The following is a 72089-nucleotide window of genomic DNA, read 5'->3' as shown; positions in this document are numbered from 1 at the left end:
TTCCATTCCATTCCATTCCATTCCATTCCATTCCATTCCGTTCTACTCGGGTTGATTCCATTCTATTCCATTCCATTCCATTCCATTCCATTCCATTCCATGGAATTCCATTCCATTCCATTCCATTCCATGGAATTCCATTCCATTCCATTCCATGGAATTCCATTCCATTCCATTCCATGGAATTCCATTCCATTCCATTCCATTCCATGGAATTCTATTCCATTCCATTCCATTCTATTCCATTCCATTCCATTCCATTCCATTGAATTCCATTCCATTCCATTCCATTCCATTGAATTCCATTCCGTTCCATTCCATTCCATTGAATTCCATTCCATTCCATTCCATTCCATTGAATTCCATTCCATTCCATTCCATTCCATTCCATTCCATTCCATTCCATTGAATTCCATTCCATTCCATTCCATTCCATTCCATTCCATTCCATAGAATTCCATTCCATTCCATTCCATTCCACTGAATTCCGTTCCATTCCATTCCATTCCGTTCCGTTCCGTTCCGTTCCGTTCCGTTGCATTCCGTTCCGTTCCGTTGTGTTCCGTTCCGTTCTACTCGGGTTGATTCCATTCTATTCCATTCCATTCCAATCCATTCCGTTCCATTCCATTGAATTCCATTCCATTCCATTCCATTCCATTCCATTCCATTCCATTCCATTCCATTGAATTCCATTCCATTCCATTCCATTCCATTCCATTCCATTCCATTCCATTGAATTCCATTCCATTCCATTCCATTCCATTCCATTCCATTCCATTGAATTCCATTCCATTCCATTCCATTCCATTCCATCCCATTCCATTCCATTCCATTCCATTCCGTTCTACTCGGGTTGATTCCATTCTATTCCATTCCATTCCATTCGATCCCATTTGATTCCATTCGATTCCATTCAATTCCATTCGATTCCTTTCCATTCCACTCCATTCCATTCCATTGAATTCCATTCCATTCCATTCCATTCCATTGAATTCCATTCCATTCCATTCCATTCCATTGAATTCCATTCCATTCCATTCCATTCCATTCCATTCCATTCCATTCCATTCCATTCCATTCTACTGGTGTCCATTCCATTCCATTCCATTCCATTCCATTCCATTCCATTCCATTCCATTCCATTGCATTCCATTCCATTCCATTCCATTCCGTTCCGTTCTACTCGGTTACATTCCATTCAATTCCATTCCATTCCGTTCTACTCGGGTAGATTCCATTCCATTCCATTCCATTCCTTTCCATTCCATTGCATTCCATTGCATTGCATTGCACTCAATTCCATTCCATTCCATTCCATTCCATTCCATTCCATTCCATTCCGTTCCGTTCAACTCGGTTACATTCCATTCAATTACATTCCATTCCGTTCTACTCGGTTACATTCCATTCCATTCCATTCCATTCCATTCCAATCCATTCCATTCCATTCCATTCCGTTCTACTCGGGTACATTCCGTTCCATTCCATTCCATTCCATTCCATTCCATTCCATTCCTTTCCGTTCTACTTTGGTACATTCCATTCCATTCCATTCCATTCCATTCCATTCCATTCCATTACATTCCATTCCATTCCATTCCGTTCTACTCAGGTTGATTCCATTCTATTCCATTCCATTCCATTCCATTCCATTCCATTCCATTCGATTCCATTCCATTCCATTCCATTGAATTCCATTCCATTCCATTCCATTCCATGGAATTCCATTCCATTCCATGGAATTCCATTCCATTCCATTCCATTCCATTCCATTCCATTCCATTCCTTTCCATTCCATTGAATTCCATTCCATTCCATTCCATTCCATTCCATTCCATTCCATTCCATTCCATTCCATGGAATTCCATTCCATTCCATTCCATTCCATTCCATAGAATTCCGTTCCATTCCATTCCATTCCGTTCCGTTCCGTTCCGTTCCGTTCCGTTGCGTTCCGTTCCGTTCCGTTGTGTTCCGTTCCGTTCTACTCGGGTTGATTCCATTCTATTCCATTCCATTCCAATCCATTCCGTTCCATTCCATTGAATTCCATTCCATTCCATTCCATTCCATTCCATTCCATTCCATTCCATTTAATTCCATTCCATTCCATTCCATTCCATTCCATTCCATTCCATTGAATTCCATTCCATTCCATTCCATTCCATGGAATTCCGTTCCATTCCATTCCATTCCGTTCCTTTCCGTCCCGTTCCGTTCCGTTCCGTTCCGTTGCGTTCCGTTCCGTTCTACTCGGGTTGATTCCATTCTATTCCATTCCATTCCATTCGATTCCATTCGATTCCATTCGATTCCACTCCATTCCATTCCATAGAATTCCATTCCATTCCATTCCATTCCATTGAATTCCATTCCATTCCATTCCATTCCATAGAATTCCATTCCATTCCATTCCATTCCATTGAATTCCATTCCATTCCATTCCATTCCATTCCATTCCATTCCATTCCATTCTACTGGTGTCCATTCCATTCCATTCCATTCCATTCCATTCCATTCCATTCCTTTCCATTCCATTGCATTCCATTGCATTCCATTCCATTCCATTCCATTCCATTCCATTCCACTCCACTCCACTCCACTCCACTCCATTCCACTCCACTCCACTCCGGTACATTCCATTCCATTCCATTCCATTCCATTCCATTCCATTCCGTGCTTCTCGGGTACATTCCGTTCCGTTCCATTCCATTCCATTCCATTCCGTTCCAGTGCACTCTACTCCACTCCACTCCACTCCACTCCACTCCGGTACATTCCATTCCATTCCATTCCATTCCATTCCATTTCCATTCCCATTCCATTTCCATTCCCGTTCCATTTCCATTCCCGTTTCTTTTCCATTCCCGTTCCATTTCCATTCCAGTTCCATTACCATTCCCGTTCCATTTCCATTCCCGATCCATTTCCATTCCCGTTCCTTTTCCATTCCCGTTCCATTTCCATTCCTGTTCCATTACCATTCCCGTTCCATTTCCGTTCCCGTTCCGTTTCCGTTCCCGTTCCATTTCCGTTCTCGTTCCGTTTCCGTTCCGGTTCCATTTCCATTCCCGTTCCATTTCCGTTCCCGTTCCATTTCCATTCCCGTTCCATTTCCATTCCCTTTCCATTTCCATTTCATTCCATTCCGTTCTGCTCGGGTACATTCCATTCCATTCCATTGCATTCCATTCCGTTCTGCTCCTGTCCATTCCATTCCATTCCATTCCGTTCCATTCCGTTCTACTCGGGTAGATTCCATTCCATTCCATTCCATTCCATTCCATTCCATTCCATTCCATTCCATTCCATTCCATTCCATTCCATTCCATTCCGTTCTACTCGGGTTGATTCCATTCTATTCCATTCCATTCCATTCCATTCCATTCCATTCCATTCCATTCCATTCCATGGAATTCCATTCCATTCCATTCCATTCCATGGAATTCTATTCCATTCCATTCCATTCCATTCCATTCCATTCCATTCCATTCCATTCCATTGAATTCCATTCCATTCCATTCCATTCCATTCCATTGAATTCCATTCCGTTCCATTCCATTCCATTGAATTCCATTCCATTCCATTCCATTCCATTGAATTCCATTCCATTCCATTCCATTCCATTGAATTCCATTCCATTCCATTCCATTCCATTCCATTCCATTCCATTCCATTCCATTGAATTCCATTCCATTCCATTCCATTCCATTCCATTCCATTCCATTCCATCCCATTCCATTCCATTCCATTCCATTCCGTTCTACTCGGGTTGATTCCATTCTATTCCATTCCATTCCATTCGATCCCATTTGATTCCATTCGATTCCATTCAATTCCATTCGATTCCATTCCATTCCACTCCATTCCATTCCATTGAATTCCATTCCATTCCATTCCATTCCATTCCATTCCATTCCATTCCATTGAATTCCATTCCATTCCATTCCATTCCATTCCATTGAATTCCATTCCATTCCATTCCATTCCATTGAATTCCATTCCATTCCATTCCATTCCATTCCATTCCATTCCATTCCATTCCATTCTACTGGTGTCCATTCCATTCCATTCCATTCCATTCCATTCCATTCCTTTCCATTCCATTGCATTCCATTGCATTCCATTCCATTCCATTCCATTCCATTCCATTCCACTCCACTCCACTCCACTCCACTCCATTCCACTCCACTCCACTCCGGTACATTCCATTCCATTCCATTCCATTCCATTCCATTCCATTCCATTCCGTGCTTCTCGGGTACATTCCGTTCCGTTCCATTCCATTCCATTCCATTCCATTCCGTTCCAGTGCACTCTACTCCACTCCACTCCACTCCACTCCACTCCGGTACATTCCATTCCATTCCATTCCATTCCATTCCATTCCATTTCCATTCCCATTCCATTTCCATTCCCGTTCCATTTCCATTCCCGTTTCTTTTCCATTCCCGTTCCATTTCCATTCCAGTTCCATTACCATTCCCGTTCCATTTCCATTCCCGATCCATTTCCATTCCCGTTCCATTTCCATTCCCGTTCCATTTCCATTCCCGTTCCGTTACCATTCCCGTTCCATTTCCGTTCCCGTTCCGTTTCCGTTCCCGTTCCATTTCCGTTCTCGTTCCGTTTCCGTTCCCGTTCCATTTCCATTCCCGTTCCATTTCCGTTCCCGTTCCATTTCCATTCCCGTTCCATTTCCATTCCCTTTCCATTTCCATTTCATTCCATTCCGTTCTGCTCGGGTACATTCCATTCCATTCCATTGCATTCCATTCCGTTCTGCTCCTGTCCATTCCATTCCATTCCAATCCGTTCCATTCCATTCTACTCGGGTAGATTCCATTCCATTCCATTCCATTCCATTCCATTCCATTCCATTCCATTCCATTCCATTCTACTGGTGTCCATTCCATTCCATTCCATTCCATTCCATTCCATTCCATTCCATTCCGTTCCGTTCAACTCGGTTACATTCCATTCAATTACATTCCATTCCGTTCTACTCGGTTACATTCCATTCCATTCCATTCCATTCCATTCCAATCCATTCCATTCCATTCCATTCCGTTCTACTCGGGTACATTCCGTTCCATTCCATTCCATTCCATTCCATTCCATTCCATTCCATTCCTTTCCGTTCTACTTTGGTACATTCCATTCCATTCCATTCCATTCCATTCCATTCCATTCCATTCCATTCCATTCCATTCCATTCCGTTCTACTCAGGTTGATTCCATTCTATTCCATTCCATTCCATTCCATTCCATTCCATTCCATTCCATTCGATTCCATTCCATTCCATTCCATGGAATTCCATTCCATTCCATTCCATTCCATGGAATTCCATTCCATTCCATGGAATTCCATTCCATTCCATTCCATTCCATGGAATTCCATTCCATTCCATTCCATTCCATTCCATTCCATTCCATTCCATTCCATTCCTTTCCATTCCATTGAATTCCATTCCATTCCATTCCATTCCATTCCATTCCATTGAATTCCATTCCGTTCCATTCCATTCCATTGAATTCCATTCCATTCCATTCCATTCCATTCCATTCCATTCCATTCCATTGAATTCCATTCCATTCCATTCCATTCCATTCCATTCCATCCCATTCCATTCCATTCCATTCCATTCCGTTCTACTCGGGTTGATTCCATTCTATTCCATTCCATTCCATTCGATCCCATTTGATTCCATTCGATTCCATTCAATTCCATTCGATTCCATTCCATTCCACTCCATTCCATTCCATTGAGTTCCATTCCATTCCATTCCATTCCATTCCATTCCATGGAATTCCATTCCATTCCATTCCATTCCATTCCATAGAATTCCGTTCCATTCCATTCCATTCCGTTCCGTTCCGTTCCGTTCCGTTCCGTTGCGTTCCGTTCCGTTCCGTTGTGTTCCGTTCCGTTCTACTCGGGTTGATTCCATTCTATTCCATTCCATTCCAATCCATTCCGTTCCATTCCATTGAATTCCATTCCATTCCATTCCATTCCATTCCATTCCATTCCATTGAATTCCATTCCATTCCATTCCATTCCATGGAATTCCGTTCCATTCCATTCCATTCCGTTCCTTTCCGTCCCGTTCCGTTCCGTTCCGTTCCGTTGCGTTCCGTTCCGTTCTACTCGGGTTGATTCCATTCTATTCCATTCCATTCCATTCGATTCCATTCGATTCCATTCGATTCCACTCCATTCCATTCCATAGAATTCCATTCCATTCCATTCCATTCCATTGAATTCCATTCCATTCCATTCCATTCCATAGAATTCCATTCCATTCCATTCCATTCCATTGAATTCCATTCCATTCCATTCCATTCCATTCCATTCCATTCCATTCCATTCCATTCCATTCCATTCCATTCTACTGGTGCCCATTCCATTCCATTCCATTCCATTCCATTCCATTCCTTTCCATTCCATTGCATTCCATTGCATTCCATTCCATTCCATTCCATTCCATTCCACTCCACTCCACTCCACTCCACTCCATTCCACTCCACTCCACTCCGGTACATTCCATTCCATTCCATTCCATTCCATTCCATTCCATTCCATTCCATTCCGTGCTTCTCGGGTACATTCCGTTCCGTTCCATTCCATTCCATTCCATTCCATTCCGTTCCAGTGCACTCTACTCCACTCCACTCCACTCCACTCCACTCCGGTACATTCCATTCCATTCCATTCCATTCCATTCCATTTCCATTCCCATTCCATTTCCATTCCCGTTCCATTTCCATTCCCGTTTCTTTTCCATTCCCGTTCCATTTCCATTCCAGTTCCATTACCATTCCCGTTCCATTTCCATTCCCGATCCATTTCCATTCCCGTTCCTTTTCCATTCCCGTTCCATTTCCATTCCTGATCCGTTACCATTCCCATTCCTTTTCCGTTCCCGTTCCGTTTCCGTTCCCGTTCCATTTCCGTTCTCGTTCCGTTTCCGTTCCCGTTCCATTTCCATTCCCGTTCCATTTCCGTTCCCGTTCCATTTCCATTCCCGTTCCATTTCCATTCCCTTTCCATTTCCATTTCATTCCATTCCGTTCTGCTCGGGTACATTCCATTCCATTCCATTGCATTCCATTCCGTTCTGCTCCTGTCCATTCCATTCCATTCCATTCCGTTCCATTCCATTCCATTCCATTCCATTCCATTCCGTTCTACTCGGGTTGATTCCATTCTATTCCATTCCATTCCATTCCATTCCATTCCATTCCATGGAATTCCATTCCATTCCATTCCATTCCATGGAATTCTATTCCATTCCATTCCATTCTATTCCATTCCATTCCATTCCATTCCATTGAATTCCATTCCATTCCATTCCATTCCATTCCATTCCATTGAATTCCATTCCGTTCCATTCCATTCCATTGAATTCCATTCCATTCCATTCCATTCCATTGAATTCCATTCCATTCCATTCCATTCCATTGAATTCCATTCCATTCCATTCCATTCCATTCCATTCCATTCCATTCCATTGAATTCCATTCCATTCCATTCCATTCCATTCCATTCCATTCCATTCCATCCCATTCCATTCCATTCCATTCCATTCCGTTCTACTCGGGTTGATTCCATTCTATTCCATTCCATTCCATTCGATCCCATTTGATTCCATTCGATTCCATTCAATTCCATTCGATTCCATTCCATTCCACTCCATTCCATTCCATTGAATTCCATTCCATTCCATTCCATTCCATTCCATTCCATTCCATTCCATTGAATTCCATTCCATTCCATTCCATTCCATTCCATTGAATTCCATTCCATTCCATTCCATTCCATTGAATTCCATTCCATTCCATTCCATTCCATTCCATTCCATTCCATTCCATTCCATTCCATTCCATTCTACTGGTGTCCATTCCATTCCATTCCATTCCATTCCATTCCATTCCATTCCTTTCCATTCCATTGCATTCCATTGCATTCCATTCCATTCCATTTCATTCCATTCCATTCCACTCCACTCCACTCCACTCCACTCCATTCCACTCCACTCCACTCCGGTACATTCCATTCCATTCCATTCCATTCCATTCCATTCCATTCCATTCCGTGCTTCTCGGGTACATTCCGTTCCGTTCCATTCCATTCCATTCCATTCCATTCCGTTCCAGTGCACTCTACTCCACTCCACTCCACTCCACTCCACTCCGGTACATTCCATTCCATTCCATTCCATTCCATTCCATTCCATTTCCATTCCCATTCCATTTCCATTCCCGTTCCATTTCCATTCCCGTTTCTTTTCCATTCCCGTTCCATTTCCATTCCAGTTCCATTACCATTCCCGTTCCATTTCCATTCCCGATCCATTTCCATTCCCGTTCCATTTCCATTCCCGTTCCATTTCCATTCCCGTTCCGTTACCATTCCCGTTCCATTTCCGTTCCCGTTCCGTTTCCGTTCCCGTTCCATTTCCGTTCTCGTTCCGTTTCCGTTCCCGTTCCATTTCCATTCCCGTTCCATTTCCGTTCCCGTTCCATTTCCATTCCCGTTCCATTTCCATTCCCTTTCCATTTCCATTTCATTCCATTCCGTTCTGCTCGGGTACATTCCATTCCATTCCATTGCATTCCATTCCGTTCTGCTCCTGTCCATTCCATTCCATTCCAATCCGTTCCATTCCGTTCTACTCGGGTAGATTCAATTCCATTCCATTCCATTCCATTCCATTCCATTCCATTCCATTCCATTCTACTGGTGTCCATTCCATTCCATTCCATTCCAATCCATTCCATTCCATTCCATTCCATTGCATTCCATTCCATTCCATTCCATTCCGCTCCGTTCTACTCGGTTACATTCCATTCCATTCCATTCCATTCTGTTCTACTCGGGTAGATTCCATTCCATTCCATTCCATTCCTTTCCATTCCATTGCATTCCATTGCATTGCATTGCACTCAATTCCATTCCATTCCATTCCATTCCATTCCATTCCGTTCCGTTCAACTCGGTTACATTCCATTCAATTACATTCCATTCCGTTCTACTCGGTTACATTCCATTCCATTCCATTCCATTCCATTCCAATCCATTCCATTCCATTCCATTCCGTTCTACTCGGGTACATTCCGTTCCATTCCATTCCATTCCATTCCATTCCATTCCATTCCTTTCCGTTCTACTTTGGTACATTCCATTCCATTCCATTCCATTCCATTCCATTCCATTACATTCCATTCCATTCCATTCCGTTCTACTCAGGTTGATTCCATTCTATTCCATTCCATTCCATTCCATTCCATTCCATTCCATTCCATTCGATTCCATTCCATTCCATTCCATTGAATTCCATTCCATTCCATTCCATTCCATGGAATTCCATTCCATTCCATTCCATTCCATTCCATAACATTGAATTCCATTCCATTCCATTCCATTCCATTCCATTCCATTCCATTCCATTCTACTGGTGTCCATTCCATTCCATTCCATTCCATTCCATTCCATTCCATTCCATTCCATTCCATTCCTTTCCATTCCATTGCATTCCATTGCATTCCATTCCATTCCATTCCATTCCATTCCATTCCATTCCACTCCACTCCACTCCACTCCACTCCATTCCACTCCACTCCACTCCGGTACATTCCATTCCATTCCATTCCATTCCATTCCATTCCATTCCATTCCATTCCGTGCTTCTCGGGTACATTCCGTTCCGTTCCATTCCATTCCATTCCATTCCATTCCGTTCCAGTGCACTCTACTCCACTCCACTCCACTCCACTCCACTCCGGTACATTCCATTCCATTCCATTCCATTCCATTCCATTCCATTTCCATTCCCATTCCATTTCCATTCCCGTTCCATTTCCATTCCCGTTTCTTTTCCATTCCCGTTCCATTTCCATTCCAGTTCCATTACCATTCCCGTTCCATTTCCATTCCCGATCCATTTCCATTCCCGTTCCATTTCCATTCCCGTTCCATTTCCATTCCCGTTCCATTACCATTCCCGTTCCATTTCCGTTCCCGTTCCGTTTCCGTTCCCGTTCCATTTCCGTTCTCGTTCCGTTTCCGTTCCCGTTCCATTTCCATTCCCGTTCCATTTCCGTTCCCATTCCATTTCCATTCCCGTTCCATTTCCATTCCCTTTCCATTTCCATTTCATTCCATTCCGTTCTGCTCGGGTACATTCCATTCCATTCCATTGCATTCCATTCCGTTCTGCTCCTGTCCATTCCATTCCATTCCAATCCGTTCCATTCCGTTCTACTCGGGTAGATTCCATTCCATTCCATTCCATTCCATTCCATTCCATTCCATTCCATTCCATTCCATTCCATTCTACTGGTGTCCATTCCATTCCATTCCATTCCATTCCATTCCATTCCATTCCATTCCATTGCATTCCATTCCATTCCGTTCCGTTCTACTCGGTTACATTCCATTCAATTCCATTCCATTCCGTTCTACTCGGGTAGATTCCATTCCATTCCATTCCATTCCTTTCCATTCCATTGCATTCCATTGCATTGCATTGCACTCAATTCCATTCCATTCCATTCCATTCCATTCCATTCCATTCCATTCCATTCCATTCCGTTCCGTTCAACTCGGTTACATTCCATTCAATTACATTCCATTCCGTTCTACTCGGTTACATTCCATTCCATTCCATTCCATTCCATTCCAATCCATTCCATTCCATTCCATTCCGTTCTACTCGGGTACATTCCGTTCCATTCCATTCCATTCCATTCCATTCCATTCCATTCCATTCCTTTCCGTTCTACTTTGGTACATTCCATTCCATTCCATTCCATTCCATTCCATTCCATTCCATTCCATTCCATTCCATTCCGTTCTACTCAGGTTGATTCCATTCTATTCCATTCCATTCCATTCCATTCCATTCCATTCCATTCCATTCGATTCCATTCCATTCCATTCCATTCCATTCGATTCCATTCCATTCCATTCCATGGAATTCCATTCCATTCCATGGAATTCCATTCCATTCCATTCCATTCCATGGAATTCCATTCCATTCCATGGAATTCCATTCCATTCCATTCCATTCCATTCCATTCCATTCCATTCCATTCCATTCCATTCCTTTCCATTCCATTGAATTCCATTCCATTCCATTCCATTCCATTCCATTCCATTGAATTCCATTCCGTTCCATTCCATTCCATTGAATTCCATTCCATTCCATTCCATTCCATTCCATTGAATTCCATTCCATTCCATTCCATTCCATTCCATTCCATCCCATTCCATTCCATTCCATTCCATTCCGTTCTACTCGGGTTGATTCCATTCTATTCCATTCCATTCCATTCGATCCCATTTGATTCCATTCGATTCCATTCAATTCCATTCGATTCCATTCCATTCCACTCCATTCCATTCCATTGAGTTCCATTCCATTCCATTCCATTCCATTCCATGGAATTCCATTCCATTCCATTCCATTCCATTCCATAGAATTCCGTTCCATTCCATTCCATTCCGTTCCGTTCCGTTCCGTTCCGTTCCGTTGCGTTCCGTTCCGTTCCGTTGTGTTCCGTTCCGTTCTACTCGGGTTGATTCCATTCTATTCCATTCCATTCCAATCCATTCCGTTCCATTCCATTGAATTCCATTCCATTCCATTCCATTCCATTCCATTCCATTCCATTGAATTCCATTCCATTCCATTCCATTCCATGGAATTCCGTTCCATTCCATTCCATTCCGTTCCTTTCCGTCCCGTTCCGTTCCGTTGCGTTCCGTTGCGTTCCGTTCCGTTCTACTCGGGTTGATTCCATTCTATTCCATTCCATTCCATTCGATTCCATTCGATTCCATTCGATTCCACTCCATTCCATTCCATAGAATTCCATTCCATTCCATTCCATTCCATTGAATTCCATTCCATTCCATTCCATTCCATAGAATTCCATTCCATTCCATTCCATTCCATTGAATTCCATTCCATTCCATTCCATTCCATTCCATTCCATTCCATTCCATTCCATTCCATTCCATTCTACTGGTGTCCATTCCATTCCATTCCATTCCATTCCATTCCATTCCATTCCATTCCTTTCCATTCCATTGCATTCCATTGCATTCCATTCCATTCCATTCCATTCCATTCCATTCCATTCCACTCCACTCCACTCCACTCCACTCCATTCCACTCCACTCCACTCCGGTACATTCCATTCCATTCCATTCCATTCCATTCCATTCCATTCCATTCCGTGCTTCTCGGGTACATTCCGTTCCGTTCCATTCCATTCCATTCCATTTCATTCCGTTCCAGTGCACTCTACTCCACTCCACTCCACTCCACTCCACTCCGGTACATTCCATTCCATTCCATTCCATTCCATTCCATTTCCATTCCCATTCCATTTCCATTCCCGTTCCATTTCCATTCCCGTTTCTTTTCCATTCCCGTTCCATTTCCATTCCAGTTCCATTACCATTCCCATTCCATTTCCATTCCCGATCCATTTCCATTCCCGTTCCTTTTCCATTCCCGTTCCATTTCCATTCCTGTTCCGTTACCATTCCCGTTCCTTTTCCGTTCCCGTTCCGTTTCCGTTCCGTTCCATTTCCGTTCTCGTTCCGTTTCCGTTCCCGTTCCATTTCCATTCCCGTTCCATTTCCGTTCCCGTTCCATTTCCATTCCCGTTCCATTTCCATTCCCTTTCCATTTCCATTTCATTCCATTCCGTTCTGCTCGGGTACATTCCATTCCATTCCATTGCATTCCATTCCGTTCTGCTCCTGTCCATTCCATTCCATTCCATTCCGTTCCATTCCATTCCATTCCATTCCATTCCATTCCGTTCTACTCGGGTTGATTCCATTCTATTCCATTCCATTCCATTCCATTCCATTCCATTCCATGGAATTCCATTCCATTCCATTCCATGGAATTCCATTCCATTCCATTCCATGGAATTCCATTCCATTCCATTCCATGGAATTCCATTCCATTCCATTCCATGGAATTCCATTCCATTCCATTCCATTCCATGGAATTCTATTCCATTCCATTCCATTCTATTCCATTCCATTCCATTCCATTCCATTGAATTCCATTCCATTCCATTCCATTCCATTCCATTGAATTCCATTCCGTTCCATTCCATTCCATTGAATTCCATTCCATTCCATTCCATTCCATTGAATTCCATTCCATTCCATTCCATTCCATTGAATTCCATTCCATTCCATTCCATTCCATTCCATTCCATTCCATTCCATTGAATTCCATTCCATTCCATTCCATTCCATTCCATTCCATCCCATTCCATTCCATTCCATTCCATTCCGTTCTACTCGGGTTGATTCCATTCTATTCCATTCCATTCCATTCGATCCCATTTGATTCCATTCGATTCCATTCAATTCCATTCGATTCCATTCCATTCCACTCCATTCCATTCCATTGAATTCCATTCCATTCCATTCCATTCCATTCCATTCCATTCCATTGAATTCCATTACATTCCATTCCATTCCATTCCATTGAATTCCATTCCATTCCATTCCATTCCATTGAATTCCATTCCATTCCATTCCATTCCATTCCATTCCATTCCATTCCATTCCATTCCATTCCATTCTACTGGTGTCCATTCCATTCCATTCCATTCCATTCCATTCCATTCCATTCCATTCCATTCCATTCCTTTCCATTCCATTGCATTCCATTGCATTCCATTCCATTCCATTCCATTCCATTCCATTCCATTCCATTCCATTCCATTCCACTCCACTCCACTCCACTCCACTCCATTCCACTCCACTCCACTCCGGTACATTCCATTCCATTCCATTCCATTCCATTCCATTCCATTCCGTGCTTCTCGGGTACATTCCGTTCCGTTCCATTCCATTCCATTCCATTCCGTTCCAGTGCACTCTACTCCACTCCACTCCACTCCACTCCACTCCGGTACATTCCATTCCATTCCATTCCATTCCATTCCATTCCATTCCATTTCCATTCCCATTCCATTTCCATTCCCGTTCCATTTCCATTCCCGTTTCTTTTCCATTCCCGTTCCATTTCCATTCCAGTTCCATTACCATTCCCGTTCCATTTCCATTCCCGATCCATTTCCATTCCCGTTCCATTTCCATTCCCGTTCCATTTCCATTCCCGTTCCATTACCATTCCCGTTCCATTTCCGTTCCCGTTCCGTTTCCGTTCCCGTTCCATTTCCGTTCTCGTTCCGTTTCCGTTCCCGTTCCATTTCCATTCCCGTTCCATTTCCGTTCCCGTTCCATTTCCATTCCCGTTCCATTTCCATTCCCTTTCCATTTCCATTTCATTCCATTCCGTTCTGCTCGGGTACATTCCATTCCATTCCATTGCATTCCATTCCGTTCTGCTCCTGTCCATTCCATTCCATTCCAATCCGTTCCATTCCGTTCTACTCGGGTAGATTCAATTCCATTCCATTCCATTCCATTCCATTCCATTCCATTCCATTCCATTCCATTCTACTGGTGTCCATTCCATTCCATTCCATTCCATTCCATTCCATTCCATTCCATTAAATTCCATTGCATTCCATTCCATTCCATTCCATTCCGCTCCGTTCTACTCGGTTACATTCCATTCAATTCCATTCCATTCTGTTCTACTCGGGTAGATTCCATTCCATTCCATTCCATTCCTTTCCATTCCATTGCATTCCATTGCATTGCATTGCACTCAATTCCATTCCATTCCATTCCATTCCATTCCATTCCATTCCATTCCGTTCCGTTCAACTCGGTTACATTCCATTCAATTACATTCCATTCCGTTCTACTCGGTTACATTCCATTCCATTCCATTCCATTCCATTCCAATCCATTCCATTCCATTCCATTCCGTTCTACTCGGGTACATTCCGTTCCATTCCATTCCATTCCATTCCATTCCATTCCATTCCTTTCCGTTCTACTTTGGTACATTCCATTCCATTCCATTCCATTCCATTCCATTCCATTCCATTCCATTCCATTCCATTCCGTTCTACTCAGGTTGATTCCATTCTATTCCATTCCATTCCATTCCATTCCATTCCATAGAATTCCATTCCATTCCATTCCATTCCATTGAATTCCATTCCATTCCATTCCATTCCATTCCATTCCATTCCATTCCATTCCATTTCATTCTACTGGTGTCCATTCCATTCCATTCCATTCCATTCCATTCCATTCCTTTCCATTCCATTGCATTCCATTGCATTCCATTCCATTCCATTCCATTCCATTCCATTCCATTCCACTCCACTCCACTCCACTCCACTCCATTCCACTCCACTCCACTCCGGTACATTCCATTCCATTCCATTCCATTCCATTCCATTCCATTCCATTCCATTCCATTCCGTGCTTCTCGGGTACATTCCGTTCCGTTCCATTCCATTCCATTCCATTCCATTCCGTTCCAGTGCACTCTACTCCACTCCACTCCACTCCACTCCACTCCGGTACATTCCATTCCATTCCATTCCATTCCATTCCATTTCCATTCCCATTCCATTTCCATTCCCGTTCCATTTCCATTCCCGTTTCTTTTCCATTCCCGTTCCATTTCCATTCCAGTTCCATTACCATTCCCGTTCCATTTCCATTCCCGATCCATTTCCATTCCCGTTCCTTTTCCATTCCCGTTCCATTTCCATTCCTGTTCCGTTACCATTCCCGTTCCTTTTCCGTTCCCGTTCCGTTTCCGTTCCCGTTCCATTTCCGTTCTCGTTCCGTTTCCGTTCCCGTTCCATTTCCATTCCCGTTCCATTTCCGTTCCCGTTCCATTTCCATTCCCGTTCCATTTCCATTCCCTTTCCATTTCCATTTCATTCCATTCCGTTCTGCTCGGGTACATTCCATTCCATTCCATTGCATTCCATTCCGTTCTGCTCCTGTCCATTCCATTCCATTCCATTCCGTTCCATTCCGTTCTACTCGGGTAGATTCCATTCCATTCCATTCCATTCCATTCCATTCCATTCCATTCCATTCCATTCCATTCCATTCCATTCCATTCCGTTCTACTCGGGTTGATTCCATTCTATTCCATTCCATTCCATTCCATTCCATTCCATTCCATTCCATTCCATTCCATTCCATTCCATGGAATTCCATTCCATTCCATGGAATTCCATTCCATTCCATTCCATGGAATTCCATTCCATTCCATTCCATTCCATGGAATTCTATTCCATTCCATTCCATTCTCTTCCATTCCATTCCATTCCATTCCATTGAATTCCATTCCATTCCATTCCATTCCATTCCATTCCATTGAATTCCATTCCGTTCCTTTCCATTCCATTGAATTCCATTCCATTCCATTCCATTCCATTGAATTCCATTCCATTCCATTCCATTCCATTCCATTCCATTCCATTCCATTGAATTCCATTCCATTCCATTCCATTCCATTCCATTGAATTCCATTCCGTTCCATTCCATTCCATTGAATTCCATTCCATTCCATTCCATTCCATTCCATTGAATTCCATTCCATTCCATTCCACTCCATTCCATTCCATTGAATTCCATTCCATTCCATTCCATTCCATTCCATTCCATTGAATTCCATTCCATTCCATTCCATTCCATTGAATTCCATTCCATTCCATTCCATTCCATTCCATTCCATTCCATTCCATTCCATTCCATTCTACTGGTGTCCATTCCATTCCATTCCATTCCATTCCATTCCATTCCATTCCTTTCCATTCCATTGCATTCCATTGCATTCCATTCCATTCCATTTCATTCCATTCCATTCCACTCCACTCCACTCCACTCCACTCCATTCCACTCCACTCCACTCCGGTACATTCCATTCCATTCCATTCCATTCCATTCCATTCCATTCCATTCCGTGCTTCTCGGGTACATTCCGTTCCGTTCCATTCCATTCCATTCCATTCCATTCCGTTCCAGTGCACTCTACTCCACTCCACTCCACTCCACTCCACTCCGGTACATTCCATTCCATTCCATTCCATTCCATTCCATTCCATTTCCATTCCCATTCCATTTCCATTCCCGTTCCATTTCCATTCCCGTTTCTTTTCCATTCCCGTTCCATTTCCATTCCAGTTCCATTACCATTCCCGTTCCATTTCCATTCCCGATCCATTTCCATTCCCGTTCCATTTCCATTCCCGTTCCATTTCCATTCCCGTTCCGTTACCATTCCCGTTCCATTTCCGTTCCCGTTCCGTTTCCGTTCCCGTTCCATTTCCGTTCTCGTTCCGTTTCCGTTCCCGTTCCATTTCCATTCCCGTTCCATTTCCGTTCCCGTTCCATTTCCATTCCCGTTCCATTTCCATTCCCTTTCCATTTCCATTTCATTCCATTCCGTTCTGCTCGGGTACATTCCATTCCATTCCATTGCATTCCATTCCGTTCTGCTCCTGTCCATTCCATTCCATTCCATTCCGTTCCATTCCATTCCATTCCATTCCATTCCATTCCGTTCTACTCGGGTTGATTCCATTCTATTCCATTCCATTCCATTCCATTCCATTCCATTCCATTCCATGGAATTCCATTCCATTCCATTCCATGGAATTCCATTCCATTCCATTCCATGGAATTCCATTCCATTCCATTCCATTCCATGGAATTCTATTCCATTCCATTCCATTCTATTCCATTCCATTCCATTCCATTCCATTGAATTCCATTCCATTCCATTCCATTCCATTCCATTGAATTCCATTCCGTTCCATTCCATTCCATTGAATTCCATTCCATTCCATTCCATTCCATTGAATTCCATTCCATTCCATTCCATTCCATTGAATTCCATTCCATTCCATTCCATTCCATTCCATTCCATTCCATTCCATTGAATTCCATTCCATTCCATTCCATTCCATTCCATTCCATCCCATTCCATTCCATTCCATTCCATTCCGTTCTACTCGGGTTGATTCCATTCTATTCCATTCCATTCCATTCGATCCCATTTGATTCCATTCGATTCCATTCAATTCCATTCGATTCCATTCCATTCCACTCCATTCCATTCCATTGAATTCCATTCCATTCCATTCCATTCCATTCCATTCCATTCCATTCCATTGAATTCCATTACATTCCATTCCATTCCATTCCATTGAATTCCATTCCATTCCATTCCATTCCATTGAATTCCATTCCATTCCATTCCATTCCATTCCATTCCATTCCATTCCATTCCATTCTACTGGTGTCCATTCCATTCCATTCCATTCCATTCCATTCCATTCCATTCCATTCCATTCCATTCCTTTCCATTCCATTGCATTCCATTGCATTCCATTCCATTCCATTCCATTCCATTCCATTCCATTCCATTCCATTCCATTCCATTCCACTCCACTCCACTCCACTCCACTCCATTCCACTCCACTCCACTCCGGTACATTCCATTCCATTCCATTCCATTCCATTCCATTCCATTCCGTGCTTCTCGGGTACATTCCGTTCCGTTCCATTCCATTCCATTCCATTCCGTTCCAGTGCACTCTACTCCACTCCACTCCACTCCACTCCACTCCGGTACATTCCATTCCATTCCATTCCATTCCATTCCATTCCATTCCATTTCCATTCCCATTCCATTTCCATTCCCGTTCCATTTCCATTCCCGTTTCTTTTCCATTCCCGTTCCATTTCCATTCCAGTTCCATTACCATTCCCGTTCCATTTCCATTCCCGATCCATTTCCATTCCCGTTCCATTTCCATTCCCGTTCCATTTCCATTCCCGTTCCATTACCATTCCCGTTCCATTTCCGTTCCCGTTCCGTTTCCGTTCCCGTTCCATTTCCGTTCTCGTTCCGTTTCCGTTCCCGTTCCATTTCCCTTCCCGTTCCATTTCCGTTCCCGTTCCATTTCCATTCCCGTTCCATTTCCATTCCCTTTCCATTTCCATTTCATTCCATTCCGTTCTGCTCGGGTACATTCCATTCCATTCCATTGCATTCCATTCCGTTCTGCTCCTGTCCATTCCATTCCATTCCAATCCGTTCCATTCCGTTCTACTCGGGTAGATTCAATTCCATTCCATTCCATTCCATTCCATTCCATTCCATTCCATTCCATTCCATTCCATTCTACTGGTGTCCATTCCATTCCATTCCATTCCATTCCATTCCATTCCATTCCATTAAATTCCATTGCATTCCATTCCATTCCATTCCATTCCGCTCCGTTCTACTCGGTTACATTCCATTCAATTCCATTCCATTCTGTTCTACTCGGGTAGATTCCATTCCATTCCATTCCATTCCTTTCCATTCCATTGCATTCCATTGCATTGCATTGCACTCAATTCCATTCCATTCCATTCCATTCCATTCCATTCCATTCCATTCCGTTCCGTTCAACTCGGTTACATTCCATTCAATTACATTCCATTCCGTTCTACTCGGTTACATTCCATTCCATTCCATTCCATTCCATTCCAATCCATTCCATTCCATTCCATTCCGTTCTACTCGGGTACATTCCGTTCCATTCCATTCCATTCCATTCCATTCCATTCCATTCCTTTCCGTTCTACTTTGGTACATTCCATTCCATTCCATTCCATTCCATTCCATTCCATTCCATTCCATTCCATTCCATTCCGTTCTACTCAGGTTGATTCCATTCTATTCCATTCCATTCCATTCCATTCCATTCCATAGAATTCCATTCCATTCCATTCCATTCCATTGAATTCCATTCCATTCCATTCCATTCCATTCCATTCCATTCCATTCCATTCCATTCCATTCTACTGGTGTCCATTCCATTCCATTCCATTCCATTCCATTCCATTCCTTTCCATTCCATTGCATTCCATTGCATTCCATTCCATTCCATTCCATTCCATTCCATTCCATTCCATTCCACTCCACTCCACTCCACTCCACTCCATTCCACTCCACTCCACTCCGGTACATTCCATTCCATTCCATTCCATTCCATTCCATTCCATTCCATTCCATTCCATTCCGTGCTTCTCGGGTACATTCCGTTCCGTTCCATTCCATTCCATTCCATTCCATTCCGTTCCAGTGCACTCTACTCCACTCCACTCCACTCCACTCCACTCCGGTACATTCCATTCCATTCCATTCCATTCCATTCCATTTCCATTCCCATTCCATTTCCATTCCCGTTCCATTTCCATTCCCGTTTCTTTTCCATTCCCGTTCCATTTCCATTCCAGTTCCATTACCATTCCCGTTCCATTTCCATTCCCGATCCATTTCCATTCCCGTTCCTTTTCCATTCCCGTTCCATTTCCATTCCTGTTCCGTTACCATTCCCGTTCCTTTTCCGTTCCCGTTCCGTTTCCGTTCCCGTTCCATTTCCGTTCTCGTTCCGTTTCCGTTCCCGTTCCATTTCCATTCCCGTTCCATTTCCGTTCCCGTTCCATTTCCATTCCCGTTCCATTTCCATTCCCTTTCCATTTCCATTTCATTCCATTCCGTTCTGCTCGGGTACATTCCATTCCATTCCATTGCATTCCATTCCGTTCTGCTCCTGTCCATTCCATTCCATTCCATTCCGTTCCATTCCGTTCTACTCGGGTAGATTCCATTCCATTCCATTCCATTCCATTCCATTCCATTCCATTCCATTCCATTCCATTCCATTCCGCTCTACTCGGGTTGATTCCATTCTATTCCATTCCATTCCATTCCATTCCATTCCATTCCATTCCATGGAATTCCATTCCATTCCATTCCATGGAATTCCATTCCATTCCATTCCATGGAATTCCATTCCATTCCATTCCATTCCATGGAATTCTATTCCATTCCATTCCATTCTATTCCATTCCATTCCATTCCATTCCATTGAATTCCATTCCATTCCATTCCATTCCATTCCATTCCATTGAATTCCATTCCGTTCCTTTCCATTCCATTGAATTCCATTCCATTCCATTCCATTCCATTGAATTCCATTCCATTCCATTCCATTCCATTCCATTCCATTCCATTCCATTGAATTCCATTCCATTCCATTCCATTCCATTCCATTCCATTCCATAGAATTCCATTCCATTCCATTCCATTCCACTGAATTCCGTTCCATTCCATTCCATTCCGTTCCGTTCCGTTCCGTTCCGTTCCGTTGCATTCCGTTCCGTTCCGTTGTGTTCCGTTCCGTTCTACTCGGGTTGATTCCATTCTATTCCATTCCATTCCAATCCATTCCGTTCCATTCCATTGAATTCCATTCCATTCCATTCCATTCCATTCCATTCCATTCCATTCCATTCCATTCCATTCCATTGAATTCCATTCCATTCCATTCCATTCCATTCCATTCCATTCCATTGAATTCCATTCCATTCCATTCCATTCCATTCCATTGAATTCCATTCCGTTCCATTCCATTCCATTGAATTCCATTCCATTCCATTCCATTCCATTCCATTGAATTCCATTCCATTCCATGCCATTCCATTCCATTCCATCCCATTCCATTCCATTCCATTCCATTCCGTTCTACTCGGGTTGATTCCATTCTATTCCATTCCATTCCATTCGATCCCATTTGATTCCATTCGATTCCATTCAATTCCATTCGATTCCTTTCCATTCCACTCCATTCCATTCCATTGAATTCCATTCCATTCCATTCCATTCCATTCCATTCCATTCCATTCCATTCCATTCCATTCCATTGAATTCCATTCCATTCCATTCCATTCCATTCCATTCCATTCCATTCCATTCCATTCCATTCTACTGGTGTCCATTCCATTCCATTCCATTCCATTCCATTCCATTCCATTCCATTCCTTTCCATTCCATTGCATTCCATTGCATTCCATTCCATTCCATTCCATTCCATTCCATTCCATTCCACTCCACTCCACTCCACTCCACTCCATTCCACTCCACTCCACTCCGGTACATTCCATTCCATTCCATTCCATTCCATTCCATTCCATTCCATTCCATTCCATTCCATTCCATTCCGTGCTTCTCGGGTACATTCCGTTCCGTTCCATTCCTTTCCATTCCATTCCATTCCGTTCCAGTGCACTCTACTGCACTCCACTCCACTCCACTCCACTCCGGTACATTCCATTCCATTCCATTCCATTCCATTCCATTCCATTTCCATTCCCATTCCATTTCCATTCCCGTTCCATTTCCATTCCCGTTTCTTTTCCATTCCCGTTCCATTTCCATTCCAGTTCCATTACCATTCCCGTTCCATTTCCATTCCCGATCCATTTCCATTCCCATTCCATTTCCATTCCCGTTCCATTTCCATTCCCGTTCCATTACCATTCCCGTTCCATTTCCGTTCCCGTTCCGTTTCCGTTCCCGTTCCATTTCCGTTCTCGTTCCGTTTCCGTTCCCGTTCCATTTCCATTCCCGTTCCATTTCCGTTCCCGTTCCATTTCCATTCCCGTTCCATTTCCATTCCCTTTCCATTTCCATTTCATTCCATTCCGTTCTGCTCGGGTACATTCCATTCCATTCCATTGCATTCCATTCCGTTCTGCTCCTGTCCATTCCATTCCATTCCAATCCGTTCCATTCCATTCTACTCGGGTAGATTCCATTCCATTCCATTCCATTCCATTCCATTCCATTCCATTCCATTCCATTCCATTCTACTGGTGTCCATTCCATTCCATTCCATTCCATTCCATTCCATTCCATTCCATTCCATTCCATTGCATTCCATTCCATTCCATTCCATTCCGTTCCGTTCTACTCGGTTACATTCCATTCAATTCCATTCCATTCCGTTCTACTCGGGTAGATTCCATTCCATTCCATTCCATTCCTTTCCATTCCATTGCATTCCATTGCATTGCATTGCACTCAATTCCATTCCATTCCATTCCATTCCATTCCATTCCATTCCATTCCGTTCCGTTCAACTCGGTTACATTCCATTCAATTACATTCCATTCCGTTCTACTCGGTTACATTCCATTCCATTCCATTCCATTCCATTCCAATCCATTCCATTCCATTCCATTCCGTTCTACTCGGGTACATTCCGTTCCATTCCATTCCATTCCATTCCATTCCATTCCATTCCTTTCCGTTCTACTTTGGTACATTCCATTCCATTCCATTCCATTCCATTCCATTCCATTCCATTACATTCCATTCCATTCCATTCCGTTCTACTCAGGTTGATTCCATTCTATTCCATTCCATTCCATTCCATTCCATTCCATTCCATTCCATTCCATTCCATTGAATTCCATTCCATTCCATTCCATTCCATGGAATTCCATTCCATTCCATGGAATTCCATTCCATTCCATTCCATTCCATTCCATTCCATTCCATTCCATTCCATGGAATTCCATTCCATTCCATGGAATTCCATTCCATTCCATTCCATTCCATTCCATTCCATTCCATTCCATTCCATTCCTTTCCATTCCATTGAATTCCATTCCATTCCATTCCATTCCATTCCATTCCATTGAATTCCATTCCGTTCCATTCCATTCCATTGAATTCCATTCCATTCCATTCCATTCCATTCCATTCCATTCCATTGAATTCCATTCCATTCCATTCCATTCCATTCCATTCCATCCCATTCCATTCCATTCCATTCCATTCCGTTCTACTCGGGTTGATTCCATTCTATTCCATTCCATTCCATTCGATCCCTTTTGATTCCATTCGATTCCATTCAATTCCATTCGATTCCATTCCATTCCACTCCATTCCATTCCATTGAATTCCATTCCATTCCATTCCATTCCATTCCATTCCATGGAATTCCATTCCATTCCATTCCATTCCATTCCATAGAATTCCGTTCCATTCCATTCCATTCCGTTCCGTTCCGTTCCGTTCCGTTCCGTTGCGTTCCGTTCCGTTCCGTTGTGTTCCGTTCCGTTCTACTCGGGTTGATTCCATTCTATTCCATTCCATTCCAATCCATTCCGTTCCATTCCATTGAATTCCATTCCATTCCATTCCATTCCATTCCATTCCATTCCATTCCATTGAATTCCATTCCATTCCATTCCATTCCATTCCATTCCATTCCATTGAATTCCATTCCATTCCATTCCATTCCATGGAATTCCGTTCCATTCCATTCCATTCCGTTCCTTTCCGTCCCGTTCCGTTCCGTTCCGTTCCGTTGCGTTCCGTTCCGTTCTACTCGGGTTGATTCCATTCTATTCCATTCCATTCCATTCGATTCCATTCGATTCCATTCGATTCCACTCCATTCCATTCCATAGAATTCCATTCCATTCCATTCCATTCCATTGAATTCCATTCCATTCCATTCCATTCCATAGAATTCCATTCCATTCCATTCCATTCCATTGAATTCCATTCCATTCCATTCCATTCCATTCCATTCCATTCCATTCCATTCCATTCTACTGGTGTCCATTCCATTCCATTCCATTCCATTCCATTCCATTCCTTTCCATTCCATTGCATTCCATTGCATTCCATTCCATTCCATTCCATTCCATTCCATTCCACTCCACTCCACTCCACTCCACTCCATTCCACTCCACTCCACTCCGGTACATTCCATTCCATTCCATTCCATTCCATTCCATTCCATTCCGTGCTTCTCGGGTACATTCCGTTCCGTTCCATTCCATTCCATTCCATTCCGTTCCAGTGCACTCTACTCCACTCCACTCCACTCCACTCCACTCCGGTACATTCCATTCCATTCCATTCCATTCCATTCCATTTCCATTCCCATTCCATTTCCATTCCCGTTCCATTTCCATTCCCGTTTCTTTTCCATTCCCGTTCCATTTCCATTCCAGTTCCATTACCATTCCCGTTCCATTTCCATTCCCGATCCATTTCCATTCCCGTTCCTTTTCCATTCCCGTTCCATTTCCATTCCTGTTCCGTTACCATTCCCGTTCCATTTCCGTTCCCGTTCCGTTTCCGTTCCCGTTCCATTTCCGTTCTCGTTCCGTTTCCGTTCCCGTTCCATTTCCATTCCCGTTCCATTTCCGTTCCCGTTCCATTTCCATTCCCGTTCCATTTCCATTCCCTTTCCATTTCCATTTCATTCCATTCCGTTCTGCTCGGGTACATTCCATTCCATTCCATTGCATTCCATTCCGTTCTGCTCCTGTCCATTCCATTCCATTCCATTCCGTTCCATTCCGTTCTACTCGGGTAGATTCCATTCCATTCCATTCCATTCCATTCCATTCCATTCCATTCCATTCCATTCCATTCCATTCCATTCCATTCCGTTCTACTCGGGTTGATTCCATTCTATTCCATTCCATTCCATTCCATTCCATTCCATTCCATTCCATTCCATTCCATGGAATTCCATTCCATTCCATTCCATTCCATGGAATTCTATTCCATTCCATTCCATTCCATTCCATTCCATTCCATTCCATTCCATTGAATTCCATTCCATTCCATTCCATTCCATTCCATTGAATTCCATTCCGTTCCATTCCATTCCATTGAATTCCATTCCATTCCATTCCATTCCATTGAATTCCATTCCATTCCATTCCATTCCATTGAATTCCATTCCATTCCATTCCATTCCATTCCATTCCATTCCATTCCATTGAATTCCATTCCATTCCATTCCATTCCATTCCATTCCATTCCATTCCATCCCATTCCATTCCATTCCATTCCATTCCGTTCTACTCGGGTTGATTCCATTCTATTCCATTCCATTCCATTCGATCCCATTTGATTCCATTCGATTCCATTCAATTCCATTCGATTCCATTCCATTCCACTCCATTCCATTCCATTGAATTCCATTCCATTCCATTCCATTCCATTCCATTCCATTCCATTCCATTGAATTCCATTCCATTCCATTCCATTCCATTCCATTGAATTCCATTCCATTCCATTCCATTCCATTGAATTCCATTCCATTCCATTCCATTCCATTCCATTCCATTCCATTCCATTCCATTCTACTGGTGTCCATTCCATTCCATTCCATTCCATTCCATTCCATTCCTTTCCATTCCATTGCATTCCATTGCATTCCATTCCATTCCATTCCATTCCATTCCATTCCACTCCACTCCACTCCACTCCACTCCATTCCACTCCACTCCACTCCGGTACATTCCATTCCATTCCATTCCATTCCATTCCATTCCATTCCATTCCGTGCTTCTCGGGTACATTCCGTTCCGTTCCATTCCATTCCATTCCATTCCATTCCGTTCCAGTGCACTCTACTCCACTCCACTCCACTCCACTCCACTCCGGTACATTCCATTCCATTCCATTCCATTCCATTCCATTCCATTTCCATTCCCATTCCATTTCCATTCCCGTTCCATTTCCATTCCCGTTTCTTTTCCATTCCCGTTCCATTTCCATTCCAGTTCCATTACCATTCCCGTTCCATTTCCATTCCCGATCCATTTCCATTCCCGTTCCATTTCCATTCCCGTTCCATTTCCATTCCCGTTCCGTTACCATTCCCGTTCCATTTCCGTTCCCGTTCCGTTTCCGTTCCCGTTCCATTTCCGTTCTCGTTCCGTTTCCGTTCCCGTTCCATTTCCATTCCCGTTCCATTTCCGTTCCCGTTCCATTTCCATTCCCGTTCCATTTCCATTCCCTTTCCATTTCCATTTCATTCCATTCCGTTCTGCTCGGGTACATTCCATTCCATTCCATTGCATTCCATTCCGTTCTGCTCCTGTCCATTCCATTCCATTCCAATCCGTTCCATTCCGTTCTGCTCGGGTAGATTCAATTCCATTCCATACCATTCCATTCCATTCCATTCCATTCCATTCCATTCTACTGGTGTCCATTCCATTCCATTCCATTCCATTCCATTCCATTCCATTCCATTCCATTCCATTGCATTCCATTCCATTCCATTCCATTCCGCTCCGTTCTACTCGGTTACATTCCATTCAATTCCATTCCATTCTGTTCTACTCGGGTAGATTCCATTCCATTCCATTCCATTCCTTTCCATTCCATTGCATTCCATTGCATTGCATTGCACTCAATTCCATTCCATTCCATTCCATTCCATTCCATTCCGTTCCGTTCAACTCGGTTACATTCCATTCAATTACATTCCATTCCGTTCTACTCGGTTACATTCCATTCCATTCCATTCCATTCCATTCCAATCCATTCCATTCCATTCCATTCCGTTCTACTCGGGTACATTCCGTTCCATTCCATTCCATTCCATTCCATTCCATTCCATTCCTTTCCGTTCTACTTTGGTACATTCCATTCCATTCCATTCCATTCCATTCCATTCCATTACATTCCATTCCATTCCATTCCGTTCTACTCAGGTTGATTCCATTCTATTCCATTCCATTCCATTCCATTCCATTCCATTCCATTCGATTCCATTCCATTCCATTCCATTGAATTCCATTCCATTCCATTCCATTCCATGGAATTCCATTCCATTCCATTCCATTCCATTCCATTCCATAACATTGAATTCCATTCCATTCCATTCCATTCCATGGAATTCCATTCCATTCCATGGAATTCCATTCCATTCCATTCCATTCCATTCCATTCCATTCCATTCCATTCCATTCCATTCCTTTCCATTCCATTGCATTCCATTGCATTCCATTCCATTCCATTCCATTCCATTCCATTCCACTCCACTCCACTCCACTCCACTCCACTCCATTCCACTCCACTCCACTCCGGTACATTCCATTCCATTCCATTCCATTCCATTCCATTCCATTCCATTCCGTGCTTCTCGGGTACATTCCGTTCCGTTCCATTCCATTCCATTCCATTCCATTCCGTTCCAGTGCACTCTACTCCACTCCACTCCACTCCACTCCACTCCGGTACATTCCATTCCATTCCATTCCATTCCATTCCATTCCATTTCCATTCCCATTCCATTTCCATTCCCGTTCCATTTCCATTCCCGTTTCTTTTCCATTCCCGTTCCATTTCCATTCCAGTTCCATTACCATTCCCGTTCCATTTCCATTCCCGATCCATTTCCATTCCCGTTCCATTTCCATTCCCGTTCCATTTCCATTCCCGTTCCATTACCATTCCCGTTCCATTTCCGTTCCCGTTCCGTTTCCGTTCCCGTTCCATTTCCGTTCTCGTTCCGTTTCCGTTCCCGTTCCATTTCCATTCCCATTCCATTTCCGTTCCCATTCCATTTCCATTCCCGTTCCATTTCCATTCCCTTTCCATTTCCATTTCATTCCATTCCGTTCTGCTCGGGTACATTCCATTCCATTCCATTGCATTCCATTCCGTTCTGCTCCTGTCCATTCCATTCCATTCCAATCCGTTCCATTCCGTTCTACTCGGGTAGATTCCATTCCATTCCATTCCATTCCATTCCATTCCATTCCATTCCATTCCATTCCATTCTACTGGTGTCCATTCCATTCCATTCCATTCCATTCCATTCCATTCCATTCCATTGCATTCCATTCCATTCCATTCCATTCCGTTCCGTTCTACTCGGTTACATTCCATTCAATTCCATTCCATTCCGTTCTACTCGGGTAGATTCCATTCCATTCCATTCCATTCCTTTCCATTCCACTGCATTCCATTGCATTGCATTGCACTCAATTCCATTCCATTCCATTCCATTCCATTCCATTCCATTCCATTCCATTCCATTCCGTTCCGTTCAACTCGGTTACATTCCATTCAATTACATTCCATTCCGTTCTACTCGGTTACATTCCATTCCATTCCATTCCATTCCATTCCAATCCATTCCATTCCATTCCATTCCGTTCTACTCGGGTACATTCCGTTCCATTCCATTCCATTCCATTCCATTCCATTCCATTCCATTCCTTTCCGTTCTACTTTGGTACATTCCATTCCATTCCATTCCATTCCATTCCATTCCATTCCATTACATTCCATTCCATTCCATTCCGTTCTACTCAGGTTGATTCCATTCTATTCCATTCCATTCCATTCCATTCCATTCCATTCCATTCCATTCGATTCCATTCCATTCCATTCCATGGAATTCCATTCCATTCCATTCCATTCCATGGAATTCCATTCCATTCCATGGAATTCCATTCCATTCCATTCCATTCCATGGAATTCCATTCCATTCCATGGAATTCCATTCCATTCCATTCCATTCCATTCCATTCCATTCCATTCCATTCCATTCCTTTCCATTCCATTGAATTCCATTCCATTCCATTCCATTCCATTCCATTCCATTGAATTCCATTCCGTTCCATTCCATTCCATTGAATTCCATTCCATTCCATTCCATTCCATTCCATTCCATTCCATTGAATTCCATTCCATTCCATTCCATTCCATTCCATTCCATCCCATTCCATTCCATTCCATTCCATTCCGTTCTACTCGGGTTGATTCCATTCTATTCCATTCCATTCCATTCGATCCCATTTGATTCCATTCGATTCCATTCAATTCCATTCGATTCCATTCCATTCCACTCCATTCCATTCCATTGAGTTCCATTCCATTCCATTCCATTCAATTCCATTCCATGGAATTCCATTCCATTCCATTCCATTCCATTCCATAGAATTCCGTTCCATTCCATTCCATTCCGTTCCGTTCCGTTCCGTTCCGTTCCGTTGCGTTCCGTTCCGTTCCGTTGTGTTCCGTTCCGTTCTACTCGGGTTGATTCCATTCTATTCCATTCCATTCCAATCCATTCCGTTCCATTCCATTGAATTCCATTCCATTCCATTCCATTCCATTCCATTCCATTCCATTGAATTCCATTCCATTCCATTCCATTCCATGGAATTCCGTTCCATTCCATTCCATTCCGTTCCTTTCCGTCCCGTTCCGTTCCGTTCCGTTCCGTTGCGTTCCGTTCCGTTCTACTCGGGTTGATTCCATTCTATTCCATTCCATTCCATTCGATTCCATTCGATTCCATTCGATTCCACTCCATTCCATTCCATAGAATTCCATTCCATTCCATTCCATTCCATTGAATTCCATTCCATTCCATTCCATTCCATAGAATTCCATTCCATTCCATTCCATTCCATTGAATTCCATTCCATTCCATTCCATTCCATTCCATTCCATTCCATTCCATTCCATTCCATTCTACTGGTGTCCATTCCATTCCATTCCATTCCATTCCATTCCATTCCTTTCCATTCCATTGCATTCCATTGCATTCCATTCCATTCCATTCCATTCCATTCCATTCCACTCCATTCCACTCCACTCCACTCCATTCCACTCCACTCCACTCCGGTACATTCCATTCCATTCCATTCCATTCCATTCCATTCCATTCCATTCCATTCCGTGCTTCTCGGGTACATTCCGTTCCGTTCCATTCCATTCCATTCCATTCCATTCCGTTCCAGTGCACTCTACTCCACTCCACTCCACTCCACTCCACTCCGGTACATTCCATTCCATTCCATTCCATTCCATTCCATTTCCATTCCCATTCCATTTCCATTCCCGTTCCATTTCCATTCCCGTTTCTTTTCCATTCCCGTTCCATTTCCATTCCAGTTCCATTACCATTCCCGTTCCATTTCCATTCCCGATCCATTTCCATTCCCGTTCCTTTTCCATTCCCGTTCCATTTCCATTCCTGATCCGTTACCATTCCCATTCCTTTTCCGTTCCCGTTCCGTTTCCGTTCCCGTTCCATTTCCGTTCTCGTTCCGTTTCCGTTCCCGTTCCATTTCCATTCCCGTTCCATTTCCGTTCCCGTTCCATTTCCATTCCCGTTCCATTTCCATTCCCTTTCCATTTCCATTTCATTCCATTCCGTTCTGCTCGGGTACATTCCATTCCATTCCATTGCATTCCATTCCGTTCTGCTCCTGTCCATTCCATTCCATTCCATTCCGTTCCATTCCATTCCATTCCATTCCATTCCATTCCGTTCTACTCGGGTTGATTCCATTCTATTCCATTCCATTCCATGGAATTCCATTCCATTCCATTCCATTCCATGGAATTCTATTCCATTCCATTCCATTCTATTCCATTCCATTCCATTCCATTCCATTGAATTCCATTCCATTCCATTCCATTCCATTCCATTGAATTCCATTCCGTTCCATTCCATTCCATTGAATTCCATTCCATTCCATTCCATTCCATTGAATTCCATTCCATTCCATTCCATTCCATTGAATTCCATTCCATTCCATTCCATTCCATTCCATTCCATTCCATTCCATTGAATTCCATTCCATTCCATTCCATTCCATTCCATTCAATTCCATTCCATTCCATTCCATTCCATTCCATTCCGTTCTACTCGGGTTGATTCCATTCTATTCCATTCCATTCCATTCGATCCCATTTGATTCCATTCGATTCCATTCAATTCCATTCGATTCCATTCCATTCCACTCCATTCCATTCCATTGAATTCCATTCCATTCCATTCCATTCCATTCCATTCCATTCCATTCCATTGAATTCCATTCCATTCCATTCCATTCCATTCCATTGAATTCCATTCCATTCCATTCCATTCCATTGAATTCCATTCCATTCCATTCCATTCCATTCCATTCCATTCCATTCTACTGGTGTCCATTCCATTCCATTCCATTCCATTCCATTCCATTCCATTCCATTCCATTCCATTCCATTCCTTTCCATTCCATTGCATTCCATTGCATTCCATTCCATTCCATTCCATTCCATTCCATTCCATTCCACTCCACTCCACTCCACTCCACTCCATTCCACTCCACTCCACTCCGGTACATTCCATTCCATTCCATTCCATTCCATTCCATTCCATTCCATTCCGTGCTTCTCGGGTACATTCCGTTCCGTTCCATTCCATTCCATTCCATTCCATTCCGTTCCAGTGCACTCTACTCCACTCCACTCCACTCCACTCCACTCCGGTACATTCCATTCCATTCCATTCCATTCCATTCCATTCCATTTCCATTCCCATTCCATTTCCATTCCCGTTCCATTTCCATTCCCGTTTCTTTTCCATTCCCGTTCCATTTCCATTCCAGTTCCATTACCATTCCCGTTCCATTTCCATTCCCGATCCATTTCCATTCCCGTTCCATTTCCATTCCCGTTCCATTTCCATTCCCGTTCCATTTCCATTCCCGTTCCATTTCCGTTCCCGTTCCGTTTCCGTTCCCGTTCCATTTCCGTTCTCGTTCCGTTTCCGTTCCCGTTCCATTTCCATTCCCGTTCCATTTCCGTTCCCATTCCATTTCCATTCCCGTTCCATTTCCATTCCCTTTCCATTTCCATTTCATTCCATTCCGTTCTGCTCGGGTACATTCCATTCCATTCCATTGCATTCCATTCCGTTCTGCTCCTGTCCATTCCATTCCATTCCAATCCGTTCCATTCCGTTCTACTCGGGTAGATTCCATTCCATTCCATTCCATTCCATTCCATTCCATTCCATTCCATTCCATTCCATTCCATTCTACTGGTGTCCATTCCATTCCATTCCATTCCATTCCATTCCATTCCATTCCATTCCATTGCATTCCATTCCATTCCATTCCATTCCGTTCCGTTCTACTCGGTTACATTCCATTCAATTCCATTCCATTCCGTTCTACTCGGGTAGATTCCATTCCATTCCATTCCATTCCTTTCCATTCCATTGCATTCCATTGCATTGCATTGCACTCAATTCCATTCCATTCCATTCCATTCCATTCCATTCCATTCCATTCCATTCCGTTCCGTTCAACTCGGTTACATTCCATTCAATTACATTCCATTCCGTTCTACTCGGTTACATTCCATTCCATTCCATTCCATTCCATTCCAATCCATTCCATTCCATTCCATTCCGTTCTACTCGGGTACATTCCGTTCCATTCCATTCCATTCCATTCCATTCCATTCCATTCCATTCCATTCCGTTCTACTTTGGTACATTCCATTCCATTCCATTCCATTCCATTCCATTCCATTCCATTCCATTCCATTCCATTCCATTCCGTTCTACTCAGGTTGATTCCATTCTATTCCATTCCATTCCATTCCATTCCATTCCATTCCATTCCATTCAATTCCGTGCTTCTCGGGTTCATTCCGTTCCGTTCCATTCCATTCCATTCCATTCCATTCCGTTCCAGTGCACTCTACTCCACTCCACTCCACTCCACTCCACTCCGGTACATTCCATTCCATTCCATTCCATTCCATTCCATTCCATTTCCATTCCCATTCCATTTCCATTCCCGTTCCATTTCCATTCCCGTTTCTTTTCCATTCCCGTTCCATTTCCATTCCAGTTCCATTACCATTCCCGTTCCATTTCCATTCCCGATCCATTTCCGTTCTCGTTCCGTTTCCGTTCCCGTTCCATTTCCATTCCCGTTCCATTTCCGTTCCCGTTCCATTTCCATTCCCGTTCCATTTCCATTCCCTTTCCATTTCCATTTCATTCCATTCCGTTCTGCTCGGGTACATTCCATTCCATTCCATTGCATTCCATTCCGTTCTGCTCCTGTCCATTCCATTCCATTCCAATCCGTTCCATTCCGTTCTACTTGGGTAGATTCAAATCCATTCCATTCCATTCCATTCCATTCCATTCCATTCCATTCCATTCCATTCCATTCTACTGGTGTCCATTCCATTCCATTCCATTCCATTCCATTCCATTCCATTCCATTAAATTCCATTGCATTCCATTCCATTCCATTGAATTCCATTCCATTCCATTCCATTCCATTCCATTCCATTCCATTCCATTCCATTCCATTCCATTCTACTGGTGCCCATTCCATTCCATTCCATTCCATTCCATTCCATTCCTTTCCATTCCATTGCATTCCATTGCATTCCATTCCATTCCATTCCATTCCATTCCACTCCACTCCACTCCACTCCACTCCATTCCACTCCACTCCACTCCGGTACATTCCATTCCATTCCATTCCATTCCATTCCATTCCATTCCATTCCATTCCGTGCTTCTCGGGTACATTCCGTTCCGTTCCATTCCATTCCATTCCATTCCATTCCGTTCCAGTGCACTCTACTCCACTCCACTCCACTCCACTCCACTCCACTCCGGTACATTCCATTCCATTCCATTCCATTCCATTCCATTTCCATTCCCATTCCATTTCCATTCCCGTTCCATTTCCATTCCCGTTTCTTTTCCATTCCCGTTCCATTTCCATTCCAGTTCCATTACCATTCCCGTTCCATTTCCATTCCCGATCCATTTCCATTCCCGTTCCTTTTCCATTCCCGTTCCATTTCCATTCCTGATCCGTTACCATTCCCATTCCTTTTCCGTTCCCGTTCCGTTTCCGTTCCCGTTCCATTTCCGTTCTCGTTCCGTTTCCGTTCCCGTTCCATTTCCATTCCCGTTCCATTTCCGTTCCCGTTCCATTTCCATTCCCGTTCCATTTCCATTCCCTTTCCATTTCCATTTCATTCCATTCCGTTCTGCTCGGGTACATTCCATTCCATTCCATTGCATTCCATTCCGTTCTGCTCCTGTCCATTCCATTCCATTCCATTCCGTTCCATTCCATTCCATTCCATTCCATTCCATTCCGTTCTACTCGGGTTGATTCCATTCTATTCCATTCCATTCCATGGAATTCCATTCCATTCCATTCCATTCCATGGAATTCTATTCCATTCCATTCCATTCTATTCCATTCCATTCCATTCCATTCCATTGAATTCCATTCCATTCCATTCCATTCCATTCCATTGAATTCCATTCCGTTCCATTCCATTCCATTGAATTCCATTCCATTCCATTCCATTCCATTGAATTCCATTCCATTCCATTCCATTCCATTGAATTCCATTCCATTCCATTCCATTCCATTCCATTCCATTCCATTCCATTGAATTCCATTCCATTCCATTCCATTCCATTCCATTCAATTCCATTCCATTCCATTCCATTCCATTCCATTCCGTTCTACTCGGGTTGATTCCATTCTATTCCATTCCATTCCATTCGATCCCATTTGATTCCATTCGATTCCATTCAATTCCATTCGATTCCATTCCATTCCACTCCATTCCATTCCATTGAATTCCATTCCATTCCATTCCATTCCATTCCATTCCATTCCATTCCATTGAATTCCATTCCATTCCATTCCATTCCATTCCATTGAATTCCATTCCATTCCATTCCATTCCATTGAATTCCATTCCATTCCATTCCATTCCATTCCATTCCATTCCATTCTACTGGTGTCCATTCCATTCCATTCCATTCCATTCCATTCCATTCCATTCCATTCCATTCCATTCCATTCCATTCCTTTCCATTCCATTGCATTCCATTGCATTCCATTCCATTCCATTCCATTCCATTCCATTCCATTCCACTCCACTCCACTCCACTCCACTCCATTCCACTCCACTCCACTCCGGTACATTCCATTCCATTCCATTCCATTCCATTCCATTCCATTCCATTCCGTGCTTCTCGGGTACATTCCGTTCCGTTCCATTCCATTCCATTCCATTCCATTCCGTTCCAGTGCACTCTACTCCACTCCACTCCACTCCACTCCACTCCGGTACATTCCATTCCATTCCATTCCATTCCATTCCATTCCATTTCCATTCCCATTCCATTTCCATTCCCGTTCCATTTCCATTCCCGTTTCTTTTCCATTCCCGTTCCATTTCCATTCCAGTTCCATTACCATTCCCGTTCCATTTCCATTCCCGATCCATTTCCATTCCCGTTCCATTTCCATTCCCGTTCCATTTCCATTCCCGTTCCATTTCCATTCCCGTTCCATTTCCGTTCCCGTTCCGTTTCCGTTCCCGTTCCATTTCCGTTCTCGTTCCGTTTCCGTTCCCGTTCCATTTCCATTCCCGTTCCATTTCCGTTCCCATTCCATTTCCATTCCCGTTCCATTTCCATTCCCTTTCCATTTCCATTTCATTCCATTCCGTTCTGCTCGGGTACATTCCATTCCATTCCATTGCATTCCATTCCGTTCTGCTCCTGTCCATTCCATTCCATTCCAATCCGTTCCATTCCGTTCTACTCGGGTAGATTCCATTCCATTCCATTCCATTCCATTCCATTCCATTCCATTCCATTCCATTCCATTCCATTCTACTGGTGTCCATTCCATTCCATTCCATTCCATTCCATTCCATTCCATTCCATTCCATTGCATTCCATTCCATTCCATTCCATTCCGTTCCGTTCTACTCGGTTACATTCCATTCAATTCCATTCCATTCCGTTCTACTCGGGTAGATTCCATTCCATTCCATTCCATTCCTTTCCATTCCATTGCATTCCATTGCATTGCATTGCACTCAATTCCATTCCATTCCATTCCATTCCATTCCATTCCATTCCATTCCATTCCGTTCCGTTCAACTCGGTTACATTCCATTCAATTACATTCCATTCCGTTCTACTCGGTTACATTCCATTCCATTCCATTCCATTCCATTCCAATCCATTCCATTCCATTCCATTCCGTTCTACTCGGGTACATTCCGTTCCATTCCATTCCATTCCATTCCATTCCATTCCATTCCATTCCATTCCGTTCTACTTTGGTACATTCCATTCCATTCCATTCCATTCCATTCCATTCCATTCCATTCCATTCCATTCCATTCCATTCCGTTCTACTCAGGTTGATTCCATTCTATTCCATTCCATTCCATTCCATTCCATTCCATTCCATTCCATTCCATTCCATTCCGTGCTTCTCGGGTTCATTCCGTTCCGTTCCATTCCATTCCATTCCATTCCATTCCGTTCCAGTGCACTCTACTCCACTCCACTCCACTCCACTCCACTCCGGTACATTCCATTCCATTCCATTCCATTCCATTCCATTCCATTTCCATTCCCATTCCATTTCCATTCCCGTTCCATTTCCATTCCCGTTTCTTTTCCATTCCCGTTCCATTTCCATTCCAGTTCCATTACCATTCCCGTTCCATTTCCATTCCCGATCCATTTCCGTTCTCGTTCCGTTTCCGTTCCCGTTCCATTTCCATTCCCGTTCCATTTCCGTTCCCGTTCCATTTCCATTCCCGTTCCATTTCCATTCCCTTTCCATTTCCATTTCATTCCATTCCGTTCTGCTCGGGTACATTCCATTCCATTCCATTGCATTCCATTCCGTTCTGCTCCTGTCCATTCCATTCCATTCCAATCCGTTCCATTCCGTTCTACTTGGGTAGATTCAAATCCATTCCATTCCATTCCATTCCATTCCATTCCATTCCATTCCATTCCATTCCATTCTACTGGTGTCCATTCCATTCCATTCCATTCCATTCCATTCCATTCCATTCCATTCCATTAAATTCCATTGCATTCCATTCCATTCCATTCCATTCCGCTCCGTTCTACTCGGTTGCATTCCATTCAATTCCATTCCATTCTGTTCTACTCGGGTAGATTCCATTCCATTCCATTCCATTCCTTTCCATTCCATTGCATTCCATTGCATTGCATTGCACTCAATTCCATTCCATTCCATTCCATTCCATTCCATTCCATTCCATTCCGTTCCGTTCAACTCGGTTACATTCCATTCAATTACATTCCATTCCGTTCTACTCGGTTACATTCCATTCCATTCCATTCCATTCCATTCCAATCCATTCCATTCCATTCCATTCCGTTCTACTCGGGTACATTCCGTTCCATTCCATTCCATTCCATTCCATTCCATTCCATTCCTTTCCGTTCTACTTTGGTACATTCCATTCCATTCCATTCCATTCCATTCCATTCCATTCCATTCCATTCCATTCCGTTCTACTCAGGTTGATTCCATTCTATTCCATTCCATTCCATTCCATTCCATTCCATAGAATTCCATTCCATTCCATTCCATTCCATTCCATTGAATTCCATTCCATTCCATTCCATTCCATTCCATTCCATTCCATTCCATTCCATTCCATTCCATTCCATTCTACTGGTGTCCATTCCATTCCATTCCATTCCATTCCATTCCTTTCCATTCCATTGCATTCCATTGCATTCCATTCCATTCCATTCCATTCCATTCCATTCCATTCCATTCCACTCCACTCCACTCCACTCCACTCCATTCCACTCCACTCCACTCCGGTACATTCCATTCCATTCCATTCCATTCCATTCCATTCCATTCCATTCCATTCCATTCCATTCCGTGCTTCTCGGGTACATTCCGTTCCGTTCCATTCCATTCCATTCCATTCCATTCCGTTCCAGTGCACTCTACTCCACTCCACTCCACTCCACTCCACTCCGGTACATTCCATTCCATTCCATTCCATTCCATTCCATTTCCATTCCCATTCCATTTCCATTCCCGTTCCATTTCCATTCCCGTTTCTTTTCCATTCCCGTTCCATTTCCATTCCAGTTCCATTACCATTCCCGTTCCATTTCCATTCCCGATCCATTTCCATTCCCGTTCCTTTTCCATTCCCGTTCCATTTCCATTCCTGTTCCGTTACCATTCCCGTTCCATTTCCGTTCCCGTTCCGTTTCCGTTCCCGTTCCATTTCCGTTCTCGTTCCGTTTCCGTTCCCGTTCCATTTCCATTCCCGTTCCATTTCCGTTCCCGTTCCATTTCCATTCCCGTTCCATTTCCATTCCCTTTCCATTTCCATTTCATTCCATTCCGTTCTGCTCGGGTACATTCCATTCCATTCCATTGCATTCCATTCCGTTCTGCTCCTGTCCATTCCATTCCATTCCATTCCGTTCCATTCCGTTCTACTCGGGTAGATTCCATTCCATTCCATTCCATTCCATTCCATTCCATTCCATTCCATTCCATTCCATTCCATTCCGTTCTACTCGGGTTGATTCCATTCTATTCCATTCCATTCCATTCCATTCCATTCCATTCCATTCCATTCCATTCCATGGAATTCCATTCCATTCCATTCCATTCCATGGAATTCCATTCCATGGAATTCTATTCCATTCCATTCCATTCCATTCCATTCCATTCCATTCCATTCCATTGAATTCCATTCCATTCCATTCCATTCCATTCCATTGAATTCCATTCCGTTCCATTCCATTCCATTGAATTCCATTCCATTCCATTCCATTCCATTGAATTCCATTCCATTCCATTCCATTCCATTGAATTCCATTCCATTCCATTCCATTCCATTCCATTCCATTCCATTCCATTCCATTGAATTCCATTCCATTCCATTCCATTCCATTCCATTCCATTCCATCCCATTCCATTCCATTCCATTCCATTCCGTTCTACTCGGGTTGATTCCATTCTATTCCATTCTGTTCCATTCCATTCCATTCGATCCCATTCGATTCCATTCGATTCCATTCAATTCCATTCGATTCCATTCCATTCCACTCCATTCCATTCCATTGAATTCCATTCCATTCCATTCCATTCCATTCCATTCCATTCCATTGAATTCCATTCCATTCCATTCCATTCCATTCCATTGAATTCCATTCCATTCCATTCCATTCCATTGAATTCCATTCCATTCCATTCCATTCCATTCCATTCCATTCCATTCCATTCCATTCCATTCTACTGGTGTCCATTCCATTCCATTCCATTCCATTCCATTCCATTCCATTCCATTCCTTTCCATTCCATTGCATTCCATTGCATTCCATTCCATTCCATTTCATTCCATTCCATTCCACTCCACTCCACTCCACTCCACTCCATTCCACTCCACTCCACTCCGGTACATTCCATTCCATTCCATTCCATTCCATTCCATTCCATTCCATTCCGTGCTTCTCGGGTACATTCCGTTCCGTTCCATTCCATTCCTTTCCATTCCATTCCGTTCCAGTGCACTCTACTCCACTCCACTCCACTCCACTCCACTCCGGTACATTCCATTCCATTCCATTCCATTCCATTCCATTCCATTTCCATTCCCATTCCATTTCCATTCCCGTTCCATTTCCATTCCCGTTTCTTTTCCATTCCCGTTCCATTTCCATTCCAGTTCCATTACCATTCCCGTTCCATTTCCATTCCCGATCCATTTCCATTCCCGTTCCATTTCCATTCCCGTTCCATTTCCATTCCCGTTCCGTTACCATTCCCGTTCCATTTCCGTTCCCGTTCCGTTTCCGTTCCCGTTCCATTTCCGTTCTCGTTCCGTTTCCGTTCCCGTTCCATTTCCATTCCCGTTCCATTTCCGTTCCCGTTCCATTTCCATTCCCGTTCCATTTCCATTCCCTTTCCATTTCCATTTCATTCCATTCCGTTCTGCTCGGGTACATTCCATTCCATTCCATTGCATTCCATTCCGTTCTGCTCCTGTCCATTCCATTCCATTCCAATCCGTTCCATTCCGTTCTACTCGGGTAGATTCAATTCCATTCCATTCCATTCCATTCCATTCCATTCCATTCCATTCCATTCTACTGGTGTCCATTCCATTCCATTCCATTCCATTCCATTCCATTCCATTCCATTAAATTCCATTGCATTCCATTCCATTCCATTCCATTCCGCTCCGTTCTACTCGGTTGCATTCCATTCAATTCCATTCCATTCTGTTCTACTCGGGTAGATTCCATTCCATTCCATTCCATTCCTTTCCATTCCATTGCATTCCATTGCATTGCATTGCACTCAATTCCATTCCATTCCATTCCATTCCATTCCATTCCATTCCATTCCGTTCCGTTCAACTCGGTTACATTCCATTCAATTACATTCCATTCCGTTCTACTCGGTTACATTCCATTCCATTCCACTCCATTCCCTTCCAATCCATTCCATTCCATTCCATTCCGTTCTACTCGGGTACATTCCGTTCCATTCCATTCCATTCCATTCCATTCCATTCCATTCCTTTCCGTTCTACTTTGGTACATTCCATTCCATTCCATTCCATTCCATTCCATTCCATTCCATTCCATTCCATTCCGTTCTACTCAGGTTGATTCCATTCTATTCCATTCCATTCCATTCCATTCCATTCCATAGAATTCCATTCCATTCCATTCCATTCCATTGAATTCCATTCCATTCCATTCCATTCCATTCCATTCCATTCCATTCCATTCCATTCCATTCTACTGGTGTCCATTCCATTCCATTCCATTCCATTCCATTCCTTTCCATTCCATTGCATTCCATTGCATTCCATTCCATTCCATTCCATTCCATTCCATTCCATTCCACTCCACTCCACTCCACTCCACTCCATTCCACTCCACTCCACTCCGGTACATTCCATTCCATTCCATTCCATTCCATTCCATTCCATTCCATTCCGTGCTTCTCGGGTACATTCCGTTCCGTTCCATTCCATTCCATTCCATTCCATTCCGTTCCAGTGCACTCTACTCCACTCCACTCCACTCCACTCCACTCCGGTACATTCCATTCCATTCCATTCCATTCCATTCCATTTCCATTCCCATTCCATTTCCATTCCCGTTCCATTTCCATTCCCGTTTCTTTTCCATTCCCGTTCCATTTCCATTCCAGTTCCATTACCATTCCCGTTCCATTTCCATTCCCGATCCATTTCCATTCCCGTTCCTTTTCCATTCCCGTTCCATTTCCATTCCTGATCCGTTACCATTCCCATTCCTTTTCCGTTCCCGTTCCGTTTCCGTTCCCGTTCCATTTCCGTTCTCGTTCCGTTTCCGTTCCCGTTCCATTTCCATTCCCGTTCCATTTCCGTTCCCGTTCCATTTCCATTCCCGTTCCATTTCCATTCCCTTTCCATTTCCATTTCATTCCATTCCGTTCTGCTCGGGTACATTCCATTCCATTCCATTGCATTCCATTCCGTTCTGCTCCTGTCCATTCCATTCCATTCCATTCCGTTCCATTCCATTCCATTCCATTCCATTCCATTCCGTTCTACTCGGGTTGATTCCATTCTATTCCATTCCATTCCATGGAATTCCATTCCATTCCATTCCATTCCATGGAATTCTATTCCATTCCATTCCATTCTATTCCATTCCATTCCATTCCATTCCATTGAATTCCATTCCATTCCATTCCATTCCATTCCATTGAATTCCATTCCGTTCCATTCCATTCCATTGAATTCCATTCCATTCCATTCCATTCCATTGAATTCCATTCCATTCCATTCCATTCCATTGAATTCCATTCCATTCCATTCCATTCCATTCCATTCCATTCCATTCCATTGAATTCCATTCCATTCCATTCCATTCCATTCCATTCAATTCCATTCCATTCCATTCCATTCCATTCCATTCCGTTCTACTCGGGTTGATTCCATTCTATTCCATTCCATTCCATTCGATCCCATTTGATTCCATTCGATTCCATTCAATTCCATTCGATTCCATTCCATTCCACTCCATTCCATTCCATTGAATTCCATTCCATTCCATTCCATTCCATTCCATTCCATTCCATTCCATTGAATTCCATTCCATTCCATTCCATTCCATTCCATTGAATTCCATTCCATTCCATTCCATTCCATTGAATTCCATTCCATTCCATTCCATTCCATTCCATTCCATTCCATTCTACTGGTGTCCATTCCATTCCATTCCATTCCATTCCATTCCATTCCATTCCATTCCATTCCATTCCATTCCATTCCTTTCCATTCCATTGCATTCCATTGCATTCCATTCCATTCCATTCCATTCCATTCCATTCCATTCCACTCCACTCCACTCCACTCCACTCCATTCCACTCCACTCCACTCCGGTACATTCCATTCCATTCCATTCCATTCCATTCCATTCCATTCCATTCCGTGCTTCTCGGGTACATTCCGTTCCGTTCCATTCCATTCCATTCCATTCCATTCCGTTCCAGTGCACTCTACTCCACTCCACTCCACTCCACTCCACTCCGGTACATTCCATTCCATTCCATTCCATTCCATTCCATTCCATTTCCATTCCCATTCCATTTCCATTCCCGTTCCATTTCCATTCCCGTTTCTTTTCCATTCCCGTTCCATTTCCATTCCAGTTCCATTACCATTCCCGTTCCATTTCCATTCCCGATCCATTTCCATTCCCGTTCCATTTCCATTCCCGTTCCATTTCCATTCCCGTTCCATTTCCATTCCCGTTCCATTTCCGTTCCCGTTCCGTTTCCGTTCCCGTTCCATTTCCGTTCTCGTTCCGTTTCCGTTCCCGTTCCATTTCCATTCCCGTTCCATTTCCGTTCCCATTCCATTTCCATTCCCGTTCCATTTCCATTCCCTTTCCATTTCCATTTCATTCCATTCCGTTCTGCTCGGGTACATTCCATTCCATTCCATTGCATTCCATTCCGTTCTGCTCCTGTCCATTCCATTCCATTCCAATCCGTTCCATTCCGTTCTACTCGGGTAGATTCCATTCCATTCCATTCCATTCCATTCCATTCCATTCCATTCCATTCCATTCCATTCCATTCTACTGGTGTCCATTCCATTCCATTCCATTCCATTCCATTCCATTCCATTCCATTCCATTGCATTCCATTCCATTCCATTCCATTCCGTTCCGTTCTACTCGGTTACATTCCATTCAATTCCATTCCATTCCGTTCTACTCGGGTAGATTCCATTCCATTCCATTCCATTCCTTTCCATTCCATTGCATTCCATTGCATTGCATTGCACTCAATTCCATTCCATTCCATTCCATTCCATTCCATTCCATTCCATTCCATTCCGTTCCGTTCAACTCGGTTACATTCCATTCAATTACATTCCATTCCGTTCTACTCGGTTACATTCCATTCCATTCCATTCCATTCCATTCCAATCCATTCCATTCCATTCCATTCCGTTCTACTCGGGTACATTCCGTTCCATTCCATTCCATTCCATTCCATTCCATTCCATTCCATTCCATTCCGTTCTACTTTGGTACATTCCATTCCATTCCATTCCATTCCATTCCATTCCATTCCATTCCATTCCATTCCATTCCATTCCGTTCTACTCAGGTTGATTCCATTCTATTCCATTCCATTCCATTCCATTCCATTCCATTCCATTCCATTCCATTCCGTGCTTCTCGGGTTCATTCCGTTCCGTTCCATTCCATTCCATTCCATTCCATTCCGTTCCAGTGCACTCTACTCCACTCCACTCCACTCCACTCCACTCCGGTACATTCCATTCCATTCCATTCCATTCCATTCCATTCCATTTCCATTCCCATTCCATTTCCATTCCCGTTCCATTTCCATTCCCGTTTCTTTTCCATTCCCGTTCCATTTCCATTCCAGTTCCATTACCATTCCCGTTCCATTTCCATTCCCGATCCATTTCCGTTCTCGTTCCGTTTCCGTTCCCGTTCCATTTCCATTCCCGTTCCATTTCCGTTCCCGTTCCATTTCCATTCCCGTTCCATTTCCATTCCCTTTCCATTTCCATTTCATTCCATTCCGTTCTGCTCGGGTACATTCCATTCCATTCCATTGCATTCCATTCCGTTCTGCTCCTGTCCATTCCATTCCATTCCAATCCGTTCCATTCCGTTCTACTTGGGTAGATTCAAATCCATTCCATTCCATTCCATTCCATTCCATTCCATTCCATTCCATTCCATTCCATTCTACTGGTGTCCATTCCATTCCATTCCATTCCATTCCATTCCATTCCATTCCATTCCATTAAATTCCATTGCATTCCATTCCATTCCATTCCATTCCGCTCCGTTCTACTCGGTTGCATTCCATTCAATTCCATTCCATTCTGTTCTACTCGGGTAGATTCCATTCCATTCCATTCCATTCCTTTCCATTCCATTGCATTCCATTGCATTGCATTGCACTCAATTCCATTCCATTCCATTCCATTCCATTCCATTCCATTCCATTCCGTTCCGTTCAACTCGGTTACATTCCATTCAATTACATTCCATTCCGTTCTACTCGGTTACATTCCATTCCATTCCATTCCATTCCATTCCAATCCATTCCATTCCATTCCATTCCGTTCTACTCGGGTACATTCCGTTCCATTCCATTCCATTCCATTCCATTCCATTCCATTCCTTTCCGTTCTACTTTGGTACATTCCATTCCATTCCATTCCATTCCATTCCATTCCATTCCATTCCATTCCATTCCGTTCTACTCAGGTTGATTCCATTCTATTCCATTCCATTCCATTCCATTCCATTCCATAGAATTCCATTCCATTCCATTCCATTCCATTCCATTGAATTCCATTCCATTCCATTCCATTCCATTCCATTCCATTCCATTCCATTCCATTCCATTCCATTCCATTCTACTGGTGTCCATTCCATTCCATTCCATTCCATTCCATTCCTTTCCATTCCATTGCATTCCATTGCATTCCATTCCATTCCATTCCATTCCATTCCATTCCATTCCATTCCACTCCACTCCACTCCACTCCACTCCATTCCACTCCACTCCACTCCGGTACATTCCATTCCATTCCATTCCATTCCATTCCATTCCATTCCATTCCATTCCATTCCATTCCGTGCTTCTCGGGTACATTCCGTTCCGTTCCATTCCATTCCATTCCATTCCATTCCGTTCCAGTGCACTCTACTCCACTCCACTCCACTCCACTCCACTCCGGTACATTCCATTCCATTCCATTCCATTCCATTCCATTTCCATTCCCATTCCATTTCCATTCCCGTTCCATTTCCATTCCCGTTTCTTTTCCATTCCCGTTCCATTTCCATTCCAGTTCCATTACCATTCCCGTTCCATTTCCATTCCCGATCCATTTCCATTCCCGTTCCTTTTCCATTCCCGTTCCATTTCCATTCCTGTTCCGTTACCATTCCCGTTCCATTTCCGTTCCCGTTCCGTTTCCGTTCCCGTTCCATTTCCGTTCTCGTTCCGTTTCCGTTCCCGTTCCATTTCCATTCCCGTTCCATTTCCGTTCCCGTTCCATTTCCATTCCCGTTCCATTTCCATTCCCTTTCCATTTCCATTTCATTCCATTCCGTTCTGCTCGGGTACATTCCATTCCATTCCATTGCATTCCATTCCGTTCTGCTCCTGTCCATTCCATTCCATTCCATTCCGTTCCATTCCGTTCTACTCGGGTAGATTCCATTCCATTCCATTCCATTCCATTCCATTCCATTCCATTCCATTCCATTCCATTCCATTCCGTTCTACTCGGGTTGATTCCATTCTATTCCATTCCATTCCATTCCATTCCATTCCATTCCATTCCATTCCATTCCATGGAATTCCATTCCATTCCATTCCATTCCATGGAATTCCATTCCATGGAATTCTATTCCATTCCATTCCATTCCATTCCATTCCATTCCATTCCATTCCATTGAATTCCATTCCATTCCATTCCATTCCATTCCATTGAATTCCATTCCGTTCCATTCCATTCCATTGAATTCCATTCCATTCCATTCCATTCCATTGAATTCCATTCCATTCCATTCCATTCCATTGAATTCCATTCCATTCCATTCCATTCCATTCCATTCCATTCCATTCCATTCCATTGAATTCCATTCCATTCCATTCCATTCCATTCCATTCCATTCCATCCCATTCCATTCCATTCCATTCCATTCCGTTCTACTCGGGTTGATTCCATTCTATTCCATTCTGTTCCATTCCATTCCATTCGATCCCATTCGATTCCATTCGATTCCATTCAATTCCATTCGATTCCATTCCATTCCACTCCATTCCATTCCATTGAATTCCATTCCATTCCATTCCATTCCATTCCATTCCATTCCATTGAATTCCATTCCATTCCATTCCATTCCATTCCATTGAATTCCATTCCATTCCATTCCATTCCATTGAATTCCATTCCATTCCATTCCATTCCATTCCATTCCATTCCATTCCATTCCATTCCATTCTACTGGTGTCCATTCCATTCCATTCCATTCCATTCCATTCCATTCCATTCCATTCCTTTCCATTCCATTGCATTCCATTGCATTCCATTCCATTCCATTTCATTCCATTCCATTCCACTCCACTCCACTCCACTCCACTCCATTCCACTCCACTCCACTCCGGTACATTCCATTCCATTCCATTCCATTCCATTCCATTCCATTCCATTCCGTGCTTCTCGGGTACATTCCGTTCCGTTCCATTCCATTCCTTTCCATTCCATTCCGTTCCAGTGCACTCTACTCCACTCCACTCCACTCCACTCCACTCCGGTACATTCCATTCCATTCCATTCCATTCCATTCCATTCCATTTCCATTCCCATTCCATTTCCATTCCCGTTCCATTTCCATTCCCGTTTCTTTTCCATTCCCGTTCCATTTCCATTCCAGTTCCATTACCATTCCCGTTCCATTTCCATTCCCGATCCATTTCCATTCCCGTTCCATTTCCATTCCCGTTCCATTTCCATTCCCGTTCCGTTACCATTCCCGTTCCATTTCCGTTCCCGTTCCGTTTCCGTTCCCGTTCCATTTCCGTTCTCGTTCCGTTTCCGTTCCCGTTCCATTTCCATTCCCGTTCCATTTCCGTTCCCGTTCCATTTCCATTCCCGTTCCATTTCCATTCCCTTTCCATTTCCATTTCATTCCATTCCGTTCTGCTCGGGTACATTCCATTCCATTCCATTGCATTCCATTCCGTTCTGCTCCTGTCCATTCCATTCCATTCCAATCCGTTCCATTCCGTTCTACTCGGGTAGATTCAATTCCATTCCATTCCATTCCATTCCATTCCATTCCATTCCATTCCATTCTACTGGTGTCCATTCCATTCCATTCCATTCCATTCCATTCCATTCCATTCCATTAAATTCCATTGCATTCCATTCCATTCCATTCCATTCCGCTCCGTTCTACTCGGTTGCATTCCATTCAATTCCATTCCATTCTGTTCTACTCGGGTAGATTCCATTCCATTCCATTCCATTCCTTTCCATTCCATTGCATTCCATTGCATTGCATTGCACTCAATTCCATTCCATTCCATTCCATTCCATTCCATTCCATTCCATTCCGTTCCGTTCAACTCGGTTACATTCCATTCAATTACATTCCATTCCGTTCTACTCGGTTACATTCCATTCCATTCCACTCCATTCCCTTCCAATCCATTCCATTCCATTCCATTCCGTTCTACTCGGGTACATTCCGTTCCATTCCATTCCATTCCATTCCATTCCATTCCATTCCTTTCCGTTCTACTTTGGTACATTCCATTCCATTCCATTCCATTCCATTCCATTCCATTCCATTCCATTCCATTCCGTTCTACTCAGGTTGATTCCATTCTATTCCATTCCATTCCATTCCATTCCATTCCATAGAATTCCATTCCATTCCATTCCATTCCATTGAATTCCATTCCATTCCATTCCATTCCATTCCATTCCATTCCATTCCATTCCATTCCATTCTACTGGTGTCCATTCCATTCCATTCCATTCCATTCCATTCCTTTCCATTCCATTGCATTCCATTGCATTCCATTCCATTCCATTCCATTCCATTCCATTCCATTCCACTCCACTCCACTCCACTCCACTCCATTCCACTCCACTCCACTCCGGTACATTCCATTCCATTCCATTCCATTCCATTCCATTCCATTCCATTCCGTGCTTCTCGGGTACATTCCGTTCCGTTCCATTCCATTCCATTCCATTCCATTCCGTTCCAGTGCACTCTACTCCACTCCACTCCACTCCACTCCACTCCGGTACATTCCATTCCATTCCATTCCATTCCATTCCATTCCATTTCCATTCCCATTCCATTTCCATTCCCGTTCCATTTCCATTCCCGTTTCTTTTCCATTCCCGTTCCATTTCCATTCCAGTTCCATTACCATTCCCGTTCCATTTCCATTCCCGATCCATTTCCATTCCCGTTCCATTTCCATTCCCGTTCCATTTCCATTCCCGTTCCATTTCCATTCCCGTTCCATTTCCGTTCCCGTTCCGTTTCCGTTCCCGTTCCATTTCCGTTCTCGTTCCGTTTCCGTTCCCGTTCCATTTCCATTCCCGTTCCATTTCCGTTCCCATTCCATTTCCATTCCCGTTCCATTTCCATTCCCTTTCCATTTCCATTTCATTCCATTCCGTTCTGCTCGGGTACATTCCATTCCATTCCATTGCATTCCATTCCGTTCTGCTCCTGTCCATTCCATTCCATTCCAATCCGTTCCATTCCGTTCTACTCGGGTAGATTCCATTCCATTCCATTCCATTCCATTCCATTCCATTCCATTCCATTCCATTCCATTCTACTGGTGTCCATTCCATTCCATTCCATTCCATTCCATTCCATTCCATTCCATTCCATTGCATTCCATTCCATTCCGTTCCGTTCTACTCGGTTACATTCCATTCAATTCCATTCCATTCCGTTCTACTCGGGTAGATTCCATTCCATTCCATTCCATTCCTTTCCATTCCATTGCATTCCATTGCATTGCATTGCACTCAATTCCATTCCATTCCATTCCATTCCATTCCATTCCATTCCATTCCATTCCATTCCGTTCCGTTCAACTCGGTTACATTCCATTCAATTACATTCCATTCCGTTCTACTCGGTTACATTCCATTCCATTCCATTCCATTCCATTCCAATCCATTCCATTCCATTCCATTCCGTTCTACTCGGGTACATTCCGTTCCATTCCATTCCATTCCATTCCATTCCATTCCATTCCATTCCTTTCCGTTCTACTTTGGTACATTCCATTCCATTCCATTCCATTCCATTCCATTCCATTCCATTCCATTCCATTCCATTCCGTTCTACTCAGGTTGATTCCATTCTATTCCATTCCATTCCATTCCATTCCATTCCATTCCATTCCATTCGATTCCATTCCATTCCATTCCATTCCATTCGATTCCATTCCATTCCATTCCATGGAATTCCATTCCATTCCATGGAATTCCATTCCATTCCATTCCATTCCATGGAATTCCATTCCATTCCATGGAATTCCATTCCATTCCATTCCATTCCATTCCATTCCATTCCATTCCATTCCATTCCATTCCATTCCATTCCTTTCCATTCCATTGAATTCCATTCCATTCCATTCCATTCCATTCCATTCCATTGAATTCCATTCCGTTCCATTCCATTCCATTGAATTCCATTCCATTCCATTCCATTCCATTCCATTCCATTCCATTGAATTCCATTCCATTCCATTCCATTCCATTCCATTCCATCCCATTCCATTCCATTCCATTCCATTCCGTTCTACTCGGGTTGATTCCATTCTATTCCATTCCATTCCATTCGATCCCATTTGATTCCATTCGATTCCATTCAATTCCATTCGATTCCATTCCATTCCACTCCATTCCATTCCATTGAGTTCCATTCCATTCCATTCCATTCCATTCCATGGAATTCCATTCCATTCCATTCCATTCCATTCCATAGAATTCCGTTCCATTCCATTCCATTCCGTTCCGTTCCGTTCCGTTCCGTTCCGTTGCGTTCCGTTCCGTTCCGTTGTGTTCCGTTCCGTTCTACTCGGGTTGATTCCATTCTATTCCATTCCATTCCAATCCATTCCGTTCCATTCCATTGAATTCCATTCCATTCCATTCCATTCCATTCCATTCCATTCCATTGAATTCCATTCCATTCCATTCCATTCCATGGAATTCCGTTCCATTCCATTCCATTCCGTTCCTTTCCGTCCCGTTCCGTTCCGTTCCGTTCCGTTGCGTTCCGTTCCGTTCTACTCGGGTTGATTCCATTCTATTCCATTCCATTCCATTCGATTCCATTCGATTCCATTCGATTCCACTCCATTCCATTCCATAGAATTCCATTCCATTCCATTCCATTCCATTGAATTCCATTCCATTCCATTCCATTCCATAGAATTCCATTCCATTCCATTCCATTCCATTGAATTCCATTCCATTCCATTCCATTCCATTCCATTCCATTCCATTCCATTCCATTCCATTCCATTCTACTGGTGTCCATTCCATTCCATTCCATTCCATTCCATTCCATTCCATTCCTTTCCATTCCATTGCATTCCATTGCATTCCATTCCATTCCATTCCATTCCATTCCATTCCATTCCACTCCACTCCACTCCACTCCACTCCATTCCACTCCACTCCACTCCGGTACATTCCATTCCATTCCATTCCATTCCATTCCATTCCATTCCATTCCGTGCTTCTCGGGTACATTCCGTTCCGTTCCATTCCATTCCATTCCATTTCATTCCGTTCCAGTGCACTCTACTCCACTCCACTCCACTCCACTCCACTCCGGTACATTCCATTCCATTCCATTCCATTCCATTCCATTTCCATTCCCATTCCATTTCCATTCCCGTTCCATTTCCATTCCCGTTTCTTTTCCATTCCCGTTCCATTTCCATTCCAGTTCCATTACCATTCCCATTCCATTTCCATTCCCGATCCATTTCCATTCCCGTTCCTTTTCCATTCCCGTTCCATTTCCATTCCTGTTCCGTTACCATTCCCGTTCCTTTTCCGTTCCCGTTCCGTTTCCGTTCCGTTCCATTTCCGTTCTCGTTCCGTTTCCGTTCCCGTTCCATTTCCATTCCCGTTCCATTTCCGTTCCCGTTCCATTTCCATTCCCGTTCCATTTCCATTCCCTTTCCATTTCCATTTCATTCCATTCCGTTCTGCTCGGGTACATTCCATTCCATTCCATTGCATTCCATTCCGTTCTGCTCCTGTCCATTCCATTCCATTCCATTCCGTTCCATTCCATTCCATTCCATTCCATTCCATTCCGTTCTACTCGGGTTGATTCCATTCTATTCCATTCCATTCCATTCCATTCCATTCCATTCCATTCCATGGAATTCCATTCCATTCCATTCCATGGAATTCCATTCCATTCCATTCCATGGAATTCCATTCCATTCCATTCCATTCCATGGAATTCTATTCCATTCCATTCCATTCTATTCCATTCCATTCCATTCCATTCCATTGAATTCCATTCCATTCCATTCCATTCCATTCCATTGAATTCCATTCCGTTCCATTCCATTCCATTGAATTCCATTCCATTCCATTCCATTAAATTCCATTGCATTCCATTCCATTCCATTCCATTCCATTCCATTCCATTCCATTCCATTCCATTCCATTCCATTCCATTCCATTCCATTCCAATGAATTCCATTCCATTCCATTCCATTCCATTCCATTCCATTCCATTCCATTGAATTCCATTCCATTCCATTCCATTCCATTCCATTCCATCCCATTCCATTCCATTCCATTCCATTCCGTTCTACTCGGGTTGATTCCATTCTATTCCATTCCATTCCATTCGATCCCATTTGATTCCATTCGATTCCATTCAATTCCATTCGATTCCATTCCATTCCACTCCATTCCATTCCATTGAATTCCATTCCATTCCATTCCATTCCATTCCATTCCATTCCATTCCATTGAATTCCATTACATTCCATTCCATTCCATTCCATTGAATTCCATTCCATTCCATTCCATTCCATTGAATTCCATTCCATTCCATTCCATTCCATTCCATTCCATTCCATTCCATTCCATTCTACTGGTGTCCATTCCATTCCATTCCATTCCATTCCATTCCATTCCATTCCATTCCATTCCTTTCCATTCCATTGCATTCCATTGCATTCCATTCCATTCCATTCCATTCCATTCCATTCCATTCCATTCCATTCCATTCCACTCCACTCCACTCCACTCCACTCCATTCCACTCCACTCCACTCCGGTACATTCCATTCCATTCCATTCCATTCCATTCCATTCCATTCCGTGCTTCTCGGGTACATTCCGTTCCGTTCCATTCCATTCCATTCCATTCCGTTCCAGTGCACTCTACTCCACTCCACTCCACTCCACTCCACTCCGGTACATTCCATTCCATTCCATTCCATTCCATTCCATTCCATTCCATTTCCATTCCCATTCCATTTCCATTCCCGTTCCATTTCCATTCCCGTTTCTTTTCCATTCCCGTTCCATTTCCATTCCAGTTCCATTACCATTCCCGTTCCATTTCCATTCCCGTTCCATTTCCATTCCCGTTCCATTACCATTCCCGTTCCATTTCCGTTCCCGTTCCGTTTCCGTTCCCGTTCCATTTCCGTTCTCGTTCCGTTTCCGTTCCCGTTCCATTTCCATTCCCGTTCCATTTCCGTTCCCGTTCCATTTCCATTCCCGTTCCATTTCCATTCCCTTTCCATTTCCATTTCATTCCATTCCGTTCTGCTCGGGTACATTCCATTCCATTCCATTGCATTCCATTCCGTTCTGCTCCTGTCCATTCCATTCCATTCCAATCCGTTCCATTCCGTTCTACTCGGGTAGATTCAATTCCATTCCATTCCATTCCATTCCATTCCATTCCATTCCATTCCATTCCATTCTACTGGTGTCCATTCCATTCCATTCCATTCCATTCCATTCCATTCCATTCCATTAAATTCCATTGCATTCCATTCCATTCCATTCCATTCCGCTCCGTTCTACTCGGTTACATTCCATTCAATTCCATTCCATTCTGTTCTACTCGGGTAGATTCCATTCCATTCCATTCCATTCCTTTCCATTCCATTGCATTCCATTGCATTGCATTGCACTCAATTCCATTCCATTCCATTCCATTCCATTCCATTCCATTCCATTCCGTTCCGTTCAACTCGGTTACATTCCATTCAATTACATTCCATTCCGTTCTACTCGGTTACATTCCATTCCATTCCATTCCATTCCATTCCAATCCATTCCATTCCATTCCATTCCGTTCTACTCGGGTACATTCCGTTCCATTCCATTCCATTCCATTCCATTCCATTCCATTCCTTTCCGTTCTACTTTGGTACATTCCATTCCATTCCATTCCATTCCATTCCATTCCATTCCATTCCATTCCATTCCATTCCGTTCTACTCAGGTTGATTCCATTCTATTCCATTCCATTCCATTCCATTCCATTCCATAGAATTCCATTCCATTCCATTCCATTCCATTGAATTCCATTCCATTCCATTCCATTCCATTCCATTCCATTCCATTCCATTCCATTCCATTCCATTCTACTGGTGTCCATTCCATTCCATTCCATTCCATTCCATTCCATTCCTTTCCATTCCATTGCATTCCATTGCATTCCATTCCATTCCATTCCATTCCATTCCATTCCATTCCACTCCACTCCACTCCACTCCACTCCATTCCACTCCACTCCACTCCGGTACATTCCATTCCATTCCATTCCATTCCATTCCATTCCATTCCATTCCATTCCATTCCGTGCTTCTCGGGTACATTCCGTTCCGTTCCATTCCATTCCATTCCATTCCATTCCGTTCCAGTGCACTCTACTCCACTCCACTCCACTCCACTCCACTCCGGTACATTCCATTCCATTCCATTCCATTCCATTCCATTTCCATTCCCATTCCATTTCCATTCCCGTTCCATTTCCATTCCCGTTTCTTTTCCATTCCCGTTCCATTTCCATTCCAGTTCCATTACCATTCCCGTTCCATTTCCATTCCCGATCCATTTCCATTCCCGTTCCTTTTCCATTCCCGTTCCATTTCCATTCCTGTTCCGTTACCATTCCCGTTCCTTTTCCGTTCCCGTTCCGTTTCCGTTCCCGTTCCATTTCCGTTCTCGTTCCGTTTCCGTTCCCGTTCCATTTCCATTCCCGTTCCATTTCCGTTCCCGTTCCATTTCCATTCCCGTTCCATTTCCATTCCCTTTCCATTTCCATTTCATTCCATTCCGTTCTGCTCGGGTACATTCCATTCCATTCCATTGCATTCCATTCCGTTCTGCTCCTGTCCATTCCATTCCATTCCATTCCGTTCCATTCCGTTCTACTCGGGTAGATTCCATTCCATTCCATTCCATTCCATTCCATTCCATTCCATTCCATTCCATTCCATTCCATTCCATTCCGTTCTACTCGGGTTGATTCCATTCTATTCCATTCCATTCCATTCCATTCCATTCCATTCCATTCCATGGAATTCCATTCCATTCCATTCCATGGAATTCCATTCCATTCCATTCCATGGAATTCCATTCCATTCCATTCCATTCCATGGAATTCCATTCCATTCCATTCCATTCTATTCCATTCCATTCCATTCCATTCCATTGAATTCCATTCCATTCCATTCCATTCCATTCCATTCCATTGAATTCCATTCCGTTCCTTTCCATTCCATTGAATTCCATTCCATTCCATTCCATTCCATTGAATTCCATTCCATTCCATTCCATTCCATTCCATTCCATTCCATTCCATTGAATTCCATTCCATTCCATTCCATTCCATTCCATTCCATTCCATAGAATTCCATTCCATTCCATTCCATTCCACTGAATTCCGTTCCATTCCATTCCATTCCGTTCCGTTCCGTTCCGTTCCGTTCCGTTGCATTCCGTTCCGTTCCGTTGTGTTCCGTTCCGTTCTACTCGGGTTGATTCCATTCTATTCCATTCCATTCCAATCCATTCCGTTCCATTCCATTGAATTCCATTCCATTCCATTCCATTCCATTCCATTCCATTCCATTCCATTCCATTCCATTGAATTCCATTCCATTCCATTCCATTCCATTCCATTCCATTCCATTGAATTCCATTCCATTCCATTCCATTCCATTCCATTGAATTCCATTCCGTTCCATTCCATTCCATTGAATTCCATTCCATTCCATTCCATTCCATTCCATTGAATTCCATTCCATTCCATTCCATTCCATTCCATTCCATCCCATTCCATTCCATTCCATTCCATTCCGTTCTACTCGGGTTGATTCCATTCTATTCCATTCCATTCCATTCGATCCCATTTGATTCCATTCGATTCCATTCAATTCCATTCGATTCCTTTCCATTCCACTCCATTCCATTCCATTGAATTCCATTCCATTCCATTCCATTCCATTCCATTCCATTCCATTCCATTCCATTCCATTGAATTCCATTCCATTCCATTCCATTCCATTCCATTCCATTCCATTCCATTCTACTGGTGTCCATTCCATTCCATTCCATTCCATTCCATTCCATTCCATTCCATTCCTTTCCATTCCATTGCATTCCATTGCATTCCATTCCATTCCATTCCATTCCATTCCATTCCATTCCACTCCACTCCACTCCACTCCACTCCATTCCACTCCACTCCACTCCGGTACATTCCATTCCATTCCATTCCATTCCATTCCATTCCATTCCATTCCATTCCATTCCATTCCATTCCGTGCTTCTCGGGTACATTCCGTTCCGTTCCATTCCTTTCCATTCCATTCCATTCCGTTCCAGTGCACTCTACTGCACTCCACTCCACTCCACTCCACTCCGGTACATTCCATTCCATTCCATTCCATTCCATTCCATTCCATTTCCATTCCCATTCCATTTCCATTCCCGTTCCATTTCCATTCCCGTTTCTTTTCCATTCCCGTTCCATTTCCATTCCAGTTCCATTACCATTCCCGTTCCATTTCCATTCCCGATCCATTTCCATTCCCATTCCATTTCCATTCCCGTTCCATTTCCATTCCCGTTCCATTACCATTCCCGTTCCATTTCCGTTCCCGTTCCGTTTCCGTTCCCGTTCCATTTCCGTTCTCGTTCCGTTTCCGTTCCCGTTCCATTTCCATTCCCGTTCCATTTCCGTTCCCGTTCCATTTCCATTCCCGTTCCATTTCCATTCCCTTTCCATTTCCATTTCATTCCATTCCGTTCTGCTCGGGTACATTCCATTCCATTCCATTGCATTCCATTCCGTTCTGCTCCTGTCCATTCCATTCCATTCCAATCCGTTCCATTCCATTCTACTCGGGTAGATTCCATTCCATTCCATTCCATTCCATTCCATTCCATTCCATTCCATTCCATTCCATTCTACTGGTGTCCATTCCATTCCATTCCATTCCATTCCATTCCATTCCATTCCATTCCATTCCATTCCATTGCATTCCATTCCATTCCATTCCATTCCGTTCCGTTCTACTCGGTTACATTCCATTCAATTCCATTCCATTCCGTTCTACTCGGGTAGATTCCATTCCATTCCATTCCATTCCTTTCCATTCCATTGCATTCCATTGCATTGCATTGCACTCAATTCCATTCCATTCCATTCCATTCCATTCCATTCCATTCCATTCCGTTCCGTTCAACTCGGTTACATTCCATTCAATTACATTCCATTCCGTTCTACTCGGTTACATTCCATTCCATTCCATTCCATTCCATTCCAATCCATTCCATTCCATTCCATTCCGTTCTACTCGGGTACATTCCGTTCCATTCCATTCCATTCCATTCCATTCCATTCCATTCCTTTCCGTTCTACTTTGGTACATTCCATTCCATTCCATTCCATTCCATTCCATTCCATTCCATTACATTCCATTCCATTCCATTCCGTTCTACTCAGGTTGATTCCATTCTATTCCATTCCATTCCATTCCATTCCATTCCATTCCATTGAATTCCATTCCATTGAATTCCATTCCATTCCATTCCATTCCATGGAATTCCATTCCATTCCATGGAATTCCATTCCATTCCATTCCATTCCATTCCATTCCATTCCATTCCATTCCATTCCTTTCCATTCCATTGAATTCCATTCCATTCCATTCCATTCCATTCCATTCCATTGAATTCCATTCCGTTCCATTCCATTCCATTGAATTCCATTCCATTCCATTCCATTCCATTCCATTCCATTCCATTGAATTCCATTCCATTCCATTCCATTCCATTCCATTCCATCCCATTCCATTCCATTCCATTCCATTCCGTTCTACTCGGGTTGATTCCATTCTATTCCATTCCATTCCATTCGATCCCTTTTGATTCCATTCGATTCCATTCAATTCCATTCGATTCCATTCCATTCCACTCCATTCCATTCCATTGAATTCCATTCCATTCCATTCCATTCCATTCCATTCCATTCCATGGAATTCCATTCCATTCCATTCCATTCCATTCCATAGAATTCCGTTCCATTCCATTCCATTCCGTTCCGTTCCGTTCCGTTCCGTTCCGTTGCGTTCCGTTCCGTTCCGTTGTGTTCCGTTCCGTTCTACTCGGGTTGATTCCATTCTATTCCATTCCATTCCAATCCATTCCGTTCCATTCCATTGAATTCCATTCCATTCCATTCCATTCCATTCCATTCCATTCCATTCCATTGAATTCCATTCCATTCCATTCCATTCCATTCCATTCCATTCCATTGAATTCCATTCCATTCCATTCCATTCCATGGAATTCCGTTCCATTCCATTCCATTCCGTTCCTTTCCGTCCCGTTCCGTTCCGTTCCGTTCCGTTGCGTTCCGTTCCGTTCTACTCGGGTTGATTCCATTCTATTCCATTCCATTCCATTCGATTCCATTCGATTCCATTCGATTCCACTCCATTCCATTCCATAGAATTCCATTCCATTCCATTCCATTCCATTGAATTCCATTCCATTCCATTCCATTCCATAGAATTCCATTCCATTCCATTCCATTCCATTGAATTCCATTCCATTCCATTCCATTCCATTCCATTCCATTCCATTCCATTCTACTGGTGTCCATTCCATTCCATTCCATTCCATTCCATTCCATTCCATTCCTTTCCATTCCATTGCATTCCATTGCATTCCATTCCATTCCATTCCATTCCATTCCATTCCACTCCACTCCACTCCACTCCACTCCATTCCACTCCACTCCACTCCGGTACATTCCATTCCATTCCATTCCATTCCATTCCATTCCATTCCGTGCTTCTCGGGTACATTCCGTTCCGTTCCATTCCATTCCATTCCATTCCGTTCCAGTGCACTCTACTCCACTCCACTCCACTCCACTCCACTCCGGTACATTCCATTCCATTCCATTCCATTCCATTCCATTTCCATTCCCATTCCATTTCCATTCCCGTTCCATTTCCATTCCCGTTTCTTTTCCATTCCCGTTCCATTTCCATTCCAGTTCCATTACCATTCCCGTTCCATTTCCATTCCCGATCCATTTCCATTCCCGTTCCTTTTCCATTCCCGTTCCATTTCCATTCCTGTTCCGTTACCATTCCCGTTCCATTTCCGTTCCCGTTCCGTTTCCGTTCCCGTTCCATTTCCGTTCTCGTTCCGTTTCCGTTCCCGTTCCATTTCCATTCCCGTTCCATTTCCGTTCCCGTTCCATTTCCATTCCCGTTCCATTTCCATTCCCTTTCCATTTCCATTTCATTCCATTCCGTTCTGCTCGGGTACATTCCATTCCATTCCATTGCATTCCATTCCGTTCTGCTCCTGTCCATTCCATTCCATTCCATTCCGTTCCATTCCGTTCTACTCGGGTAGATTCCATTCCATTCCATTCCATTCCATTCCATTCCATTCCATTCCATTCCATTCCATTCCATTCCATTCCATTCCATTCCATTCCGTTCTACTCGGGTTGATTCCATTCTATTCCATTCCATTCCATTCCATTCCATTCCATTCCATTCCATTCCATTCCATGGAATTCCATTCCATTCCATTCCATTCCATGGAATTCTATTCCATTCCATTCCATTCCATTCCATTCCATTCCATTCCATTCCATTGAATTCCATTCCATTCCATTCCATTCCATTCCATTGAATTCCATTCCGTTCCATTCCATTCCATTGAATTCCATTCCATTCCATTCCATTCCATTGAATTCCATTCCATTCCATTCCATTCCATTGAATTCCATTCCATTCCATTCCATTCCATTCCATTCCATTCCATTCCATTCCATTGAATTCCATTCCATTCCATTCCATTCCATTCCATTCCATTCCATTCCATCCCATTCCATTCCATTCCATTCCATTCCGTTCTACTCGGGTTGATTCCATTCTATTCCATTCCATTCCATTCGATCCCATTTGATTCCATTCGATTCCATTCAATTCCATTCGATTCCATTCCATTCCACTCCATTCCATTCCATTGAATTCCATTCCATTCCATTCCATTCCATTCCATTCCATTCCATTCCATTGAATTCCATTCCATTCCATTCCATTCCATTCCATTGAATTCCATTCCATTCCATTCCATTCCATTGAATTCCATTCCATTCCATTCCATTCCATTCCATTCCATTCCATTCCATTCCATTCTACTGGTGTCCATTCCATTCCATTCCATTCCATTCCATTCCATTCCTTTCCATTCCATTGCATTCCATTGCATTCCATTCCATTCCATTCCATTCCATTCCATTCCACTCCACTCCACTCCACTCCACTCCATTCCACTCCACTCCACTCCGGTACATTCCATTCCATTCCATTCCATTCCATTCCATTCCATTCCATTCCGTGCTTCTCGGGTACATTCCGTTCCGTTCCATTCCATTCCATTCCATTCCATTCCGTTCCAGTGCACTCTACTCCACTCCACTCCACTCCACTCCACTCCGGTACATTCCATTCCATTCCATTCCATTCCATTCCATTCCATTTCCATTCCCATTCCATTTCCATTCCCGTTCCATTTCCATTCCCGTTTCTTTTCCATTCCCGTTCCATTTCCATTCAAGTTCCATTACCATTCCCGTTCCATTTCCATTCCCGATCCATTTCCATTCCCGTTCCATTTCCATTCCCGTTCCATTTCCATTCCCGTTCCGTTACCATTCCCGTTCCATTTCCGTTCCCGTTCCGTTTCCGTTCCCGTTCCATTTCCGTTCTCGTTCCGTTTCCGTTCCCGTTCCATTTCCATTCCCGTTCCATTTCCGTTCCCGTTCCATTTCCATTCCCGTTCCATTTCCATTCCCTTTCCATTTCCATTTCATTCCATTCCGTTCTGCTCGGGTACATTCCATTCCATTCCATTGCATTCCATTCCGTTCTGCTCCTGTCCATTCCATTCCATTCCAATCCGTTCCATTCCGTTCTGCTCGGGTAGATTCAATTCCATTCCATACCATTCCATTCCATTCCATTCCATTCCATTCCATTCTACTGGTGTCCATTCCATTCCATTCCATTCCATTCCATTCCATTCCATTCCATTCCATTCCATTCCATTCCATTCCATTCCATTCCATTGCATTCCATTCCATTCCATTCCATTCCGCTCCGTTCTACTCGGTTACATTCCATTCAATTCCATTCCATTCTGTTCTACTCGGGTAGATTCCATTCCATTCCATTCCATTCCTTTCCATTCCATTGCATTCCATTGCATTGCATTGCACTCAATTCCATTCCATTCCATTCCATTCCATTCCATTCCGTTCCGTTCAACTCGGTTACATTCCATTCAATTACATTCCATTCCGTTCTACTCGGTTACATTCCATTCCATTCCATTCCATTCCATTCCAATCCATTCCATTCCATTCCATTCCGTTCTACTCGGGTACATTCCGTTCCATTCCATTCCATTCCATTCCATTCCATTCCATTCCATTCCTTTCCGTTCTACTTTGGTACATTCCATTCCATTCCATTCCATTCCATTCCATTCCATTACATTCCATTCCATTCCATTCCGTTCTACTCAGGTTGATTCCATTCTATTCCATTCCATTCCATTCCATTCCATTCCATTCCATTCCATTCGATTCCATTCCATTCCATTCCATTGAATTCCATTCCATTCCATTCCATTCCATGGAATTCCATTCCATTCCATTCCATTCCATTCCATTCCATAACATTGAATTCCATTCCATTCCATTCCATTCCATGGAATTCCATTCCATTCCATGGAATTCCATTCCATTCCATTCCATTCCATTCCATTCCATTCCATTCCATTCCATTCCTTTCCATTCCATTGCATTCCATTGCATTCCATTCCATTCCATTCCATTCCATTCCATTCCACTCCACTCCACTCCACTCCACTCCACTCCATTCCACTCCACTCCACTCCGGTACATTCCATTCCATTCCATTCCATTCCATTCCATTCCATTCCATTCCGTGCTTCTCGGGTACATTCCGTTCCGTTCCATTCCATTCCATTCCATTCCATTCCGTTCCAGTGCACTCTACTCCACTCCACTCCACTCCACTCCACTCCGGTACATTCCATTCCATTCCATTCCATTCCATTCCATTCCATTTCCATTCCCATTCCATTTCCATTCCCGTTCCATTTCCATTCCCGTTTCTTTTCCATTCCCGTTCCATTTCCATTCCAGTTCCATTACCATTCCCGTTCCATTTCCATTCCCGATCCATTTCCATTCCCGTTCCATTTCCATTCCCGTTCCATTTCCATTCCCGTTCCATTACCATTCCCGTTCCATTTCCGTTCCCGTTCCGTTTCCGTTCCCGTTCCATTTCCGTTCTCGTTCCGTTTCCGTTCCCGTTCCATTTCCATTCCCATTCCATTTCCGTTCCCATTCCATTTCCATTCCCGTTCCATTTCCATTCCCTTTCCATTTCCATTTCATTCCATTCCGTTCTGCTCGGGTACATTCCATTCCATTCCATTGCATTCCATTCCGTTCTGCTCCTGTCCATTCCATTCCATTCCAATCCGTTCCATTCCGTTCTACTCGGGTAGATTCCATTCCATTCCATTCCATTCCATTCCATTCCATTCCATTCCATTCCATTCCATTCTACTGGTGTCCATTCCATTCCATTCCATTCCATTCCATTCCATTCCATTCCATTCCATTCCATTGCATTCCATTCCATTCCATTCCATTCCGTTCCGTTCTACTCGGTTACATTCCATTCAATTCCATTCCATTCCGTTCTACTCGGGTAGATTCCATTCCATTCCATTCCATTCCTTTCCATTCCACTGCATTCCATTGCATTGCATTGCACTCAATTCCATTCCATTCCATTCCATTCCATTCCATTCCATTCCATTCCATTCCATTCCGTTCCGTTCAGCTCGGTTACATTCCATTCAATTACATTCCATTCCGTTCTACTCGGTTACATTCCATTCCATTCCATTCCATTCCATTCCAATCCATTCCATTCCATTCCATTCCGTTCTACTCGGGTACATTCCGTTCCATTCCATTCCATTCCATTCCATTCCATTCCATTCCATTCCTTTCCGTTCTACTTTGGTACATTCCATTCCATTCCATTCCATTCCATTCCATTCCATTCCATTACATTCCATTCCATTCCATTCCGTTCTACTCAGGTTGATTCCATTCTATTCCATTCCATTCCATTCCATTCCATTCCATTCCATTCCATTCGATTCCATTCCATTCCATTCCATGGAATTCCATTCCATTCCATTCCATTCCATGGAATTCCATTCCATTCCATGGAATTCCATTCCATTCCATTCCATTCCATGGAATTCCATTCCATTCCATGGAATTCCATTCCATTCCATTCCATTCCATTCCATTCCATTCCATTCCATTCCATTCCATTCCTTTCCATTCCATTGAATTCCATTCCATTCCATTCCATTCCATTCCATTCCATTGAATTCCATTCCGTTCCATTCCATTCCATTGAATTCCATTCCATTCCATTCCATTCCATTCCATTCCATTCCATTCCATTGAATTCCATTCCATTCCATTCCATTCCATTCCATTCCATCCCATTCCATTCCATTCCATTCCATTCCGTTCTACTCGGGTTGATTCCATTCTATTCCATTCCATTCCATTCGATCCCATTTGATTCCATTCGATTCCATTCAATTCCATTCGATTCCATTCCATTCCACTCCATTCCATTCCATTGAGTTCCATTCCATTCCATTCCATTCCATTCCATTCCATGGAATTCCATTCCATTCCATTCCATTCCATTCCATAGAATTCCGTTCCATTCCATTCCATTCCGTTCCGTTCCGTTCCGTTCCGTTGCGTTCCGTTCCGTTCCGTTGTGTTCCGTTCCGTTCTACTCGGGTTGATTCCATTCTATTCCATTCCATTCCAATCCATTCCGTTCCATTCCATTGAATTCCATTCCATTCCATTCCATTCCATTCCATTCCATTCCATTGAATTCCATTCCATTCCATTCCATTCCATGGAATTCCGTTCCATTCCATTCCATTCCGTTCCTTTCCGTCCCGTTCCGTTCCGTTCCGTTCCGTTGCGTTCCATTCCGTTCTACTCGGGTTGATTCCATTCTATTCCATTCCATTCCATTCGATTCCATTCGATTCCATTCGATTCCACTCCATTCCATTCCATAGAATTCCATTCCATTCCATTCCATTCCATTGAATTCCATTCCATTCCATTCCATTCCATAGAATTCCATTCCATTCCATTCCATTCCATTGAATTCCATTCCATTCCATTCCATTCCATTCCATTCCATTCCATTCCATTCCATTCCATTCCATTCTACTGGTGTCCATTCCATTCCATTCCATTCCATTCCATTCCATTCCTTTCCATTCCATTGCATTCCATTGCATTCCATTCCATTCCATTCCATTCCATTCCATTCCACTCCACTCCACTCCACTCCACTCCATTCCACTCCACTCCACTCCGGTACATTCCATTCCATTCCATTCCATTCCATTCCATTCCATTCCATTCCATTCCGTGCTTCTCGGGTACATTCCGTTCCGTTCCATTCCATTCCATTCCATTCCATTCCGTTCCAGTGCACTCTACTCCACTCCACTCCACTCCACTCCACTCCGGTACATTCCATTCCATTCCATTCCATTCCATTCCATTTCCATTCCCATTCCATTTCCATTCCCGTTCCATTTCCATTCCCGTTTCTTTTCCATTCCCGTTCCATTTCCATTCCAGTTCCATTACCATTCCCGTTCCATTTCCATTCCCGATCCATTTCCATTCCCGTTCCTTTTCCATTCCCGTTCCATTTCCATTCCTGATCCGTTACCATTCCCATTCCTTTTCCGTTCCCGTTCCGTTTCCGTTCCCGTTCCATTTCCGTTCTCGTTCCGTTTCCGTTCCCGTTCCATTTCCATTCCCGTTCCATTTCCGTTCCCGTTCCATTTCCATTCCCGTTCCATTTCCATTCCCTTTCCATTTCCATTTCATTCCATTCCGTTCTGCTCGGGTACATTCCATTCCATTCCATTGCATTCCATTCCGTTCTGCTCCTGTCCATTCCATTCCATTCCATTCCGTTCCATTCCATTCCATTCCATTCCATTCCATTCCGTTCTACTCGGGTTGATTCCATTCTATTCCATTCCATTCCATTCCATTCCATTCCATTCCATGGAATTCCATTCCATTCCATTCCATTCCATGGAATTCTATTCCATTCCATTCCATTCTATTCCATTCCATTCCATTCCATTCCATTGAATTCCATTCCATTCCATTCCATTCCATTCCATTGAATTCCATTCCGTTCCATTCCATTCCATTGAATTCCATTCCATTCCATTCCATTCCATTGAATTCCATTCCATTCCATTCCATTCCATTGAATTCCATTCCATTCCATTCCATTCCATTCCATTCCATTCCATTCCATTGAATTCCATTCCATTCCATTCCATTCCATTCCATTCAATTCCATTCCATTCCATTCCATTCCATTCCATTCCGTTCTACTCGGGTTGATTCCATTCTATTCCATTCCATTCCATTCGATCCCATTTGATTCCATTCGATTCCATTCAATTCCATTCGATTCCATTCCATTCCACTCCATTCCATTCCATTGAATTCCATTCCATTCCATTCCATTCCATTCCATTCCATTCCATTCCATTGAATTCCATTCCATTCCATTCCATTCCATTCCATTGAATTCCATTCCATTCCATTCCATTCCATTGAATTCCATTCCATTCCATTCCATTCCATTCCATTCCATTCCATTCCATTCCATTCTACTGGTGTCCATTCCATTCCATTCCATTCCATTCCATTCCATTCCATTCCATTCCATTCCTTTCCATTCCATTGCATTCCATTGCATTCCATTCCATTCCATTCCATTCCATTCCATTCCATTCCATTCCACTCCACTCCACTCCACTCCACTCCATTCCACTCCACTCCACTCCGGTACATTCCATTCCATTCCATTCCATTCCATTCCATTCCATTCCATTCCGTGCTTCTCGGGTACATTCCGTTCCGTTCCATTCCATTCCATTCCATTCCATTCCGTTCCAGTGCACTCTACTCCACTCCACTCCACTCCACTCCACTCCGGTACATTCCATTCCATTCCATTCCATTCCATTCCATTCCATTTCCATTCCCATTCCATTTCCATTCCCGTTCCATTTCCATTCCCGTTTCTTTTCCATTCCCGTTCCATTTCCATTCCAGTTCCATTACCATTCCCGTTCCATTTCCATTCCCGATCCATTTCCATTCCCGTTCCATTTCCATTCCCGTTCCATTTCCATTCCCGTTCCGTTACCATTCCCGTTCCATTTCCGTTCCCGTTCCGTTTCCGTTCCCGTTCCATTTCCGTTCTCGTTCCGTTTCCGTTCCCGTTCCATTTCCATTCCCGTTCCATTTCCGTTCCCGTTCCATTTCCATTCCCGTTCCATTTCCATTCCCTTTCCATTTCCATTTCATTCCATTCCGTTCTGCTCGGGTACATTCCATTCCATTCCATTGCATTCCATTCCGTTCTGCTCCTGTCCATTCCATTCCATTCCAATCCGTTCCATTCCGTTCTACTCGGGTAGATTCAATTCCATTCCATTCCATTCCATTCCATTCCATTCCATTCCATTCCATTCTACTGGTGTCCATTCCATTCCATTCCATTCCATTCCATTCCATTCCATTCCATTCCATTGCATTCCATTCCATTCCATTCCATTCCGCTCCGTTCTACTCGGTTACATTCCATTCAATTCCATTCCATTCTGTTCTACTCGGGTAGATTCCATTCCATTCCATTCCATTCCTTTCCATTCCATTGCATTCCATTGCATTGCATTGCACTCAATTCCATTCCATTCCATTCCATTCCGTTCCGTTCAACTCGGTTACATTCCATTCAATTACATTCCATTCCGTTCTACTCGGTTACATTCCATTCCATTCCATTCCATTCCATTCCAATCCATTCCATTCCATTCCATTCCGTTCTACTCGGGTACATTCCGTTCCATTCCATTCCATTCCATTCCATTCCATTCCATTCCTTTCCGTTCTACTTTGGTACATTCCATTCCATTCCATTCCATTCCATTCCATTCCATTACATTCCATTCCATTCCATTCCGTTCTACTCAGGTTGATTCCATTCTATTCCATTCCATTCCATTCCATTCCATTCCATTCCATTCCATTCGATTCCATTCCATTCCATTCCATTGAATTCCATTCCATTCCATTCCATTCCATGGAATTCCATTCCATTCCATTCCATTCCATTCCATAACATTGAATTCCATTCCATTCCATTCCATTCCATTCCATTCCATTCCATTCTACTGGTGTCCATTCCATTCCATTCCATTCCATTCCATTCCATTCCATTCCATTCCATTCCATTCCTTTCCATTCCATTGCATTCCATTGCATTCCATTCCATTCCATTCCATTCCATTCCATTCCATTCCATTCCACTCCACTCCACTCCACTCCACTCCATTCCACTCCACTCCACTCCGGTACATTCCATTCCATTCCATTCCATTCCATTCCATTCCATTCCATTCCGTGCTTCTCGGGTACATTCCGTTCCGTTCCATTCCATTCCATTCCATTCCATTCCGTTCCAGTGCACTCTACTCCACTCCACTCCACTCCACTCCACTCCGGTACATTCCATTCCATTCCATTCCATTCCATTCCATTCCATTTCCATTCCCATTCCATTTCCATTCCCGTTCCATTTCCATTCCCGTTTCTTTTCCATTCCCGTTCCATTTCCATTCCAGTTCCATTACCATTCCCGTTCCATTTCCATTCCCGATCCATTTCCATTCCCGTTCCATTTCCATTCCCGTTCCATTTCCATTCCCGTTCCATTACCATTCCCGTTCCATTTCCGTTCCCGTTCCGTTTCCGTTCCCGTTCCATTTCCGTTCTCGTTCCGTTTCCGTTCCCGTTCCATTTCCATTCCCGTTCCATTTCCGTTCCCGTTCCATTTCCATTCCCGTTCCATTTCCATTCCCTTTCCATTTCCATTTCATTCCATTCCGTTCTGCTCGGGTACATTCCATTCCATTCCATTGCATTCCATTCCGTTCTGCTCCTGTCCATTCCATTCCATTCCAATCCGTTCCATTCCGTTCTACTCGGGTAGATTCCATTCCATTCCATTCCATTCCATTCCATTCCATTCCATTCCATTCCATTCCATTCTACTGGTGTCCATTCCATTCCATTCCATTCCATTCCATTCCATTCCATTCCATTCCATGGCATTGCATTCCATTCCGTTCCGTTCTACTCGGTTACATTCCATTCAATTCCATTCCATTCCGTTCTACTCGGGTAGATTCCATTCCATTCCATTCCATTCCTTTCCATTCCATTGCATTCCATTGCATTGCATTGCACTCAATTCCATTCCATTCCATTCCATTCCATTCCATTCCATTCCATTCCATTCCATTCCGTTCCGTTCAACTCGGTTACATTCCATTCAATTACATTCCATTCCGTTCTACTCGGTTACATTCCATTCCATTCCATTCCATTCCATTCCAATCCATTCCATTCCATTCCATTCCGTTCTACTCGGGTACATTCCGTTCCATTCCATTCCATTCCATTCCATTCCATTCCATTCCATTCCTTTCCGTTCTACTTTGGTACATTCCATTCCATTCCATTCCATTCCATTCCATTCCATTCCATTCCATTCCATTCCATTCCGTTCTACTCAGGTTGATTCCATTCTATTCCATTCCATTCCATTCCATTCCATTCCATTCCATTCCATTCGATTCCATTCCATTCCATTCCATTCCATTCGATTCCATTCCATTCCATTCCATGGAATTCCATTCCATTCCATGGAATTCCATTCCATTCCATTCCATTCCATGGAATTCCATTCCATTCCATGGAATTCCATTCCATTCCATTCCATTCCATTCCATTCCATTCCATTCCATTCCATTCCATTCCTTTCCATTCCATTGAATTCCATTCCATTCCATTCCATTCCATTCCATTCCATTGAATTCCATTCCGTTCCATTCCATTCCATTGAATTCCATTCCATTCCATTCCATTCCATTCCATTCCATTCCATTCCATTGAATTCCATTCCATTCCATTCCATTCCATTCCATTCCATCCCATTCCATTCCATTCCATTCCATTCCGTTCTACTCGGGTTGATTCCATTCTATTCCATTCCATTCCATTCGATCCCATTTGATTCCATTCGATTCCATTCAATTCCATTCGATTCCATTCCATTCCACTCCATTCCATTCCATTGAGTTCCATTCCATTCCATTCCATTCCATTCCATGGAATTCCATTCCATTCCATTCCATTCCATTCCATAGAATTCCGTTCCATTCCATTCCATTCCGTTCCGTTCCGTTCCGTTCCGTTCCGTTGCGTTCCGTTCCGTTCCGTTGTGTTCCGTTCCGTTCTACTCGGGTTGATTCCATTCTATTCCATTCCATTCCAATCCATTCCGTTCCATTCCATTGAATTCCATTCCATTCCATTCCATTCCATTCCATTCCATTCCATTGAATTCCATTCCATTCCATTCCATTCCATGGAATTCCGTTCCATTCCATTCCATTCCGTTCCTTTCCGTCCCGTTCCGTTCCGTTCCGTTCCGTTGCGTTCCGTTCCGTTCTTCTCGGGTTGATTCCATTCTATTCCATTCCATTCCATTCGATTCCATTCGATTCCATTCGATTCCACTCCATTCCATTCCATAGAATTCCATTCCATTCCATTCCATTCCATTGAATTCCATTCCATTCCATTCCATTCCATAGAATTCCATTCCATTCCATTCCATTCCATTGAATTCCATTCCATTCCATTCCATTCCATTCCATTCCATTCCATTCCATTCCATTCCATTCCATTCCATTCCATTCTACTGGTGTCCATTCCATTCCATTCCATTCCATTCCATTCCATTCCATTCCTTTCCATTCCATTGCATTCCATTGCATTCCATTCCATTCCATTCCATTCCATTCCATTCCATTCCACTCCACTCCACTCCACTCCACTCCATTCCACTCCACTCCACTCCGGTACATTCCATTCCATTCCATTCCATTCCATTCCATTCCATTCCATTCCGTGCTTCTCGGGTACATTCCGTTCCGTTCCATTCCATTCCATTCCATTTCATTCCGTTCCAGTGCACTCTACTCCACTCCACTCCACTCCACTCCACTCCGGTACATTCCATTCCATTCCATTCCATTCCATTCCATTTCCATTCCCATTCCATTTCCATTCCCGTTCCATTTCCATTCCCGTTTCTTTTCCATTCCCGTTCCATTTCCATTCCAGTTCCATTACCATTCCCATTCCATTTCCATTCCCGATCCATTTCCATTCCCGTTCCTTTTCCATTCCCGTTCCATTTCCATTCCTGTTCCGTTACCATTCCCGTTCCTTTTCCGTTCCCGTTCCGTTTCCGTTCCGTTCCATTTCCGTTCTCGTTCCGTTTCCGTTCCCATTCCATTTCCATTCCCGTTCCATTTCCGTTCCCGTTCCATTTCCATTCCCGTTCCACTTCCATTCCCTTTCCATTTCCATTTCATTCCATTCCGTTCTGCTCGGGTACATTCCATTCCATTCCATTGCATTCCATTCCGTTCTGCTCCTGTCCATTCCATTCCATTCCATTCCGTTCCATTCCATTCCATTCCATTCCATTCCATTCCATTCCGTTCTACTCGGGTTGATTCCATTCTATTCCATTCCATTCCATGGAATTCCATTCCATTCCATGGAATTCCATTCCATTCCATTCCATGGAATTCCATTCCATTCCATTCCATGGAATTCCATTCCATTCCATTCCATTCCATGGAATTCTATTCCATTCCATTCCATTCTATTCCATTCCATTCCATTCCATTCCATTGAATTCCATTCCATTCCATTCCATTCCATTCCATTGAATTCCATTCCGTTCCATTCCATTCCATTGAATTCCATTCCATTCCATTCCATTCCATTGAATTCCATTCCATTCCATTCCATTCCATTGAATTCCATTCCATTCCATTCCATTCCATTCCATTCCATTCCATTCCATTCCATTCCATTGAATTCCATTCCATTCCATTCCATTCCATTCCATTCCATCCCATTCCATTCCATTCCATTCCATTCCGTTCTACTCGGGTTGATTCCATTCTATTCCATTCCATTCCATTCGATCCCATTTGATTCCATTCGATTCCATTCAATTCCATTCGATTCCATTCCATTCCACTCCATTCCATTCCATTGAATTCCATTCCATTCCATTCCATTCCATTCCATTCCATTCCATTCCATTGAATTCCATTACATTCCATTCCATTCCATTCCATTGAATTCCATTCCATTCCATTCCATTCCATTGAATTCCATTCCATTCCATTCCATTCCATTCCATTCCATTCCATTCCATTCCATTCCATTCTACTGGTGTCCATTCCATTCCATTCCATTCCATTCCATTCCATTCCATTCCATTCCATTCCATTCCATTCCTTTCCATTCCATTGCATTCCATTGCATTCCATTCCATTCCATTCCATTCCATTCCATTCCATTCCATTCCATTCCATTCCATTCCATTCCATTCCACTCCACTCCACTCCACTCCACTCCATTCCACTCCACTCCACTCCGGTACATTCCATTCCATTCCATTCCATTCCATTCCATTCCATTCCGTGCTTCTCGGGTACATTCCGTTCCGTTCCATTCCATTCCATTCCATTCCGTTCCAGTGCACTCTACTCCACTCCACTCCACTCCACTCCACTCCGGTACATTCCATTCCATTCCATTCCATTCCATTCCATTCCATTCCATTTCCATTCCCATTCCATTTCCATTCCCGTTCCATTTCCATTCCCGTTTCTTTTCCATTCCCGTTCCATTTCCATTCCAGTTCCATTACCATTCCCGTTCCATTTCCATTCCCGATCCATTTCCATTCCCGTTCCATTTCCATTCCCGTTCCATTTCCATTCCCGTTCCATTACCATTCCCGTTCCATTTCCGTTCCCGTTCCGTTTCCGTTCCCGTTCCATTTCCGTTCTCGTTCC

This window comes from Gorilla gorilla, chromosome 12 (assembly GCF_029281585.2).
Source record: "Gorilla gorilla gorilla isolate KB3781 chromosome 12, NHGRI_mGorGor1-v2.1_pri, whole genome shotgun sequence".
Classification (NCBI taxonomy): Eukaryota; Metazoa; Chordata; class Mammalia; order Primates; family Hominidae; genus Gorilla; species Gorilla gorilla.
The sequence above is the reverse complement of the archived record's forward strand: the minus strand, read 5'-3'. Positions refer to the sequence as shown.